Here is a 60,948-nt window from a genome sequence, read left to right on the forward strand (position 1 = left end):
TTTTCCCAGCTTTGGAAGTCACAGTACAGTCAATTTGCAACCTGCTGCATATGGGAGGATAAACAGACTGCGTGTCTGGGAACACAGATCCCTGTTGAAGACCGAGGGTGGGGCTGTGTGGAGGTAAACTGAAGGATCCAACACTCTGTGGTGCGGCACCAATTGCTGCATTAAGATGGCGGCCATAGCGATTATAACCCTGAGAGACCACAGCAGCTGTTCTCATGTGAGCAAATGTTTGATACAACTGAACATCCAGGGTGTGGGGGTTGAAGACAAGAAATAATGAGACTCTGTCCCTCAGTTTCCAAGGGCATGGCCCTGGCCTCACCTCTTTACCTGTACTCTCTAGACCAGTGGACCCCACTCTACCCCACACAGCAGGTCGCCACTACAGCACACTAGTGACTAAAGCAATTTCCAAATGTGACGTGTAAGGAACACCTGGGTCTTCAATTTGAACAAAGACACTGTGACAAGAGGGTCTGTGCTTATCCGTAATTTACACAGCGATTTGAGTAAAGAAATAGAGGCATTGCTCAAATGGTAGCTCCAATTGCAACTATGGATGACAGTCAGGCCTGTTAGACCCAGTGTGTGTGTGTGTGTGTGTGTGTGTGTGTGTGTGTGTGTGTGTGTGTGTGTGTGTATGTGTGTGTGTGTGTGTGCATGCTTGTGCATTGCTGTTATTGTTGTTTGATATCAGCCTTACACTGTTTGACAAAATGCCTTCAAAGAGCAGCTAAATGAGTGATTCTTTTTTTTTTTTTTTGTTCTTTTTTTCGGAGCTGGGGACCGAACCCAGGGCCTTGCGCTTCCTAGGTAAGCGCTCTACCACTGAGCTAAATCCCCAGCCCTAAATGAGTGATTCTTATGTATGAACTGAAGCACTTGTGATGTTAGTAACCTTTGTCTCCTATTGCCTCGTCTTGATAATACCAATACCATGACTTGAACACAACCTTTCCTATGTATGGATGTTCATGGGACTTGTTCAAAGTGCATCAAAGCTTGAATATGCATATTCACATCAGCACTAGGACCTTCTAGAGATGGTGTCCTAGGATGAGTCTGTGGGGAGCCATAGTTATCAGAAGTTACTGCTATTTTTCCTGTATGTTCTTCCCTTGGCATTCTTTGTAACCATCCAGATGGCGTTTCCTTTTGAACCAGACCTTTGGACATGCTCAAGTGCATCTGTCAGGGGCATTCCTAAGCCAGCAAGTACAGATGTTTCATAAACACATCCAGAATTCAAGTGGGAATACAGAGGAAGGAGCAGTTTCTACCTTTAAAACCAACAAACCATTAGAATGAGCTCCAGGGGAATACAATAATGATGGTGATGATGATGATGGTGATGATGATGATGGTGATGGTGATGGTGATGATGGTGGTGATGATGGTGATGGTGATGATGGTGATGATGATGGTGATGGTGATGATGGTGGTGGTGATGGTGATGGTGATGATGGTGGTGGTGATGATGGTGATGATGATGGTGGTGGTGATAATGATGATTGTGATGGTGATGATGGTGGTGGTGATGGTGATGATGATGATTGTGATGGTGATGATGGTGATGATGATTGTGATGATGATGATTGTGATGGTGATGATGGTGATGATGATTGTGATGGTGATGATGGTGGTGGTGGTGGTGGTGGTGGTGATGATGATGATGATGATGATGGTGATACTCTGCATTAAAAACCCTCATGCTCCCATACTGTTGTAAATGGTAAATGCGGAGGCACACTGATGCTCAAGGTTTGAGAATAAGTAAGAGTTAAGGACTCAGTCCTAAACAAGGTATTTACACCATAACTTCTAAGGCTCAGGGAACATAGGGGAAGGGCTACAGAGAGAATGTAATCCTGAAGCTGGGGTGAAGAGCTGAGAAATGCCATCTTTTGGGCATTGCACAGCAATTGTGACTTTGAACTCAGAACAGTTCCAGTTACCTGCACTGGGCCTGAACCAGACTGGCCCTGTCAATAATCAGTCAAGTGGAGTAGGGGTTCATATGGCCCTCACCCTCTGCTGAACTATGGCTAGAGACAGACTACGTGTGAGTCATTATCTTCAGTGTATATACACCAGTGAGCCCAATAAGCATCTATAGGTAACCCCAAACCCATGGCCACACGGACCATCCTGGTTAATTCAGTGGGTTTCAATACAAGACAGAGACAGGAAAGTTTTTTAGGTAAGAGCAGAGGTTGGCAAGGGTGGAACAGAGATAAAAGAAGTAAGTGTGCAAGCAAACAGAATTCATTACATACATGTAGGAAGTTTCAGAAGAAAAAATATTTAGAAATTAAAAAAATTGCTTATTTTAGCACAAAATAAAAACATATGAATTAATTCACATATACGCATACATTCTGTGCAACATATATATAATGTAGTATACCATCAATGTATATATTTTCAAATGGTTTAAAGCTTTGGTTTCAATGCATGGGAGGGAGATTTGCATTCTCTGTGTACTATAGGAAACAGCCGCCATGGCTTGAGAGAGATGATGACGAGACCTACAGTGCAGTTCCCCTTGCATCTTCAGTCTGGTCTTATTCAGTCAACTCCTGTAGCTACTCTGTGTCACATTTACCTTCCACAAAAGTATATCCAGTCTATAATGTCAGCAGCATGAGTTTGAAGGCAGTTCTATGATTGCATGTGTCTTCTGACTTTGGATTAAGTGGGACTGCATTGGTATCCTGTAGTCATGGACCTGGAGTGCCCACACCACAAAAACCAGTGAACAGTTCAAGTAAGAATGCCATCCCTCTGACCAAAATGTGAATGCTTCACTCCTTCTTTAAAAGGGGAACAGTAATACCCTTGGCAGGGAATAGGGAGGCAAAGTTTAAAACAGAGGCAGAAGGAACACCCATTCAGAGCCTGCCCCACATGTGGCCCATACATATACAGCCACCCAATTAGACAAGATGGATGAAGCAAAGAAGTGCAGGCAGACAGGAGCCGGATGTAGATCTCTCCTGAGAGACACAGCCAGAATACAGCAAATACAGAGGTGAATGCCAGCAGCAAACCACTGAACTGAGAACAGGACCCCCGTTGAAGGAATCAGAGAAAGAACTGGAAGAGCTTGAAGGGGCTTGAGACCCCATATGAACAACAATGCCAAGCAACCAGAGCTTCCAGGGACTAAGCCACTACCTAAAGACTCAACATGGACTGACCCTGGACTCTGACCTCATAGGTAGCAATGAATAGCCTAGTAAGAGCACCAGTGGAAGGGGAAGCCCTTGGTCCTGCCAAGACTGAACCCCCAGTGAACGTGATTGTTGGGGGGAGGGCGGTAATGTGGGGAGGATGGGGAGGGGAACGCCCATTTGGAAGGGGAGGGAGAGGGGTTAAGGGGATGTTGGCCCGGAAACCAGGAAGGGGAGTAACAATCAAAATGTAAATAAGAAATACTCAAGTTAATAAAGATAAAAAAAAAAAAAAGAATGCCATCTCTCCACCCACTGACCAATGGAAGAATCCCAGATAAAATGAAGTATTATAAAGAAAACCAAAGCAAAGGAAAAAGTTAAGAATCCCTCACAAATCAATAAATAATGTCTTTTTTCTTTTTTAAAAATTAATTATTCAAGTTAGCATACAAAGTAATGAGTTTCTTTACAGCATTTTCATGCATCTGCGTCATTAATAAATAATGTGTTTACCCAAGAAGGAATATTATCTGAGCTACGTGTCTGTCATGAAGAAGATTTGCCATCCACTTCCTGTACGTCTGGCTAATTGTATTTTCTCAGCTCTCCTTAATTATGTAGGCCAGATGCTTTGTGACTAGAAAAAGACACAGGAGGAGAAAGAGCATCAAAGACAAATCGTCTCTAGCAAAGAGTCATAAGTTGGAAGAACGGTAACATTTAAGTGTCATAATCCAAGCTGCCCTTCCCTCGGGCAGCCATCTTCAGTGCAGATCCATGAAGCTTTGTGAGGCTAAACTACTCAAGCTCACAGTGGCATACAGATGACATCTGCTGCTGAGTGGGCAGAAGTAGCTTCGTCTGGTGACCACTCTGAGTGTTGGCTCTGCTTTTTGTGAACAACGGTTTCAAAGTTGGGCTGCACAGAAGCCAATAAAGTTATCAGGAAGCTGGAGTAGAAGACAGCTTAGAAAGAAGTAAACAGGGTTACAGTAGAGAATAGAGAGGAATGTGTGATGGGAACACATGGAAGTCTGGGACTTTGCCACCCAGAGAGTCACCAGGAAAGATTCCCCTGGATTTGTTCAGACTTAATCTTCAACGCGAGGACTGAGAGAAACTAAGCAGGGGAAAATTAGGGGACGTCAGTGAGCAGAGGTGGGAAATGGGGGTAAAAGTGGTTTTCCAGGCAGAAAAATTTATGCTCTAAGATTCTCTGTGTAAAAAAGAATAGTGTGTAATATAAGAATTTTAAAAAATATACAGTTTAATAAGGAAAATACAGTTCAGAGAGAGAGAGAATCTGCAGGAAGCATAGAGATGAGGCAAGCAAATGCAAGGAGCACAAAGTGCCACTTGAAGGTGTGCGCCCGAGTGAGTGGGGAGCCAGTAGGACCTGGAAATGTTTAGTACTTAGGGTGCTTAGTAGTGTGGGTAACTTTGCCAAGTCCATCTTCAACCTGTTCTGTTCTCCTTGATATCTCTGGTGATGAACGTTGTCTGAGGCAGTCTCCCGTCTCCTAAGAGAAAATTCTTACTTCCATAGATCCAGGCAGGGATTAGAAAATGGCTCTGAAGTGTTATGGACTTCTCCAAAGATAACAAGGAGTGAAGTTAGCAGGCTCCACAGCAGGTTCAGGAGGAAAAGTGCCAAGCAAGAGCACCACAACTGGAGCCAAGATGCCGGTCATCATGGACACCTTCCTCACTTTCAGAGGAGGCTGACCTTACCAGAGGAACGGGCAGGTGACGTTGTCCCAGTTGTGAGTGTCTGGGAAGAAGACCCTTAGAGGACCAATGTCTCTTTATAACACCACATGTAGTACTAGCTCACGATACCCAAGACTTCCGGATGGTGGATTGCCAACAGGTTGTGGGAATAAAGGAAAGAGAGGAACATGGAGATGGTCTAAATCTTCACTCTACATGTGGCCGATTCAGAAGCGAGGGAATTAGTTTGAAGTGCCAAGATTGGTTTTTCTACCATGGGCTAGGAATAAAGGACTCCTTGAGAAGTAAACTAAGTTTCAATATGGAAAAATAAGGTGCTTGGAAACACTAGAGTATGACTGAAACTGAACTCAGCTACTTAGAAACACAAAGAACTCCAAACCAGAGCATGGCGAGATAGGCAGGCTCCCAAGGTTGCAGTGTTCGAACCTCGTGGCTTTTTCCATGAAGTCCATCCCAGCCTTAGGTCACATGATCACTCCAACCAGATCACTGATGCATTACTGGACTTGAAAAAGGTGCATTTGGATTTTAAATATTTAATGGACAATATAGGGTCATTTCTAAGCCTATGTTTGTGCCCACCTTATGCCTATGGGTATGTCTCATATGTATAGACATTGTCACTTGATAGCTCAGAGGTAAGGCAGCCTGAGTGTGCATGATCTAGTGTTTCAAAAATGAATCTTTGCACAGATTCTTACTATTCTGAAGGTAAGGCTTCATCTAGCATTCAGCACCGTGCCTGAGTGGATTACCGTGAATTAATTAATTACTTAATGAGTATCTGCCATTTCCTCATTCTCTTACAGGCTCATCTCATCATTGTCCCATAGCAATTATCATGCTGCCTTGTAATTGTAATGCCAACTGTTTTGTCTGGTGAATTGGGGAACAGAGACTGCTGTTGTCTGTATGTTTGTGGCTCCAAATATAGGCAGGAAATAATAATAATAATAAAAATGAAGTAGATTTTAAACTGGCCAATTCCTGCTTACTAGGCAAGCTGTAGGAGTTTAAGGAAGGAAATCAGCTGCCCATCTTCTACCTACCACAACATGCTACATGTCCCCAGAACCATGTCACCTGGCTGCCAAAACTCCTGGGCATCTTCAGTGGAATATCTGAAATATCAGATTGAATACTTACTGTCATTTTCAAGTGTTTTGGTGTTTTCATTCTCTCTCAACTTATTTCTCCAAATGTTGGTTAGTGGGTCTGGGAATTTAGATCAGTGGGTAGAATTCTTGCCTAGCATGTAGGAAGTTCTAGGTTTGAGCCTTAGATTCCCATAAACTGGGTGTGCTGGTGCATGAATAGAGTCTCAGAACTGAAGAAGCAGAAGCAAGAGGACCAGGGGTTCAAAGTCCTCTTCAGCTGCATAGGAAGCTCAAGAGCAGCCTGGCAAATATGACTCTGTCTCACCACCACCAGCACCACCAGCACCACCAGCACCAGCACCACCACCACTACCACCACCACCACCACCATCACCACAATCATTTTCATCATCAACAACAACGACGACGACGACGACAACAATAATAACAACAACATATTTTAGGTTGTTAACACTGAACTTTACATTAGAAGATGCACAGTTCACATGAAGTAGTTGAGGGAAAAATATGATCTACCTTCTCACCAGGAAGAAGAAGGGACTTTCTCACCTGACAGAAGGACAATACAGACTTTATAAGAGCCAGGGCACTCACCATATCACAGAGAGGCCTTGGTTGCACCCAGAACATCCAAACAGAAACAGAAGTAGCAAACTGACACTGAAAATGACAAGAACTCAACCTCCACCATCTGTTAAGGGCTTTTGTTGAGGGCCATCATCGACTGGACCTAATTCCAACATCTGAAAAACATTTCTGTGAACTACAATGGTTAGCAGCAGAACCAGACAGTAGACTGATGGCCTGCCCCTTCAGTTTTCCTACTAAGGTTTTTACAAATGACTGTAACTTTAATGCCTTAAAACAAGATAAATGTGTTGTGTCACAGTTCAATGAGTCAGGAGTCTTAAAATCAAGCTGGCAGCTCCATCACTCCTCCAGGAGTCTCTAATGGAGATGCTTCACCCATACCTTTTGCAGCTTCTAGAGGCTGCTCACGTGTCTTGGTTTGGGGCCCATTCCTGCTTCACTCTCATCTCTACGTTTCCCATGACATCTTTGATATGATGTGTGTCTCCTGCCTTCCTCTTACAAGGGTCCTTACAGTCATACTGGGACAAGCTGAATGACCAAGAATCTTCTATCTTTAATCACAACAGGAAGTCCCTTTGTCTTACATGGTAGTAAATCCCCAATTCCCAGGGATTAGAGGCAGACATCTTTGAATACTCATTGTTTAGTTTGACCCTGAGTGAGAAATGTGAGTTCTGGATCAAGTAGAGAATGGGCAACCACAGCACTTCCTTTCCCCTTTTCCCTTGCTCTACATAAAGTCAGAGGATGTCAAAACATAGTTGAAAAAGGACATGCAGAAATATATCATAGGCTGGAAAATGTGCGAGGCTAGCCAGAAAATTGCTGAAGAAGTGTATTCTGGGAGCTGTCATCTGTTCCACTGGCCTTGTCAGTGTATCAGAGAGTAGGTAGGAGAGGTAGGGATTCGTCCTGCCTTAGCTCGAGAGAGTTGTTCTAGGTATATGATGGCTGTGATGGTTTGTATATACTCAGTCCATGGAGTGGCACTATTTTGAGGTGTGGCCTTGTTGGAGTAGGTGTGTGCTTTAAGACCCTTATCCTAGATCCCTGGAAGTCAGTCTTCCACTAGCAGCCTTCAGATGAAGATGTAGAACTCTCAGCTCCTCCTGCACTATGCCTGCCTGGATGCTGCCATGATCTCACCTTGATGATAATGGACTGAACCTCTGAACCTGTAACCCAGTCTCAATTAAATGTTGTTTTTTCTAAGACTTGCCTTGGTCATGGTGTCTGTTCACAGCAGTAAAATCCTTACTAAGACAATGGTGATGCAAGGCACTGTACATGGCCCTCTGCCCTGGAGGAGCTAAAAGGAGTTCTGATTTCTCTTTTTAGTTTGGCCTCCTAGAGCGTAGAATTCCATATACATAACTTCAAGGGGCTTTGTGCAGTGTATTCACATTATATACACTCCTAAGAGTTTAGTCAGTTGGCAGTGGTCATAGTTATCAAATTGGCTATCATGGCATCACATGCTTATGTTCAATTAATGCTTATTTCATTTAACAATGGCCCCAACATGCAATGTGATATAAAAGAGTCACCAGGGAATAAGACAAGGACAGACAGACTGTCTCTGACACTGTAGGACAGACTGGAAAAGCAGTCTAGTGTGGTACTACTCAGGCATTCAGCATGCACTGTGAGTCACAGAATATCCTCTGAGGACAAAGAAGGAGTGCCACATGGCTGCATCTAGCAAAAATAAACAAGGTACAAAGGTGATCTGGCTATGAGAGCCATCACCCCATTGGTTAGGTGATTTAACTAATCTGGCTGGCTAGGCAGATGTTCCCGTCCTCCCTCACCAGTGCATGTGTGTCCTTCCTGAAGATGCGCATGTGCTTACAGAGAGGACAGCCTTTCCCAATAGAAGAGCATCTATCTTGGGTCAAGGATCTATGAGAGGCTCAATCCCCTGCTAGAACCTCCAAGCAAACTTTGGAAGTCCATTTGTAGGAGAATGCAGGGGAGTCAAGTTTTTAGGGTTCCAGATCCGTTTAAATTATGTGCTACATGCATCGGTCTGCCTTTTTTTATTTTGAGAACATAAAATACTCAAAATGTTCTCAGCATGAATATGTTGCCACCCTAGTCTTCATATTATTTTTAAAAAAATCTACTTTTCCAATACTAAGTAATGTCATAAGGAAAGATAGCCAGGTACAGTCAAGAACCATGTAGGAAGAGCACATACCAGGCAAAGGCGTCTCTACTGATATACAACTATGCTTACTGTGTAACATAAATAAAACATAGGCTTGATAATTTTAATAGGGGTCTGGGGCCTATATATTTAAAGGTAACAGCAGAATTGAAACAGAGCTAAATAGGAATCCCACTATTTTTTTTACTTGTTTTTAATTTAATTTTATTTTTTTCCATCTTTATTAACTTGAGTATTTCTTATTTACATTTCAATTGTTATTCCCCTTCCTGGTTTCCGGGCCAACATTCCCCAACCCCTCCCCCTCTCCTTCTATATGGGTGTTCCCCTCCCCATCCTCCCCCCATTACTGCCCTCCTCCCAACAATCCCGTTCATTAGGGGTTCAGTCTTAGCAGGACCCAGGGCTTCCCCTTCCGCTGGTGATCTTACTAGGATATTCATTGCTACCTATGAGGTCAGAGTCCAGGGTCAGTCCATGTATAGTCTTTAGGTAGTGGCTTAGTCCCTGGAAGCTCTGGTTGCTTGGCATTGTTGTACATATGGGGTCTCGAGCCCCTTCAAGCTCTTCCAGTTCTTTCTCTGATTCCTTCAACGGGGTCCTATTCTCAGTTCAGTGGTTTGCTGCTGGCATTCGCCTCTGTATTTGCTGTATTCTGGCTGTGTCTCTCAGGAGCGATCTACATCCGGCTCCTGTCGGTCTGCACGTCTTTGCTTCATCCATCTTGTCTAGTTTGGTGGCTGTATATGTATCCCACTATTTTTTAAAATGCAACAATCCCAACACCTGGAAGGCTGGCACATTGAATCATGAGCTCAAGGCCATTCTAGGGTACACTGTGAAACCCCTTCCCCAAATACTGCAACAGCCAGGCTTTGGGTATAGTCATTGCATGGCTATAGTAGGCCTGTGCGTGCTTAGCAGGCTTGAGATGATTGTGCTTAATCCTTCCGTCTTTCAAAAGTTCAGCAAATCAGTTAACAGCCAAGCCTATGATTTTAATAGTAAGTTACACATGGCTGAAGGAAAATTGAAAAACCAGAAGACAAGAGACAATAAACTACTAGAATGTTAACACCAAAACCCAACAATAGTGGAAAATACAAAGGAAGTTAAGAGATCTGCATGAACTCAAGTTGAAGAGCTAAAGGTCTTTTGAAATAGTAAAAGAAAGGGAGCCCAGGGCAGAAGCAATAGCCAAGGAGTCAGTGGCATATGATTCAGTCTCCATCTGAGTCACCATCAGTCCTGGTCTCAGGTCATTTCAGCCAGCCAGAACACCTAGAGGTCCTCTAGGGGGCAATGTTGCCTAGTCCAGGTGCAATCAGAGCTTGGCAGAGCTGAAAACACCCAAATGCTCTTTGTGGATGAAAGACAAGGCAGTTAGTTAGCCTTGAGAGGAAACAAGAGTTCCAACCTGACAGTGAGAGAGGAAGAGACCTAGAATGACCCTTAAGTACAGAAGCTGGTTCTGTGTGTCCGGAGCACAGGGGCAGGGCCAGGTGATCACAAGACTGCAAGAAGCAGGCAGCACTAGAATACCAAGAACCTCTGAGCCACAGAGACGTTAAGGCCTCGTCCTGTGGCCGTGGAGGCCATTATTGAGTTTTAAGCAGAGTGGGACAGGATTGGACATACGTGTTACAAGACCTGCAGCGGTACAGCTGGAGAACTGAGTGGAGAGGGGAATGTGGTGACCTGGCACACTTTGGGGCCGTTGTAAGCCACTTCGGTGGAAGCTGAGGATAACCTGTGCTAAGTCAGCAAGGTACAGACCAAATGGCAATGCTTGGGCATTCTCATAGGTGCTCTCAAGCTTGCTCATTGGCCCCAAGTGTTTATGGTTATTGGAAACAGTTTTGTAAATCTCTATTTTTCATTGTGCTTTTATAGTTTTTCAGTTTCTTTTTATATGTGTTTACCTTTTAAACTTACCAATAATTAATATAGATAACTTTGGGAATAAGGGAAACATCAACACAGATTTTCAACTTAGACAAAAATCACAAAAGACTATAAGGAATGAGTTCATCAAATTAAAATTATTACATTCAGTTGGGGGTGAGGGCGGTAGTGGGAGGAAGATGGGGAGAGGAACACCCATATATAAGGGGAGGGGAAGGGGCTAGGGGGATGTTTGCCTGGAAACCGGGAAAGATAATAATAATTAAAATGTAAATAGGAAATATCCAATCAAAAAAATATTTAATTCACATGCTCTAACCACTGCAAAATATAGTTTAAAAGTAATGTGGACTGTTTAACTGTTTGGCACAGTTACTTAGAATTGATTTGAATATTAAGTTACTTAGAATTGATTTGAATATTCCAATTGCACAGTGGTCATAAGGACCGCTAGCCTGAGCCTTTGCCTCATGCACAGTGGGTCCTTCGCAATCACAACAAATAATTTATTTAAGGCAGTTCAAAAAGGAAAACTGGTCATCTTTAGACTGCAACCAGAGAAGGGTCTAGTTTCTGCCAGTGATTTCTGGCTTGGCCCCATCCCTCCTCACCATATAAGGCGTTTTGTGTCGTCTCTCTTGCACCGATGGTCTCTGGTGTCCTGACATGAAGGCCCAGCAGCTCAGCTCCTTCCATGGAGAACAGCACTGAAGCAAGTCTTCCGTGAGAGGTTCACTCCCCATTGCTTCTGCCCAACTCTTGATGCCCAGATCTGTCTCTCAGAGCTGCCTTTCTCCCACCACTTTGGGTATGTTGGGCAAGAGAAGTGTCAATCATTCTGCCTTTCTAAAACCAGTCTTTGACCCAGGCCTGTCAACCAAGCCAAGGCTGAGGTACTGTCCTCTTCACCCCCCAGAAACCCTTCTACACTGTCTTGCCAAGTGACAAAAGATGTGCATATCACATCTCTTTTTTCCAACAGGCCTGACTTGTCTGTCACAGATCTTCAGACTTCAGAGAAATGCAGAGCCTGCCAGTGGATGGCACTGACACAAACACCTCAGTGGATGAGGTGGAGAGATCAGTTCCACTCTTTCCTGATGAGCTCCAGGCCCTCAATGATAGATCAGAAGAGTTCCTAAAAAATGGGAGGGGTGGCATAAAAAATAAGAGATTGTCCGAAAAAATCCTGGGCAATTGGGAAAAAAAAATACTCTCCTAAATAACTCAGGAGCAAAATGAGCTAAGCAATAGTTTACGGGCAGTAAAACACTCATATTTTAAATCTGTGACGCCATAGTTAAATAAACAAATGGGGTTAAATTCTTTCATTTTTAAACGTCAAAAAGCTCAAATAAGCGAAATATTAGCTCAAATAGAGCTCTACCATGACAACTAAAGGAAGTTAACAAGTTGAAAAGCAAAACCATGAGGTGGCTCAGACATGTTTCTTTGCTGTCAGAAGGATAGGGTGAACATGGGCAACAGCAGACGTGTGAGGTGCGGGCATGGGTCACTGTGACTCAGAGTGAGGACACTTGGTGGCTACCCTGAGGGACATTTACTTTAGACTCCTAGAACTGAGTATGCTTACACCGCAGGGCATTCATTTCTAGTCCTTAGGAAACCAACACACCGACTCTAAAATCAGCAAGGGCCAAGGACAGCCAAGGCAATGTGAATCAGAACCAGAGCTGAAGGCCTAAGTTCCCAAACACCAAGTCCTAAGACGCTGTAGCAGCTAAGATAGATGGTATTGCTACAGAGTTGAAGGCATGAGAGAGGGTGGCACTCAGTGTTGCTATAGGACATGCCCAGACCTTAAGTTGTCAGCACAAAGGAGATTTATTACCTCAGAGGGGCAAGTGGGGTTTGGGGGTAGGAGAGGCAACCTCTGGATGGCAGATACCAAGCAGTAGGTGTTTTTGTTTAGTTGTTGTTGATGGTGATGATGATGATGATGATGATGATGATGATGATGATGATGATGATGATGATGATGATGTTTTCAGGAGTGGGTTTTATGGAGAAAGGAGGGAGTCTGTGCTAGGGTAAGATGCTAAGTCCTGATTGGACAAGTTAGCTGCTATAGTCAAATAATGAATTTTAATTGATGGACCTCAGCGTCTAGCCTCAGCAATAAGTCAGTGATCAAATAAGGGAACAGACCTTGGGAATAGCTTTTAAAATATAATCAAATGGTCTTTAACAAGGGAGAGAGAAAGGGAAAGGGCAAAGTCTGTTGGGGCCATGTTGGCCATGTGTGGCCCTAACTGTGCCCTTCAAAAGCGATGCACCAATGCTTTGCAGAGGTTAAAGGAGAACCTTTGATAAGTAGTTCTGAGTCAACTGGATATTTCCTGGTAAGAAACGTGGACCTTATCTCACATCAGCAGCAGCAGCAGCAGCAATGAGTTCCATTGCATGGCAGAGCTACATGCAAATCAAAGAGCAGAGCTTGGAAAGGTGGCACGGAATGCTTTCATAGGATCAACAACTGCCTCGCCAAGGAGAGTCAAAGGTTATTTGCCATTAAAGAAAACGTAGAAAACGCACACTTGTCTAAAGCAGGTACTGCTCTTTCACCAAAAGCTACGATTAACAGATGAAAAGACAGTGAAGACTCACATCTAAGTTCAAAAGAGTCCCTGGGAGTGAGTACACAGAGCTCAGATGAACAGGAGGAAAAGACTTTAAGATGCTTCTCCAAAGAGAACACACGAGTGCTTGATAAACATGCGGGAAGGCACTTGCTCTTTAGACCTGAAAGAGAATTAAATAAGCAATCCAAGGTCAGGAAAAGTATAGTGGTGGAGCCCAGACGAAAACCAATGTGTTTCTTAAGGGTCTGTTAGTCCAATAACATTAATAATTCCATTCCCTATGTGTCTTAGACAGGATTTGTATTTCTGCACAAAAGATCATGACCAAGAAGCAAGTTGGGGAGGAAAGGGTTTATTCAGCTTACACTTCCACATTGCTGTTCATCACCAAAGGAAGTCAAGAAGGAACTCCCAGAGGGCAGGAACCTGAAGGCAGGAGCTGATGCAGAGGACATGGAGGGGTGCTGCTTTAGTGGGTTGCTTCCCCTGGCTTGCTCAGCCTGCTTTCTTATAGAACCCAGGACTACCAACTCAGAGATGGCACCATCCACAAGGGGCCCTCCCCTTTTGATGACTAATTGGGAAAATGCTTTACAGCTGGATCTCATGGAGGTAATTCTTCAAGGGAGGCTCCTTTCTCTGTGATAACTCCAGCTTGCATCAATTGACACACCAAACTGGCCAGTACACTCTGTCTTCCTGTCTTACCTAGCCCGCCCTTGTCGTTCTACTTTACCAGGAACATTCCTTCCAGTTTGCAAAGACCAACTCGGTTTGCATCACTGTGAACCCTATCTTCTCTAACACTTGGTTGGGCCTCTTTCCCACGTCAAGGGCTTCCAATAGGGATCCCAAACTGAGCCTCCCTGTAACGACACAGTAGAGATTGCAAATGATAGAGTTGGCAAAGAGTAGGGGAGAATACATGGGGCAAGCCTGGTCTACAGGGTAGAGAAACTGGCCAGATCCACGTGATCTGCAACTGATGATATGATATCAAAAAGATCAAGTTTGATTTGGGTGTGGAGTCGTCTTTGAAATGGTGGGTTTGTGCTGCTGCTGCTGCTGCTGCTGCTGCTGCTGCTGTTGTCGTTGTTGTTGTTGTTTAAACTGGGGGGGGGGAGTGTAGTGGTTTGACTATGCTTGGCCCAGGGAGTGGCACGATTAGGAGGTGTGGCCTTGTTGGAGGAAGTGTGTCACTGTAGGTGTGGGTTTTAAGACCTTCATCCTAGCTCCCTGGAAGCCAGTCTTCCAGTGGCCTTTAGATGAAGGTGTAGAACTCTTAGCCTCTCCTGCACCATGCCTGCCCTGATGCTGCCATGCTCCCTCCTGGATGATAATGGACTGAACCTCTGAAACTGTAAGCCAGTCCCAATTAAATGTTGTTCTTGGTCACGGTGTCTCTTCACTGCAGTAAAATCCTACCCAACACAGAAAGTAAATGAAAAAAGAAAATATAACAGACAGATTATCTCAGAGCCAGACTGGGTCAGGCAGACTCAAAGTCCACATTAAAAACTGACCAACCTCTTGGGATGAGGGGTTGTCTCTCTTTTCGAGAGGTATTTCCAGACACGGTGGACTTTATTAAGGGCTGCTTAATAAAGTCACGCTTACATTCTTACCACCCGTGTTCCTGAGATCTGGAAGAGAGAGAAGATATAAGACATTTTCCAACACCCCCAACCGTCAGCCCCATTCCCACCTCTACCTCCCACCCCTCCACCATCACCCCCCACCCCTCAATATAGCAGGAAATCACTTCTCTGGAGCAGGTCATTTCAGAGGAAATGAGGTAGAGGGGCATTTGATGTAAATCCATGTCTGCCACACAGGGGCAGTATAACTACACCCTGCCACGATTCTGCCAGCCACTGGAGGTCTACAGCCACAGTCCCAAATCGCTGGAGAGAAGCCCCACTTGGTGAACAGAACAGGCAGATGGGCAGGCTTGTAGAGGGCCAAGCCTGTATTTGGGACACTGCGTTCTCTCATCTAGGACAAAAGTTGAAGTTGAAAATAGCTCAATCCATATGACGAGAAGGGCTCTGGAAGGGGATCAAGCAGGGAAACACATTATCAGGATAACATTGGTGGTTTTCCTCCAGGGAGTCCCAAACAGGCAGCCCTCCTTTATGAGTGAGCCGGGTAAACATCTCGCCTGTCTCCAACTCTGCCTTGGTTCAGAAACAATCTAAGCAGAATCTTCTTTTATTAGCAACAAAAATCCAATTTCTTTTTTCCATTCGATGCAAGAGAAAACTGAGTAAATTGACCAGAGCTGACAAAAATCCGCTTCCAAAAGAGTGTTGTTGACAGATAGCATGGCTGTTGGGATGCATTCCACACGGCACTAAACCAGTGCTGAGAACTGGGTTCTCAAAAACAGGTCTGAAGACCCCTGTCTTAGGGGTTTACTGCTGTGAACAAACACCATGGCCAAGGCAACTCTCATAAGGACATTTAATTGGGGCTGGCTTATGGGTTCGGAGGTTCAGTCCATTACAATTAAGGTGGGAACATGGCAGCATCTAGGCAGGCATGGTGCAGGAGGAGCTAAGAGTTCCACATCTTCATCTGAAGGCCGCTAGCAGAATCCTGACTTCCAGGCAGCTAGGATGAGGGTCTTAAAGCCCATGCCCACAGTGACACACCCACTCTGACAAGGCCACACCTCCTAATAGTGCCACTCCCTGGGCCAAGCATATACAAACCATGACAACCCCAGTCAGTGGTAAACTTGGAACCAGCTTGCCTTGTTGATAAATTTACTATGAAGAAGAAGAGAAAATAGCACTCACCTGAGAAAGAATGCCCACTTCTTTCAGGCAACCCCAAGCAAAACACTGAATGATCTTTTGTTAATATTTACTGATACATGACGTGGTAACCTGAGTTTTATGTTGAGATCAGCTGTGAGGGCAGGATCCCTGTGAGAGGGACAAAGCCTGGAGGGAGAGGGTAAAGAACCTGGCCTCTGGTTCCTTTCCTTATAGTACGTGAAGCCTGGTTGGAATATGACTATCCGTGCTGACTGGCCACATTCCCAGCCATTCTTTCAGCTAGATATGGGTGCCAGGTTCTTGCCCAAAAGGCAGAAATAGAAATTTTAAATGGGTTACTGAGTAAAATTGTTGACTCTCCTAGGAGAAAGTCATTTGGCCCTCCTTCTGTGAAAACAGTAAACTGTTAAAACAATTTCCACATATTATCTAAGTATATAATTATCTTACTAATGAAGGAGCCAGCAAGATGGCAAAGCTGGCCAGCTAAAAACAGGCTGGGTATGAGAGTATACCCCTGTGGTTCTAGCATCTGGAAGGCCGGGGTATGGGAATAGCCATGAGTTCATGGCCATTCTGGGCAGTGAGTATCAGGCTAGACATGGATGTAGAGCAGGCATCTGTCTTGAAAACCAAACAAATAAACTAAAACACACAAAAGCGAAATCACAAAACCAACGCAGAAACCACAACAAAATAAACCCTAGAGCAATAACACATAGTGACATACAAAGTGGCTTCTGTTCTTTAAGGCAACAAAATCGTGTCTTCTTAGGAAAAAATATACTGTGTCGTACCAGTTTCCCAAGTTAACTTGTGACTTTAGAGTCTCATCAACAGTAACTAAAGAACAAATCATTTCAAGAGCAAGACGATCCTGGCGGAATCTAGTCAGGCTGTGGTCTGGATCCTATACTAGATCTTTCCCCAAGTGTTGGTTGTTCTTGTTATCTACCTTTCTCCTTCTAAATGATGGGAATAGAATGCATTGGCTAGAGCTGCAGCCGCTATGAGGATAGAATCTATGAACAAGGATGGCAGGTCAGAAAGGGAGGAGGAACCAGGTCTAACAATTACACAGCCACCAAAACAGCCTGAGCCACTCAGGTCTCAGCTCTTCCCATGAAATGCATGGGAAAGTAAGTGTTTCTAGCTTTAGCCACCGGCATTTTGGATTTCTGCTGTGTGAAGTCACATCTAATTTTCTGAAGAGGCAGGAGAAAATAAAAGACTAAGTATTTAAATCGTAAAGGAAATGAATCGTTTGTTTAGACAGACTCGGGCAGACCTATCAAAGAAAGCATGGGCAGCAGACAAGTGAAACATTCTCTTCATACTACTTGGTAGTTACAGTTTCACTACAGGCCTGAAAGAGTAGATACCAAAGAACCAATTTGACTGCAGACAAACTGGTGAAATTAACTCCAGAAACTAGGATGATGGCACCAAGTGAGAAATTGGAATATTTATGAATTTACTTACATATTCCACGAAGCCTGCTATTTTCTCAGTTTAATTCTGTGTAACTGCATGCCATGTTGCTCTATGCGGTACATACCTGTATAGACCTGATACTGTGTGTATTTGTGTATTACTTAGCATAATTTTTCTCCTAAAAGATTTTGGACAGCTATGAAACAATCTATCATGCATATTTGAGATATCACCCAGCATTTACTAAGTACTTACCTTGAATAGACACTGAATTTCATTTTAAAACCAGTTTCCCCACCGAAGTTATCTCCTGAGAGTCTGTTCTTGATGTCTGCTTCTGGTTGTCCTGGATCTTAGGATCCACTTATTGTAATCCTGGGAGATCCTGATGCTCTGGGTGGGGAGGTGGAGCCTGAATAGCATTATCCAATGGGGTATCACTAGATAGATATACTGCACTTAAGGGTGGATCCATTCCCAGCAGTAGATGGCTAACATGAATGAACAATGGTGATTTGTAGATGTTTTGTAATATACTGCTTGGGCATATTTTATCTTCTTATCTTTTGCTTGTATATTATAGTTCTTGGCCAATGTTCTATTGCTGTAAAGACACACGAGGACCAGAGCAGCTCTTATAAAAGAAAGCACTTGCTTACAGTTTCAGAATTTTAGTCCCTTATCAGCATGGCAGGAAGCATGGTGGCACACAGACAGACAGAATGCTGGAGGTGGAACTGGGAATTCTACAGCTGGATCCACAGGTACTAGTGAGAGCACGTGAACAGAGAGAGAGAGAGAGAGAGAGAGAGAGAGAGAGAGAGAGAGAGAGAGAGAGAGAGGTAGAGAGACAGAGACAGAGACAGAGACAGACAGAGACAGAGACACCTCTGGGCCAGGCTGGCTTGGGTTTCTGAAACCCCAAAGTCAATTCCCAGGGACACACTTCCTTGGCAAGGCCTCAAAATCTATCTAATCCTTCCCAAGTAGTGTCACTGCCCTGGTGATTAAGCATTCAAATATGGAGCTCACTGGGACCATTCCTATTCAAACCAGTACAGTATGCCTGCCTGTTTTCTAAAAAGAGAGAAAGAAGGGGTGTGGAGCTGAATGGATGGGGGTGTGGGGAGAATCCAGAAAGAGTTAGGAGAGAGGAAAGTGTGATCAGAATGCATTGTATGAAATTTAGAAACGTACAATGGTGATGAGCGGGATGAACCATGCACTGAGAGGGTAGACAATGGGAGCGCAAAACTTACAGAGCACTGGCAAACGTTGAACCAGCAAAGAGCTGTTCCAGGGACGGTCCTTACAGAAATGACTGGAGCCTTGGGTGATGATTAAGGGAAGAATACGCTCGTGCGATATGAACAACCTGGCGCTGAACTGACTCATCTTTCTCCTTCCTTTCTCCCTTTCCTAGTCTCCGCCAGGAGACATGAGAGACCGGGGGTGGGGGGGAGGAGAAGCTCAAGCCCTTATCTATTAAATCCTGCCCTCTCGGTAAATATGGTTCAACTGTAAATAAGAAACTATCCAACACAACATGCAATTGCCTTATAGCTCTGCGAGCTGAAGTTCGACTCTTGTTTTAAACTTAGTTTAGAATTAAACTCTATTCCTTGCCCGTGGTGAGCCCTAACAAACACCGAAGGATAAGCCAGTTCTATATGATTATTCTACAGCTGTCCAAATTCGGCAGAAGCTATTGTTTAGAATTTTAAAATCATCTTAAGAAACGAGCCCAAGGGAGGTAGGGGCGAGGTGGGGTGTGAGCTTAGAAATGGATTACATATACAGATGCCCCAGCTTTAGTCTGGGCTCTCAATTGGTCCCTTTTCCCCTCTCCTCTGAGGGCAGAACTTCCTCTTTCTTAACTTAAAAACAAAACAAAACAAAACATCATATTGAACCAGGGAAAGTTATGAGAAAAAGGATTGAGCATGGATGTTACAACCTTATATAACAGGTATTTTTATAGCACAATTTAAACCTAATACGGCTTTCCTTTGGTTGCTATATTTATTTTCGAGAGCACAGTGCTTTGGAATCACACACTGGGCAGGATTGTTCCTGACTGCCTAGTCCACCCTGGGGCTTCTCTCCACTTAGAGGCTGGCTATGTCTGTGTTTCTGCAGTCAGTGCTAATAATGTAATGCATGTGTCTTTTGGGTAGACAGTGGGAAGCTCTCTTTGTCTCCTTTTGAGTTTGAGGCCACAATCAAATAAAAAAGAGAAGGCGACAGGCACATCCACCAGAAGCCCATGTCACCCCAGCTGTTTCATTAAGGCAGATGAGTGATCTTGGTACAGAAGAGAAGTTAATTTTAACTGGCCATGAGAGGAAGAAAATGATTCTTTCTCCAGAAAGTAAAATTCTCTGATACCTAAAAGAAGCTAATTAGGTCAGCCAGGAGAGGACTTGTTCTTCCGGGTATGGACAAAGGAGGCCAGAGATTTTCCTGGATTACCACAGAGATGGCAGACCCAATGAACATGATCTGAATTTAACAAACAGATCAAATAGGGACTGAATCCCCCAACTTGTGTGATGCGGGTAACTTTGGCTTATGTCACTTGCTAAATTAGCCTGCCTCCATCTTGGGCTTGAAAGCTATCTTATAGTAAAGTCAAATTAGGTTCATTTCTGCTTATGATTAAATCTCAGTTTCTCAGGGATTTGGCCACACCCCGCCTGTAACCTCAACTACAAATGATTCTGTACTGCCTGTACAACAAAAGCTGTTATGATCACCCTGCAAAAATAGCTTTGTTTCAGAAGATTGTTATGGCCAACTGTGTTCTGTAATCATGCCTATTTGGCTGGCAAATCCCTCATTTAGAAATGCCCTACTCCTGAACTAGAAAAACTTTTTTTTTTTTATTAACTTGAGTATTTCTTATATACATTTCAAGTGTTATTCCCTTTCCCGGTTTCCGGGCAAAATCCCCCTCCCCCCTCCCCTTCCTTATGGGTGTTCCCCTCCCAACCCTCCCCCCATTGCCGCCCTCCCCCCATAGTCTAGTTCACTGGGGGTTCAGTCTTAGCAGGACCCAGGGCTTCCCCTTCCACTGGTGCTCTTACTAGGATATTCATTGCTACCTATGGGGTCAGAGTCCAGGGTCAGTCCATGTATAGTCTTTAGGTAGTGGCTTAGTCCCCGGAAGCTCTGGTTGCTTGACATTGTTGTACATATGGGGTCTCGAGCCCCTTCAAGCTCTTCCAGTTCTTTCTCTGATTCCTTCAACAGGGGACCTATTCTCAGCTCAGTGGTTTGCTGCTGGCATTCGCCTCTGTATTTGCTGTATTCTGGCTGTGTCTCTCAGGAGCGATCTACATCCGGCTCCTGTCGGTCTGCACTTCTTTGCTTCATCCATCTTGTCCAATTGGGTGGCTGTATATGTATGGGCCACATGTGGGGCAGACTCTGAATGGGGTGTTCCTTCAGTCTCTGTTTTAATCTTTGCCTCTCCCTTCCCAGCCAAGGGTATTCTTTTTCCTCATTTAAAGAAGGAGTGAAGCATGCACATTTTGATCATCCGTCTTGAGTTTCGTTTGTTCTAGGGATCTAGGGTAATTCAAGCATTTGGGCTAATAGCCACTTATCAATGAGTGCATACCATGTATGTCTTTCTGTGATTGGGTTAGCTCACTCAGGATGATATTTTCCAGTTCCAACCATTTGCCTACGAATTTCATAGACTCGTTGTTTTTGATAGCTGAGTAATATTCCATTGTGTAGATGTACCACATTTTCTGTATCCATTCCTCTGTTGAAGGGCATCTCGGTTCTTTCCATTTTCTGGCTATTATAAATAAGGCTGCGATGAACATAGTGGAGCACGTGTCTCTTTTATATGTTGAGGCATTTTTTGGGTATATGCCCAAGAGAGGTATAGCTGGATCCTCAGGTAGTTCAATGTCCAATTTTCTGAGGAACCTCCAGACTGATTTCCAGAATGGTTTTACCAGTCTGCAATCCCACCAACAATGGAGGAGTGTTCCTCTTTCTCCACATCCTCGCCAGCATCTGCTGTCACCTGAGTTTTTGATCTTAGCCATTCTCACTGGTGTGAGGTGAAATCTCAGGGTTGTTTTGATTTGCATTTCCCTTATGACTAAAGATGTTGAACATTTCTTTAGGTGTTTCTCAGCCATTCGGCATTCCTCAGCTGTGAATTCTTTGTTTAGCTCTGAACCCCATTTTTTAATAGGGTTATTTGTTTCCCTGCGGTCTAACTTCTTGAGTTCTTTGTATATTTTGGATATAAGGCCTCTATCTGTTGTAGGATTGGTAAAGATCTTTTCCCAATCTGTTGGTTGCCGTTTTGTCCTAACCACCGTGTCCTTTGCCTTACAGAAGCTTTGCAGTTTTATGAGATCCCATTTGTTGATTCTTGATCTTAGAGCATAAGCCATTGGTGTTTTGTTCAGGAAATTTTTTCCAGTGCCCATGTGTTCCAGATGCTTCCCTAGTTTTTCTTCTATTAGTTTGAGTGTGTCTGGTTTGATGTGGAGGTCCTTGATCCACTTGGACTTAAGCTTTGTACAGGGTGATAAGCATGGATCGATCTGCATTCTTCTACATGTTGCCCTCCAGTTGAACCAGCACCATTTGCTGAAAATGCTATCTTTTTTCCATTGGATGGTTTTGGCTCCTTTGTCAAAAATCAAGTGACCATAGGTGTGTGGGTTCATTTCTGGGTCTTCAATTCTATTCCATTGGTCTATCTGTCTGTCTCTGTACCAATACCATGCAGTTTTTATCACTATTGCTCTGTAATACTGCTTGAGTTCAGGGATAGTGATTCCCCCTGAAGTCCTTTTATTGTTGAGGATAGCTTTAGCTATCCTGGGTTTTTTGTTATTCCAGATGAATTTGCAAATTGTTCTGTCTAACTCTTTGAAGAATTGGATTGGTATTTTGATGGGGATTGCATTGAATCTGTAGATTGCTTTTGGTAAAATGGCCATTTTTACTATATTAATCCTGCCAATCCATGAGCATGGGAGATCTTTCCATCTTCTGAGGTCTTCTTCAATTTCTTTCCTCAGTGTCTTGAAGTTCTTATTGTACAGATCTTTTACTTGCTTGGTTAAAGTCACACCGAGGTACTTTATATTATTTGGGTCTATTATGAAGGGTGTCGTTTCCCTAATTTCTTTCTCGGCTTGTTTCTCTTTTGTATAGAGGAAGGCAACTGATTTATTTGAGTTAATTTTATACCCAGCCACTTTGCTGAAGTTGTTTATCAGCTTTAGTAGTTCTCTGGTGGAACTTTTGGGATCACTTAAATATACTATCATGTCATCTGCAAATAGTGATATTTTGACTTCTTCTTTTCCGATCTGTATCCCCTTGATCTCCTTTTGTTGTCTGATTGCTCTGGCTAGAACTTCAAGAACTATATTGAATAAGTAGGGAGAGAGTGGGCAGCCTTGTCTAGTCCCTGATTTTAGTGGGATTGCTTCGAGTTTCTCTCCATTTAGTTTAATGTTAGCAACTGGTTTGCTGTATATGGCTTTTACTATGTTTAGGTATGGGCCTTGAATTCCTATTCTTTCCAGGACTTTTATCATGAAGGGGTGTTGAATTTTGTCAAATGCTTTCTCAGCATCTAATGAAATGATCATGTGGTTTTGTTCTTTCAGTTTGTTTATATGATGGATCACGTTGATGGTTTTCCGTATATTAAACCATCCCTGCATGCCTGGGATGAAGCCTACTTGATCATGGTGGATGATTGTTTTGATGTGCTCTTGAATTCGGTTTGCCAGAATTTTATTGAGTATTTTTGCGTCGATATTCATAAGGGAAATTGGTCTGAAGTTCTCTTTCTTTGTTGTGTCTTTGTGTGGTTTAGGTATAAGAGTAATTGTGGCTTCGTAGAAGGAATTCGGTAGTGCTCCATCTGTTTCAATTTTGTGGAATAGTTTGGATAATATTGGTATGAGGTCTTCTATGAAGGTTTGATAGAATTCTGCACTAAACCCGTCTGGACCTGGGCTCTTTTTGGTTGGAAGACCTTTAATGACTGCTTCTATTTCCTTAGGAGTTATGGGGTTGTTTAACTGGTTTATCTGTTCCTGATTTAACTTTGATACCTGGTATCTGTCTAGGAAATTGTCCATTTCCTGAAGATTTTCAAATTTTGTTGAATATAGGTTTTTATAGTAAGATCTGATGATTTTTTGAATTTCCTCTGAATCTGTAGTTATGTCTCCCTTTTCATTTCTAATTTTGTTAATTTGGACGCACTCTCTGTGTCCTCTCGTTAGTCTGGCTAAGGGTTTATCTATCTTGTTGATTTTCTCAAAGAACCAACTTTTGGTTCTGTTGATTCTTTCTATGGTCCTTTTTGTTTCTACTTGGTTGATTTCAGCTCTGAGTTTGATTATTTCCTGCCTTCTACTCCTCCTGGGTGTATTTGCTTCTTTTTGTTCTAGAGCTTTTAGGTGTGCTGTCAAGCTGCTGACATATGCTCTTTCCTGTTTCTTTCTGCAGGCACTCAGCGCTATGAGTTTTCCTCTTAGCACAGCTTTCATTGTGTCCCATAAGTTTGGGTATGTTGTATCTTCATTTTCATTAAATTCTAAAAAGTTTTTAATTTCTTTCTTTATTTCTTCCTTGACCAGGTTATCATTGAGTAGAGCATTGTTCAATTTCCACGTATATGTGGGCATTCTTCCCTTATTGTTATTGAAGACCAGTTTTAGGCCGTGGTGGTCCGATAGCATGCATGGGATTATCTCTATCTTTCTGTACCTGTTGAGGCCCGTTTTTTGACCAATTATATGGTCAATTTTGGAGAAAGTACCATGAGGAGCTGAGAAGAAGGTATATCCTTTTGCTTTAGGATAGAATGTTCTATAAATATCCGTTAAGTCCATTTGGCTCATGACTTCTCTTAGTCTGTCGACATCACTGTTTAATTTCTGTTTCCATGATCTGTCCATTGATGAGAGTGGGGTGTTGAAGTCTCCCACTATTATTGTGTGAGGTGCAATGTGTGTTTTGAGCTTTAGTAAGGTTTCTTTTACGTATGTAGGTGCCCTTGTATTTGGGGCATAGATATTTAGGATTGAGAGTTCATCTTGGTGGATTTTTCCTTTGATGAATATGAAGTGTCCTTCCTTATCTTTTTTGATGACTTTTAGTTGGAAATTGATTTTATTTGATATTAGAATGGCTACTCCAGCTTGCTTCTTCTGACCATTTGCTTGGAAAGTTGTTTTCCAGCCTTTCACTCTGAGGTAGTGTCTGTCTTTGTCTCTGAGGTGTGTTTCCTGTAGGCAGCAGAATGCAGGGTCCTCATTGCGTATCCAGTTTGTTAATCTATGTCTTTTTATTGGGGAGTTGAGGCCATTGATATTGAGAGATATTAAGGAATAGTGATTATTGCTTCCCTTTATATTCATATTTGGATGTGAGGTTATGTTTGTGTGCTTTCATTCTCTTTGTTTTGTTGCCAAGACGATTAGTTTCTTGCTTCTTCTAGGGTATAGCTTGCCTCCTTATGTTGGGCTTTACCATTTATTATCCTTTGTAGTGCTGGATTTGTAGAAAGATATTGTGTAAATTTGGTTTTGTCATGGAATATCTTGGTTTCTCCATCAATGTTAATTGAGAGTTTTGCTGGATACAGTAACCTGGGCTGGCATTTGTGTTCTCTTAGGGTCTGTATGACATCAGTCCAGGATCTTCTGGCCTTCATAGTTTCTGGCGAGAAGTCTGGTGTGATTCTGATAGGTCTGCCTTTATATGTTACTTGACCTTTTTCCCTTACTGCTTTTAATATTCTTTCTTTATTTTGTGCGTTTGGTGTTTTGACAATTATGTGACGGGAGGTGTTTCTTTTCTGGTCCAATCTATTTGGAGTTCTGTAGGCTTCTTGTATGTCTATGGGTATCTCTTTTTTTAGGTTAGGGAAGTTTTCTTCTATGATTTTGTTGAAGATATTTACTGGTCCTTTGAGCTGGGAGTCTTCACTCTCTTCTATACCTATTATCCTTAGGTTTGATCTTCTCATTGAGTCCTGGATTTCCTGTATGTTTTGGACCAGTAGCTTTTTCCGCTTTACATTATCTTTGACAGTTGAGTCAATGATTTCTATGGAATCTTCTGCTCCTGAGATTCTCTCTTCCATCTCTTGAATTCTGTTGGTGAGGCTTGTATCTACAGCTCCTTGTCTCTTCTTTTGGTTTTCTATATCCAGGGTTGTTTCCATGTGTTCTTTCTTGATTGCTTCTATTTCCATTTTTAATTCCTTCAACTGTTTGATTGTGTTTTCCTGGAATTCTTTCAGGGATTTTTGCGATTCCTCTCTGTAGGCTTTTACTTGTTTATTAATGTTTTCCTGTGCTTCCCTAAGTGTGTTCATGTCTTTCTTGAAGTCCTCCAGCATCATGATCAAATATGATTTTGTAACTAGATCTTGCTTTTCTGGTGTGTTTGGATATTCCATGTTTGTTTTGGTGGGAGAATTGGGCTCCGATGATGGCATGTAGTCTTGGTTTCTGTTGCTTGGGTTCCTGCGCTTGCCTCTCGCCATCAGATTATCTCTAGTGTTACTTTGTTCTGCTATTTCTGACAGTGGCTAGACTGTCCTATAAGCCTGTGTGACAGGAGTGCTGTAGACCTGTTTTCCTCTCTTTCAGTCAGTTATGGGGACAGAGTGTTCTGCTTTCGGGCGTGTAGTTTTTCCTCTCTACAGGTCTTCAGATGTTCCTGTGGGCCTGTGTCTTGAGTTCACCAGGCAGCTTTCTTGCAGCAGAAAATTTGGTCTTACCTGTGGTCCCGAGGCTCAGGTTCGCTCGTGGGGTGCTGCCCATGGGCTCTCTGCAGCGGCAGCAACCAGGAAGACCTGTGCCGCCCCTTCCGGGAACTTCAGTGCACCAGGGTTCCAGATGGTCTTTGGCTTTTTCCTCTGGCGTCCGAGATGTGTGTGCAGGGAGCAGTCACTTCTGGTTTCCCAGGCTTGTCTGCCTCTCTGAAGGTTTAGCTCTCCCTCCCACGGGATTTGGGTGCAGAGAACTGTTTATCCGGTCTGTTTCTTTCAGGTTCCGGCGGTGTCTCAGGCACAGGGGTCCTGCCGCTCCTGGGCCCTTCCCCACGGGAGCCCAGAGGCCTTATACAGTTTCCTCTTGGGCCAGGGATGTGGGCAGGGGTGAGCAGAGTTGGTGGTCTCTTCCGCTCTGCAGCCTCAGGAGTGCCCACCTGACCAGGCGGTTGGGTCTCTCTCTCACCGGGTCTGGGAGCAGAGAGAAAAAACTTTTATCTGACCCATTTCAAATTCTGATCTCTTGATCCCTGCCTTCAGGGAAAGACAGCCCATGTACACACACGCACGCACGCGTGCGCGCGCGCGCACACACACACACACACACACACACACACACACAGTATGGTAGAGAAGAAGCCAAGCCCTTGAGCTATAAATGTTCATAGTGGAGCCATCCTCAGAGAGTAGACTTCATCATACTCAGAGGCAAGCAAATAAAGGACCCCTCCCAGTAACATCCAAGATGCCCTGGTTTCTGATAAACTACAAGGCTGGAAACAGCACCCCAAACTTCCAAGAGTACCCATCTTTCCCTGAGAATGGCCAAGCTAAGAGCTGGGAGTGGAGGTGAGGGGTCACCCTACCTCCTCAGCAGGGGCAGTGGCTTAAATGAAAGTGATAGAGAAAACTCAGAATGTAACATCAACCACGAGCAGAGCAGCTCTGTCCACAAACGTCACGTGTTAGATGACAATAACACACTTTTAAAAGAATTCTACAAACTCTTATTTGTGTATGTGCAGTTGTACGAATGTGTGCAGAGGCCAGAGGTAGACATTGAGTGTCTTCCTCAATCACTCTTCACCCTATTTTTCTACTGGACTGTGGTATGTGTGTGTTTGCATGTTTCTAAGCATGCATGTAGATGCAAGGCACATGGATACACATGCATGTGGAGGCTCCAGTTTGCAAATATGTTGGGAATTATTCTCCATTGCTTTTCTGCCTTCTTCAGGCACACCCAGAGCTCACTGGTAAGTCTCTCTACTAAACTTACTTTGGAGACTCACTGTCTCTGCCTTCGACTCTGGAATTATAGTCCTACTACCAAGCCCACTCAGCATCAACATGTGTTCTGAGGGTCTTAATGCCAGTCCTCATGCTTGGACAGCAAGCTTGTTAACCACTGAGCCATACCCAAGTCCCTCCACCTGGTATGTTGAGACAGATCTCTCACTGAACCTGGAGCTTGCTAATTTGGATACACTGGCTGGTCAACAAGGATCGGGATTCTGCCTCCCTAGTGCTGAGATTGCAGGCACATTTTTGCCTGGATTTTTCCTGGATTCTAGAGCATCAGATCTAGGGCTTTATGTTTGCACAGAAAGCATTTCACTGACTGAGATAACTCTTGTGCCCCACAAACCCTAATTTTTGAACACACGTAGTCACCACTAAGATAAACCCAGAGCTTCAGAAGTTTAACGTGACAGAAAAACACTGTAAAGGGGAAAAAAAGCCATTTGGGAGCTGTCATCTGCTCCTCCTTAGCCTACATTGCCATCTGTGCAGAGGTGGGGAGGAAAGGAAGGAGCAAGAGTGTTGATCAGACTCACCAGAGAGGGAGGGCATGGCCAAAAGCAGGGACGTGGGAGGACAGGGAGGAGGGTGTCAGGGCCCTGGCATTTACAGACTGCAGAGGAGTTGAAAAAAAGTTTGAACATTACCCATGAATTATGTCTTGTATCTTTGCAAAAATGTATAAGTTTGAATAAAACGGAAACACCTATTCATCCCAGAATCATTCTAACACTGCACTGCGCCTGTGTGAGTCTATCAGTGTGGTGGTTTAAGTGAGGATGGCTACCGTAGGCTCAAGGATTTGAATGCTTGGTTCCCCAGTGGGTGGAGTTGTTTGCGAAGGATTAGGAGGTGTGGGATTATTGGAGGAGGTGTGTCACCAGGTGGGGACTCTGAGATTTCAAAAGCCCACACCATTCCCAGTTAGCTCTCTCTGCCTCCTACTCATGAATCAGCTATAAGCTCTTAGCTACTGTTCCAGTACCAGGGCTGTCGGCCTGTAACCATGCCCCTTGCTATGCCAGTCATGGACTGGACCTCTGAAACTGCAAGCCCCAATAAACTCTTTCTTTCATAAGTCACCTTGGCCAGGATATCTCTTCACAGCAATTGAAAATTAAAGACATGGTGTGGCATAAACGAGATAACAAGGCCTTATACCTGTGAACAGTTTAAATGATAGGAAATGCAGTCACTCTGATTATTTCAAACACTTTCACTGTGACCCAAGGCCAATCATGTGCCAAGTTCTTCGTAATCTGTGTCTTACAAAATAATGTCTCCTACTTTTATTATCCATTTGCAATTAATCACATTTATGCAAGGCCATTATTCAAAAATATAATCGAGGGCTTGCGAGGCGGCTCAGCTGTTAAAATCTAGGCTCACAACCAAAAAGAATATAATTGAGAATATAGAACTCTACTGTAAGGGATTCACTGCGAACGACTTTTTAAAGGGACACAGACCAATATACTGCAAATGAGAAAATGGACCAGACCTGCCCGTGTATATACATGCAGCATCTTCTAATGGCTACAGTTGATATGCACATTATAATCACCAACTCAATATGTAAAGACAACCTTTCAGCCTCTCTTCAGGACACTGTGTTAGTTAGACTTCTCCTTGTATGGCAGAATGTCTGGCATAAGCATCATATAAAGAGGAAAGTTGTTCAGTTTATTGAGGTTTTAGTCTATCGTGGCCAAATATGTGCTAGAGCAGTTCGCACCTTGGCAGACAGGAAGCAGAAAAGAAAGAAGGGATACTGAACGGGACATAACCTTTAAAGTCACGGCCTAGCTATCCATTTCCTCCAGCTAGGCTCTATCGCCCCAGATAGTGTTGCAAGCCTGGGGCCAAGCATAATACACAAGGCTTCCGGGGGTACCTCACATTTAAACCGTAACACTATTCGATGCAGCGCAGAATTCATTGAATTGGTTCCACAAGGCACAAATTTTCAAGCACGTCAAGTGGGAGTATAAACTCATTCCTGTGTTTTCCCACTGTATCCGTAGCACTGGAGGAAAGATATAATTTGTAATGTAGATAAGATTTCAAAATGAATAGTACATAGAAAAGCTGTATGGAAGCTTACAATATTTCAACCCAAGAAAATTTTAATTAGAGGGGATAGCCAAACTCAGGCAACATGGTGGGGAATATTGGGGAAGTGGGGTTTATTGGGATTAAAAGTTTAAGTTGAGGTAGAATTGGGAGAGGAAACAGTACAGGGTGACTTAGCCAAAACTAAGAATATATAAAGAATCCTTGTAGAAATCCACTAATATCAATAACTGGATGCCCCACTGTGCATGTCATCATTTTAAACACTCCAGTCCCAGGCTCAGGGAACATCATGAAAGAGCGTAAGAGACTGCAGGTGGGGAGGAGGGCTGTGAAAAGTGAACTTTGGACATGGCATGGCTGTTACACACAACAAATGCCACAGCTGTGGTCACCTGTATGGTCAAGCTAACCAAGATTCCAGCATAGGTATGGGAGTGGCTGGCCCTAAGGCCATAGGCTTTCAAGAAAAGCTTTCAGCAGCTGGGGCAAGGAGAGTTATTTTTCTTTGAGGGTATAGTAGGTTGCCCATGCCCCAGGGGGCGGCCCCACAATCATGTGCATATTGGCAGTATTACCTAGACAAAGGGAGGCTGTAAAGTTGGGAGGGATACTGGGTAGACACTAGTAGGAGTTGGAAGGAGGTAGTGGGAGATGGGAACAATCTGAATACATTGTATGGATGTGTGAAAGCTTCAAAGAATAAGTAAAACCTTTTAGGAAAATATTCCCGTATCGGCTTGGATTGTCAGGAGTTGAACCAGGTGATCTGAGGACAGAAAATCAGGGAACTCTAGTAAATTTCCATTCTGTGACTTTTCATTTCTGGACAACATTCATTATCTGTTGTTTTTCTACAGGACTGGCATTTTAAAGAATGTGTAGACACCAAGAGAGAGAGAGAGAGAGAGAGAGAGAGAGAGAGAGAGAGAGAGAGAGAGAGAGAGAGGGAGAGAGGGAGAGAGAGAGAGAGAGAGAGAGAGAGAGAGAGAGAGAGAGAGAGAGAGAAGAGGGAGGAAGGGAGGGAGGGAGGGAGAGAGGACATTCATCTAAAGTGTACAATGTGATTAATTTTTTAGTATATTAAGAGTTGTGCAAACCATCAATTTTGCAGATTTTCAAAATCTTCCTTCTCCAAAAAAACAAACAAATAAAAAACCCAAAACAAACAAACACAAACAAAACAAAAAGAAAAAAATCCATTGGCAGTCATGCCTCAGATCTCCAGGTTCTCTTCCCAGAGCCAAGTAGCTATTTAGATACATTCTGTCCCAGTAGAGATGCCCCTTTTGAGTATTTCACAATGGAATAATACAAAATGTAACTTTTGTCTACAACTTTGTTCTTTTACTTAGCATAATGTTTTCAAGACTTAATCATATCCTAACTATTTTATTCCTTTGGTACGATGTCATATTTCATTTTTTGGCCCCATTTCATTCATCCCTGGGTCAGCTGGTGGGCATTTGAGATGTTTCCACCTTTGGATATGAATAACGCTTTGGATAAATAATGGTAATGCTTTGTATATGAGGAATGCTTCAGTGAATGTTTGTATATAAGACGTGGGGGAAAGGGATGCTAGTTGTGGCTACAAAGTGTCTGCTACCCAAGCTCAAGGACATAGTGTTGATCCCCATGATGCAGAAAGACCCTTGTTACCCCATCACTTGAGGCTGGAGAAAGAGACAAGCAGATACAAGCCAATCAAGGCCATCAATGAGACCCAGGCTCAATGAAAGTCCATGTCTCAAAAAAATAATGGAGAGAGATAAAGATACCTGATATCTGCCTCTGACCTCCAGAGGTATGTGCATAGAGGAAGGCAGACAGACAGACAATAATGATTGTGTGTTGAAAAGGGCACATTTTAAATTCACGTTATGTTGTGGATTGCCCTGGTGCTGTTTGTATTTTGATGCTAATTCTGCTCCAGACCACCCTTCCCCCAGGGGCTACTGAAGTGAATCAGTGACTTCCTGTGACCCTTCTTCACAGTTTAAAGTAAATAAAATGTAAAATAAAGGCTAGAGCCTGTGATTGGGCAGTGGAAGGAAAGGTGGAGCTGGCCTGGAGAAACCCCAGCTATAAGATTCCCAAGCTATTAGATCCCTTATAACTTGGGGTTTCTCCAGACCCCATTATGTTGGAGATGCCAGAGCCATGGGATGACTGCCAAGGAAAGCTGCTGACAGGGAGTAGAACCAGCCTAAGAGAGAAGTGTGTTGCAGTCAGTGATGCTGAAAGGAGTCGGGGATCTAAAGAACATTCTGACATCAGACTTGGAGATGCAGAGTTTGGAGTTTGCACAGCATGTTTTCAATCTTTCTTTGGTCCAGTATTCTCTCACTGTGCTCCCTTTCCTCCCTTTTGGGATGGTAATGCATGCTCTGTGCCATTATATAAGTATAAGGTCTGCTTTTTAATTTTGATTTTATAGGGGATTACAATTAAGAGATTTCCTGAGTCTCTGAAGAGACTATTTTTTTAAGACTATGGGGTCTTGTTTGTTCGTCTTAATGCGCTTCTTCATTACGATGTCGTGTCGAGCCTACTGGGCCCAGGGAGTGGAATGTTGTGGCTGGAACAGGAATGGACTTCACAGACTTATGTGTTTGGATCTGTGACCCATAGGGAGTGGCATTATTAGGAGGTGTGGCCTTGTTGGAGCAGATGTTGTCTTATATGAAGAAGGTGTCATTTCAGACACAGAATTTGAGGTCTCATGTGCGCACTAGCCCCGAGTGCGGCAGTCTCTCCCTGATGCCTCAGCTCCCTCTCCAGCGCTACCTCTGCCTGCACACGTGTCACGTTTCCCCCCATGCTAACGATGGACGAGACCTCTGAACTGTAAACGAGCCCCAATTAGATATTTTCCTTCCTAAGAGTTGTCAAAGTCAAGGAGTTTTTTCATAGCAATAAAACCCAAACTAAGGCAGGGGGATTTCTCTCAAGGCTCTCTCTCCTTCCTTTCTCCTTCAGCCTCTCCTCATCCCTATCATGTCCATGATGACCATGTCTCTTACTCTTTCACTTAGAGTGGTTTCTCCTAATGAAGATCCTTCCCACGCTTTTGAAGGGAAGCCATTCTCTCTCCTTTTCAAGGCTGCCATGTTGTGTTTGGTATATATATATTCATATGCATTCTCAGTCATCCTCTCTTTCCCTCTGCTTTCTACTCTAAGGCTTGATCATGCCCACCCCACTATGGTCATCAAGCCTTTCTCTCCTAATAAAGCTCATTCTAAAAGGTAATGATGTTAGCTTCCTTCTCTGCAAACCTGCTCTTGCATATAATTTAAACTACCTGACTGAATTGTCTTGTCATCGTCCCGGTAAACCAATAGACCATAAATGAGGACATTTCTTTCTGTACCGTCAGTCTGTTGGTCTAAGTTGACTCTTCCCATGTCAGAATCACAGTCTTGAACACTGCAGCATTAATGTAGCATGTCTTAAAGCCAACAGGGAATGAATGCTTCAGATGTATTTTGTTTCCCCTCAAGATTAAAAATGTTTCCTCATTTGGAAAGCCTTTAGACATTATTTCTTCAAATGTGATTTTTCTCCTTTTTTGCCTCTTTTAATTCTGTATTATGATCACATATCTGTTGGTACATTTAACAACGTATGTTCCTCATTGCTCAGAGAATCTCTCGGTTTTCATCTTTGTTCTCTTTTCTCTGTTCTCCATACAGCAATAGCTTATTGACCCGCGTTCACGTTTGCACACACTGCTTTCATTTTAAACCTGTTGTTGAGGCCCTTTTCATTTTGGTCATTGCACTTTGCAACTCCAGATATTACTTTATAAACATACACACATACACACTTTTCATTTAGGTCATTGCACTTTGCAACTCCAGATATTACTTTATAAACACTATTACTTTATAAACACACACACATACACACTTTTCATTTAGGTCATTGCACTTTGCAACTCCAGATATTACTTTATAAACACACACACACACACAAATACATGCATGTTAATGTGTAAAAATTTGTTTCTATTGATAGTCCTATTTGCTTTTACAAAACTTTCCATCATCATCGTCGTCGTCATCGTCATCATATTCATCATCATCATGTCTTTTTAAGACAGAATTTCTCTGCGTAGCCCTAGCATGGTACTTCCTGTCCTGGAATTTGCTCTGTAAACAAGGCTGGCTTTGAACTCGGAGATCTGCTGCCTCTGCCTCCTCAATGCTGGGATTAAAGGTGTGCACCACCACCATCCTGTTTTTCTTTTTAAACCATGGTTTCTGGCTGGGCACAGTAATGCATGCCTATAATTCCAAGCATTTGGGCCGAGGCAAGATCACTTTAACATTAAGACCACCATGGTCTACATAATGAATGCCAGGCCGGTTACATCTGTAAAGCAAACCTCACCTTGAAAAACAACAGCATGGCTTCTTTCAATTCTTTGAACATATTTATGAACATGTGGTGAACATATCTTGTCTTTGCTAAGTCTAACATTTAGGTTACTCATAGGCAGCAATTGTTTCCTACCTCTAAACCATGAGCATGGACCACACTTTCTTGCTTGTTTTCAAAGCTTTTGATTTTTATGGAAAATTAGACCTCTGCTAACATACTGTCTCGGTCCTACACAACGGTTCTTTCCAGCCCATCTCTGTGGTTGCTTGTGGTTCATTCAGTGACTTGGCTGGACTATCTCAGGAAAGTCTTTGTCCCAGTGTTAAGCTGTAAAGTTAACCTTCAGAAGACATTCTCAGCCACACCAATCCTGTATCTTCCACCAGTGAGTTGAAGGTGGGGAGAGACAAGGAGCAAGTCAAGTCCCAAGTACCACACTTTCACTACCTGAGATTTGATATTCCTGACTAAATACTTATTTGTTTGCAGTGTGTCTTCTATGTCCTCTTCAGTCTCTGGAGTTTTCAAGGTTTTTTTTTTTCCTATTAATTCTTTTGCTGGGGAACAGGTTGAAGGAATTTCTTTACCATCATTCCAGAACTGGACCTCTGGAATTTGTATTTGGTGTTTTAGCACAGAGGAAAACACAGTCCAAGCCAGTTGGCAGCCAAGGAAAAGAAATAACTTGGAAGCAAAAAGAACCCACTGGTCATGGTTACTTACCTCCAAGGGATTTTGCGGTACAACACACTCTGGAGTTCGACCACTTCTTGGCTGAACTAGCAGTTGCAAAGCTGTGAGCAGTGATGGGTGACAGTTGATACCATTGTGACAAGTGACATCAGAGCCAGTTTGTTCTGACCACAAAGATGGCAAAAGCAGGTTGGAGTGGCAACCAAAGACAAAAACGTGGACTCCAGAAAGAATGTACAACTACGTTCAGCAGGGTGGTGACCAGAGTCAGGAAGTGAAGGAAGCGGCAGAGAAGAGGCAAAAATGGGGTGGCATGGTGACCAGACAAGTAGTGGGCTCCAGAGAGAAGGCAAAAAGGAGGTGGGATAGGGGTCTCCCCAGGTTTACAAGTGGTGTAGTGGGAGGTGGACTGGGAAGGTCTTGGTCTGGCATTTTGTGAAACATTCACCTGCCTACTCTAAGACTCTGGAAAGCAGTAGTAGCAAATAGTAATATTCTATAAACCCCTACAAGAAGATGGAAAGTCTGTCACCAAATCAAAGGTGAAAATAAAGAGCACGAAAAACAAAGTCTAGTCAGTTGCTTTTTGTTATATTGTATGCATGTATCTATCTATACGTGTATCTATTTCTGTATGTGTTTATTTGGTTCAGTTGTTATTCATTCATTCATTCATTCATTCATTCATTCATTCATTCATTTTCTACAGACAGGGTTTCTCTGTGCAGCCTTGGCTGTCCCAGAACTAACTCTGTAGACCAGGCTGACCTTGAACTAAAGAGAGATCTACTTGCCTCTGCCTTCTGGGTACTTGGATTAAAGGCAGGCACGATCACCATTCAGCACTATTTTCTAAATATAGAAATTAGTTCTGTAAAAGAAACCTAGCAACCAAATATAAGCTCAGGTTAGTTATTTTAAAAAGTAGAAAGAAATTAAGATACCGTTCGAACATATCTGGGTACATGTAAATGCCGATATGTCGATGAACCCAGTGTTCATCAGCACATTACAGCTGTAGAAGCACAGTACAGCTGAGTTATTGTAAAGGTAGAAACACACAGCAGAGGATCTGGAAAAACAAACAGCAAAAACGCTGTCAGAGCATTAGCAGTGGACAGCCACATCGTATAAATTGTTCCTGGCAATGTTCACCAGAAGTCTACAAAGAGAGTAGCCTTGCTATATTCATTTTCAAATAAGGAATCTGAGGCGAGAAGTAAAATCATTTCTGGGAAAGGGTCAACTTAAGACAGAAATCTAGATGAGCTTTCCTGAGTAAGGTGGTTTATGACAGCATCCTTCCTCCTGATAAGTGGAAAATGGCTAACAACTGGCATCATTGAACAGTGAGACGGTGAGGCTGACTTTAATAATCTATTGTTTGCTTTTCTGTGAGTTTCCTTTTCTAAAACGACTGATTGTTAGTCTTTGTGGATGAGTGTTTGCCTGCATATATGTATGCATGTATGTATGTATGTATGTATGTATGTATGTGTATGTGTACTGTACACATATCTGGTATCTACAGAGACCAGAAGAGGTGTCAATGTCCCAGAACTGGAATTACATGTGGTTGTGAGCCATCACATGGGTGCTAGAGAAGAAACCTAGATCTTCTGCGAAAGCAACAAGTACTCTTACTCACAGAGTCAGCTCTTCAGACCCATTTTCCTGTGTTTCCCTGATTTTCTATAATGAGCACTTACTATGTGGTAAATTCAATTTTTTTTTAGACAGCCTTAGAATAATCAGGCACATTCTACATGGAAATACACATATCCAAATGTTATCTCACTTGTAATTTTTTAAAAAAATGGACGTGGTGGTGTATAGTACCAGAACTTGGGGGCTCAATCAGGAGGAATGGTGTGACTTTGAGGCCAGCCCATGCTACACAGTGTGTCTCTGGCCAGTCTGAGTTAAACACTGAGAACCTGCCTCAAAAAGAGAGAAGAAAGAAAAGAAACAGGGAGGGAGTAAAGGAGGAAAGAAAAAAGGAAGGGAGGCACAAACATAGGCGTCTGTCTTTTACCATAAAAATCTCAGTGTAATACAAATGTTTACAATGTAAGCTTGTTATAATTTGCTTGTCTTGTGAAGAAACTGAACTATATACACTCGATACCAAAAGTATAGAAAATCAAATGATTCTTAAGTTACGCTTTAAAATATGCAGGGTAAGTGAAAACATTCTGACCTAGAGGAAGGTAAAGACTGAAAACAGTTCAGTCCAACAGGCATTTTCTTTAACAGTACTGGGGAAAGTGCCAAAGGACACAACGTGTATGGAGGGAACCTGGCGCTTCCTGTCTTCTGCATTTCACCTGCTGACGGTGCATGTCGAATCCGCATCCTCGGCCTTATTCCATGTACCAGGGATAGCCATGACGGGAAGTAGTGGGCAGCCATTAACTGGATTATTGTTTTTTCTTATCACGGAAAAACGTCATCTTGGTTATGACCTGTGAAATTGGATCAATTTCCATTTTACTGAGATATAAGTCATCTTAGGTGACTTCTTGCTTTTAGATAAAATCTTCCTAACACTGATTTTTAATTTGACTTTCAAAAAAAAAATAAGGGGAAAAGGGAGTGAATTAACTGTTTATACATGAGTGAACAAACAAATTAGTGCAGAGGCTGCAATGACAGGAAATCTAGGAAATAAAGAAGGGGCAATGAGGAAGCAGGAAGTGCAGTGTTTTCTGTTTTCCCTCATTACCAAGGAGATGGCACAGACTGCAGTGACCAGGCAACAGATGATGCTCTTACAGTCCACCTTCTTTACCCCATTTACAGAGACAGGACTTGCAAGGGAAAGCATCATGGAAGGATTAAGAGTCTGTGAATGTGAAGGAACCCAAGAAAAAGAAGGAAGGTTGACCTGCAGGAAGAGATTGGTGTAAGGGCACCGGTGTCTTTCAGTTATTTCTGCACATGGTGTATGTGTATGTAGAAATAACTGAAAAAGGCCTTACACAGAATGACATCCCTCGTGTGTAATTTTGTAAGGATTCAGATGATCACATTTCAACAGAGTAACTCCTGAGAAGAGGTGCTTGATACCTACAGTTATCACAAGATACCATCTCATACTCCCTCAAATTCTAAGATAAAAGCCACTTAGATCAGCACACGTTACATGTTAGAAAAGATGTATAGCACAACGGGAACCCTAAAACTCCTTACATAGACTTGGGAGACTTGTTTTACAGTTCCTTGAAAATTCAATATACTTCTATCTCATGACTCTGTTCTTTCTTAAGAAGGTGGCAAGAGAAATGAAAGCTTACATCCATTTCAAGACTTAACTAGGACATTAAGAGGACCCTCATAAGAGCCAATGGTTGGAAATAATGGAAACATTTCACCAAAGTGAGTGAATAAAAAATTGTAGTTATAGTTTAACAATGAACAATACAACAATAAAAACAGATCAAACAACCAATATACATATGTAAATATAAAATGATGTGTAAGTTCATATCCTAGTTTCTATGGTAACAGACAGCAGTATGCAGTTATGGTCAGAGAATACTGATGTGTTTGGTGTGTTCACATTATGCTGTATATTTACTAGCCATACTGCTAATTTCTATTAAGAAACAGAAACTAAGTAGGTACTCTTATCTGTAAATGTCGGATGCTAAGGTTTAAATAAGCCTCAGAGTCTCAAGGGTTAACGATGACAGGTTAGTGAAATGGACAACTGTGAAGGTTGCACTAGACCATGCCTGCTCCTGACTGGGTAAAATTCCCCTTCACTGGTGGAGCTATCTCCATTTTAAAACAAGAAAAACAAAAGAGAAATAAAAGGAATTCTGGGTAAAATAACAGATTAGAACTGTCTCCATTTGACTTGGTAAGAAAAGTCAGAATAAGAAAAGAGAGAGAGGGAAGAGCCAAGGAGGTGGGGTGTGGGGAAAGAACACTATGCATTACCGGCAGGAGTATAACTTTGCAGCCATCATGGAAATCAGTGTGAAGGGTCCAAAAAGACATTATCCACCTATATCCTTCTGGACATATGTACTGGAAGGAATGAGTTAACATACCATGCAGATAGTATCACAGTCATAACTACCACCATGCTGTTCACAATAGCCAGAAAGTGGAACCATTCTCGATGACTACCTATAGATTATTTTTGAAAATATGGAACATTTAAAAACAATGCAATTTATTCAGCAATAAAGCAAAATGAACTAGGCATGGTGGTGTGTGCCTATCATCCTAACAATTAGAGGATCAGTAACTAATAATCATCCTTAACTATATAACAAGGTTGAGGCCAGCTTGAGCAATATGAGAACATGCCCCACCAAGAAAAATAGATAATTATATTTGCAAGAAAACTGATAGAACTTGGAATCATTTTGTTAGTACAATAAGCCCGACTTAGACAATCACTGCATGTTTCTCTCATGTTCAGAACCCAGACTTAAATTCGTATACATGTTGTGAGAGTAGAAAGAGGACTATGACAGGGGAGGAAGGCATCTTAAGGGAGGCAGGAGGGAGAGAGGGCAATGGAATATGACAGTAAGAGGGACAAAGGGGGGAGAGGACAGTGGGTGAGGACAGATTAGAACAAAATATAAACAAAATTAAAACAAAATATAAAAGGGTTTAAGTTAACCATTGGTTAACTTAAAAATTAATTTTAAAAAGCCCCAGGGAAGAACATACCAATTGTTTGCCCAGTGCTAAAAGGTCCACCCTGACACACAAACATACAGACTGAAGAGTTTATATTTAGGAGTACATATTTTGTATATATACATATATATATATGCTGCAGTAACAATTAGTTTTTTAAAAAGGGGCATGAAGTTGAAGGAGTGTGAGAAGGGGTATATGGTAGGGTTTGGAGAAAGGAAAGGGAAGTGAGAATTATTAAAGTCTCAAAAGTAAAAAAAAAAAAAAAGGAAACTGTCATCCAGACCCAGTAATTTCTCAGAAAAAAATATGCTAAGTGAAAGAAATCACAAAAATAACACACACACACACACACACACACACACACACACACACACACACACGTCTTCCTACTATGTGTTCTAGAAGTCTTTTCTTAAGAGTATAGATAGATCTACAAGCATTTATTTTTAACGCATGTGATATTTAAATGTCTAGTGTGTGCATGTATGAGGGCTTTGTGCATGTGCTTCCTTCTTCCAGGGATGATATTTCTGGGTCCTTTTCTGCTTGACAAACCTCAAACGTCTTCTGCTCAAGCATCAATCTCTCTAATGAAATTGCTTTCCAAGGCCTTCTTTGACCCTGCAGCATACCGGCAGTTTTTTTCTAGATTATGGATAGGACTTGTACTTGTTTCAATTTCAATAATTACAGAAAAGTAATTATTCTTTAACACAATCTTCCACCCAAACACATTAAGTTCCCTGAAATTCAATCTTCTTTCTTCACCGTTTTTATCCTTAACTGCCTTCTTAGGGCCAAGACTACAGATTATTGTTGATACGCACTTCACAAAATGAAATGGAGAACTGGGAGCTGAACACTTGGGCACTGCAACATATTATTGGGTGACAGACGCCTCTGGTTACAACCTATACAGACACAGTTTGGTGTATACTCTCAGGCACACTCCACCAATTTGTGGGTGGCACCATTCCCTATGCACTGTACTAACTGCTGGGCTACCTCAGTTTTGCTTCTTCCTGTGTGGATTTTTGCACTTGCTTCCCAAGAACCCACTTAACAGCCATTCCTGGGACCTTCTTGATCATGAGGGAACCATCCTGGATGCAGGGAAAGGTTTGGCAGTTTGGTGATAAAACGCGTAGGCTTTGAAATATAGACGTGTTTGGTGTGTGATGCTCAATGAGTTACCTAGCCTTGTGTGCATATAGGAAATATAGTACCCAGGCTCGTATTAAAGAGGACACTGTTTATGTCTTGGCATAAAGCCAACTTTACCCTAAATGGTTCAAATGGGTTACTTACGGAGGTTTGCGTCGTAGTGAGGTGGGGGGGAAAGGTTGGTGGGGCACCCAGTAACTAACAGAACTAGGGAGTTCCATGCCACCCCTCAGAGTGAAAGGACAAAGGGAAGAGTGTTGCATGATTCCAGTGAGTTCTGGAATTCTAGAAGGGGACATGACTAAGGCTGGGACTGCAGCCCCAGCTGGAAGGGAAAGAGGAAGAAATATCCCATCGTTACCCCACTCGGAGTAGCTGCTGGTGTTATCCATTGATTGAACCAAAAATGGCATTGGGACACAAGTGAGACCCTGGAAAACAGGCCAGGCAGAGTGACCATGAGATACTAGCTGGCTCCAGGACTAACTAAAAACACGTAATTATCACTCCTCTCAGGGCCCGCCACATAGCAAGTGCTCAAGAAACAGCTGTGATTATTGCTGTGACAACTGCCAGGCCAAGGAAGGCACTTCCGAGTTCTGTCTGATGTCATCTGAGCACCCTTGATCAGCAGACACCTAGACATGATGCAGACAGCATGGCCTGCATTCTCTGGTCTGCTTAGTCTCACAGCTGTTTTTCTTCACATCAAGGCCTTAATTATCCTGTCTCTGCTCTTCTCAAGCTAAATTAGGCTGTCTAACCTATCCCCATGTTTGCAGGGAGAAAAATAATTTCTGAGCAAAGTTCTCTTGGGAAAACTGTCCATCTGGGCAGCCACTCATTTTCCATATGGCCAGCTTCAGACAGTTCGCCTTTTCCTTCCTATCCAACAGACCAAGGCAAAATGGCCACACTAACAACTATTACAACTGTTGCTCCTGTAGCATAAAACATAGAAGCCTCTTATGAGGGCTTAAAAATGTGTTTTAAAATCCTTTTTTTTGGGCCAGGCCTGGTGGTATATGCCTTTAATCACAGCACTCAGGAGGTAGAGATGGTCAGATCTCTGTGAGTTCCAGGCCAGCCAGGGCACTGTTAGGGAGAAACTCTGTCTCGAAAAACCATAACCAACCAACCAAATAAATAGATAAGTAGAATAAATCCTTTTTCTCTTCACTGCTGGGCATGCTTTCTTCTGCTTGATAGTCACTGCTGCCTCAAATCCAAGGTTATTAGAGGATCTGATGTGATTACAGCTGAGCTGATTACAGCATCTAATCACTTCTCTCCTCAGTTTCTCTTTAGGTCTCCTGTCATGTTTCCTATCCTTCAGCACCCTTGCCACAAGGCTGGGCTCTCTAACACTGCCAGTAAATCAAACTGTCCTTGTCCTCCAAGAAGATAATTTGATTAATCACTGCAAATGAGTTAAAATCTCTATTAGAGTCACTGGCATCTGGTTTGCGGACTGTCTAGGGTTTGAGGTTTCTGAGGGCTGAATATATTCACTGACTTCCCAGCATGGGAGTGAATTAGATGGCATTTGGTGGACTATAAGAGCTACAGATAAAGTCAGTAAGGTTTAGAAGAGGCTTAGAAGAGAAAGATAAAGGAATAAGTACCCTTTAGGTAGTAGTATGAACTTGAACTTTAAGTGAATTAAGGTGGAAAACCCTTTGAGAGCTAGGTGTCACATGCTTCCAAAAAGTAGTGGTGGGGTTGTTTTGGGGTGGGAGTCCACCCTAACATTTCTCAAAAGGTACACAGAGGGTACTTCTGATATTCCAGGGCTGGGTGAGGACGCTGTGATGAAGCTCTACTGGAGTATAAGTGAAAAGATGTTTTGGGCTCAACTGACTCGTTTATACATCTGAATCCTTTAGGTCTTTCCCAGTTTAGGAAGCAGTCTCCCTAGGAATGGGAAAAGGGGTGGGGGCTGTAAAAGGATTAACTTGTACACTTCATTATTTTTTTCCTTTTAAATATTAGTTCTTTGCAGCAAGCAAGCCTTTCAGTTCACATTTTAGAAATCTTGGCTGTTAACTGAAAAATGAAATGACTGTTACAAGAATAAACTAATTTTCCTGCATCTAACTGCTGTGTCTTCTAATGGAAGGAAGCAAGAAATATTCTTGAAGTCCACATAGGCTTTTTAGTTGAACGATTTCTATTGTAAAATAAAATGAACAAATTTTATTCAACATTGTGCTGACTCAGAGAAGACAACCCATAGAATGCTGCCCTGAAAGAACTTAAAGTGTCTATGAACAAAGTTCAAAAAATACTGCAACGATTAGGTGCGTGTTATGAACCTATATATTGGGTAAATAATTCCACATCAATCACGTGCTTATTAAATGTGTGCACTGGATGATCATTAGTGGCTAATACATAGACTATTACATGAACATTACTCCTGATATATCTATTTTGTAGATTTGTAATGTGAGTCTTGTTTAGAAAGCAATGCTATATATTGTTGGAATTTCACCCAAGGTAAACTATATTAAGAACAGGACAAGTAGAGTTTAATGGGATTAAATTTGGCTTTCAAAGTAAATTAATTCTGTACACAAAGGAAATGACCTCCAATGTCATTGTCTTCAGTCACTTAGTTCTTCCAGGAAGTGGTTATGGCACCACATCAATTTAACAAGATTCAACTTGCAAATCTGAAAAAGTATCAAATGTTACTTAAGAAAAAAGATCATTAAGTATTCAACTTACAAAATACAACTGAGACCTTCTTTCTATACTTGAGGACAAAGCCTACAAGAAACAAAATTTAAAAACTTGTTTGCTTAGTAAACAGGGAACGTTCATTCAAGCAGTGTTAACTGTGTTTACGAAAACAGAACTGGGCCTGGTGGTACAGGCCTGTTAGTTCTAGCTACTTGGAAGGCTGGGGCAGATTGGAAAGTTCAAGAGCTGCCTAGACAACTTAGGAAGACCCCCATGTCAAAATCAAAGTATGTATGTAGAGGCAAAATAGCAAAATAAACATTAATGAATACAAGCAAAAGGAGGGCTAGGGGTGTGGCTCAGGGACAGAGTACCTGCTTAACAGATCCAAGGGTCTGCATTCAATCCCCAGTACTGCAATAAATGCAGAACATACCAAAGTTAGTCATCCAATCCTTGCTGCGATAGTTAGCACGTCACTATTTTTCTTCCTTCATTCCCAGCAACAATGATTGGAATAACTTTTCTTATTTTCGCAGGATAGTCATATAATGAGTTAATGAACACAAATTTATTAGTGGAAGAAATGTAGAGAGGTTACAGCCAAAGACTCCAAACTTTTCACTATGAAAAATTTGCATCTTTTATTTTCAGGGTTAAGGCATTAAAAAAAAGACTCCTCCCCATTAAGGTTATTACAGTCTATAAAACTCACCTGTATTTGCATTTGTAAAGGTGAAGCTTCACCTTAACCAAATAGTATTCCTAAGAAACCATCCATCTAAAAGCCAGCTTAAAAAGACGCTTGATGTGGACTAAAAATGTTTAACAGAGAATGGACAAAGTTCAAAAATTACTTCAACAGTTATGTGGTCTATCCATACAATGGGATGGCTACTCATCAAATAAGGAACAGCCCATAGAAATATTCAACGTAAAATAATCTTTTAAGAAGAGCGACATAAGAGTATAAAAAAAATAGCACTGCTCTGCTTATGTGTGGAAGGGTTTCCTACAATCGATCATGAAGTCACTTCCTGGTACACTGTGGAAGGTATCCTTTCCTGGATATTGACAGCCAGATTTCACATTACAGATGTAAAGCCTTTTCATTTTATTGAATATGAATTATAACTGGACTTAAATAATTAAATGCTCTTCATTTATTAGCTCCTAAAGCTAAATATAACCTACTATCCATAGAAGGCATACAGTGAATGCTACTATTTTTAAAAACCCACACAGGCATCTCAGAAAGCAGGTATAAAGCTTTAATTCACCGTGGGCATTTCTCTAACCAGAGACAGCATTCAAATCAAATATGATACCACTGTTCCTTTTCAACTAGCTCAGGACACATTACATGTAACATGAAGAACTGACTAAATATAAATACAGAAATTGAATACATGTAAGAAAGTTTAAATAAAACAAGATTAAGAAAGAGTAAATTTCATGAAAATTTACATAAGCTGACGTTACTTCTAAACATGTCACGATTATGACAAGTCACAATAAAATCACAACTACTTTGAAATAACAGTACCTAAAAACTTTTGAATATCCAGTTTTTTTCATTTCCATATTGCATTTTCATTTCTATACAAGCAGGCTGGCTTTCGGACTGTAGATAAAACTTGGGGTAATAATGATTACTGTCTTTTTATAAGTATAGAAAGCAAAACATATTTTCTGTATTATACTGAGATGAGAACTAGTCAGCACGTAACACAGAACTCTCCTATGGTGGTATTCAAAAGCAATTCCAAACAGTACTAAAAATGGGGTTTCATACTGTGAAGACATTTAGAAGTAAGCAGTATTTAAAAAGTTGATTTCGAAAAAAAAACAAAAGCAAAAAGTACTTTAGAAAACAAACTCTGGGGGCTGGGGATTTAGCTCAGTGGTAGAGTACTTGCCTAGCAAGTGCAAGGCCCTGAGTTCGGTCCCCAGCTCCGAAAAAAAGAAAAAAAAAAAAAAAGAAAGAAAAAAAAAAAAACCAAACACTGTTCTGAGCTGCAATCTTCCTGAGTCTACTTTCATTTGGACCTAATTTTGCAGCCAAAACTTCTATATATTTAGAATCCACATAGTTTCAATTCTGAAAAGACTCCTATATTACCAATTAATTATACAACAGAAACTAATCGTTTTTTGTATAAAAATCTATGTGAATTTTAAAGTCATAGCTTTTTCTTAGTGAATAATTGATAAAATATATGCACAGCTGTACACAGATCACAATTAAATGTAGAAACAAAAGTACCATTTGATGCATATCAAATAAACTCCTAAAAAGCCTACTTGAATATACTTATTTTCACTTACTTTAAGATAGTATTAGAAAGGACTGCATATAATTATGGACACACTGCCAATATTTGATGCTAAGTGTTCTGTATCAGGCATGCACAGGTTACGATTTAAAGTTTCTTATGTATCTTAACACATATATTATAAGCTACAGTATGTTTAAAGTACTTAATAATATAAATCCAATTGTTTTAATTGGCCTAAGTGGGGACAAAAATTTCCTCAAATTGTCATAATACAATATTAAAATCTTACTACTTGAATTGATATTTAAACTTATTACATATTATTCTTAAAACTCCAAAATTCAAAAAATTCCTATGTCAAATAAATAAGTACAATTTCTCAGCATCAGTTTGCTTACCCACCACACATAAAGCTTGTCAAGATTTTGGGGACTACAGAACAGTGACATGCTGATAACTACAGGTGATAAGAATTAAACATAGCAGTCTCTTTTCATTCTGCATATATCTTTATTTCAAACTAAATAAAGCTTTTCATGAATACAAACCAGAAAAACACATTTTCCCTTTATTTAACATTCACTAGAAAGATAGATTTAAACTAAGAATCTTTATTGTCTTTTAGGTGTAGCAAAACAAAATATTTCGGTTACACTGAGGAAATCATGGGTGAGGAAGGAAGAACGGTTTAGAATTCTTTCCGTTCAGGAAGCATACTTTAGCACACAATCACAAAAACTTACAAATCCAGATTTCTTTGTTCATGGTCATAAATGGCTGAAAATACTGGACCTGCACTTTAGGCTAACATAAATGTATGTGAATACCTGAACTGTTCATCTGAAAAATGCAGTAAATAACTATTCTCATGTACATTAGGAGTCTTATGATGGAAGGAGTCTGCAGGTGGGCATGGTGATGTTTTCTACCTTTACTAATACTCCCAGAAGTTCCTTGCTTTTGACCTATTCAAGATCGTATCTACCTATCCATATTCTTAGTTGGTGAGTCATTGTTAAAAGACACCTGGGTAAGGAAACAAGCTGCCTCAAGTGCAGGTACCCTGAGGTCCAACAGGACAGAACAGACACTCATGATGCTATCATCTGATGCAGTAGATATGAAGACTGGGCTAGCTAGAGTACTAAACATGATGTGTTTAGAATGACCCACTGGGATATTTACTGTATTAGTTTCTTTTGAACATTGATCTGCCCTTCAAACTGAAGAACTGCCAGGATAGTATCACTTACTGTTCCTGGTTTTGATATGCTCCTACAACATGAGAATTGAACTGAACTACAATGATTGTAATGTCATCTCTATACATCCGAGCAAGCTCTTCAGGAAGGCTAAGCATTTTAGAGAGTCGTTCATGATCAACAGCTCCAAATTCATTATTGCCTACAGCATGGCGAATGAGATGGGTTGCTGCATTCTGATCCTCAAAGACTGATGACATCTTTGCTCTCCTTTCTGTTAAAAGGCCATGCATCTGTCCCAGAGTCACCTTGTACCCACCAACAGCTATTGGCTGTTGGTGATGCATACCAGTTAAGTACTCACCCACAATCCTAACCACATCCTGTCTATGCATAGTCTCCCACAATCCATCAGTTGCTAACACTAGGAATTTATCCTGTGGCCTTAATCGGTGATAAGTTACCTCTGGCTCAGCAGTGAGATAAGGAGGTGTATGATAGTTAGGAGGGATAAACTTGGTGTATTCATTGTCATTCAACTGGTCTGGGCCAGACTCTATCACTCTCTTTTGAAGGTCAATGCTCCATTTGAACTTTACATCCCCAAAAGCCCTAAAGGGCATCAGCAAGCCAAGCAGCCGATCCTGCTTTACCACGCTCTTGGCCTCATTTTTTGGGTGTTCCAGTTTTAGACGTTCTAGTTCTCTTTCATTCTGAGCATTGTGGTCATTAGAGAGCGTGACTGCTGACCAGGAGCCATCTTCTTCTTGCACACCTAGCATGGCTCTACTATCGCCAGTGTTAGCCACATGGAGGTCAACACCATCTACATGGGCCACACAAGCAGTAGCCCCAGAAAATGCTACCCGAAGTACCAGGTAATTGAGAAAAGAATTAGGATCACCGACTTGAGCCTCCAATGAAATGTCATTATCAAGTCTCTTGAAAGCATTAATTAAAGCCTCCTTAACATCAATATCAGCTGATTCTCCAGTATTGAGGTCTATAAGCTCTTGCCAGTAAGTCCTCAAGCTGTTGAAATACAATTTGGATGCCTCCTTACTGAAGTAATCATTGGGGTGCTTGTGCCACTGAAGGATAGGTAGCAGTGCCCGACCACTCTCCACTGCATTTTCAATCTCTAGCAAAGTCTCATGGGGTAACAAGGAAACAGCAATATAATAGAAGAGTCTTTCACTGACTGCCTGGGAGCAAGCACAGCCTGCATGACCATCAAAAACGCCCAAAAGCATCCCTCTGGTCTGCAAGCAGGTTGCTGCACTTCTCCGGTCTTCTATGGGTGCATTTGCAGGCAGCTGATTGCTGTCAAATCCAAGAATGGAACTGACATTTTTGCCATCAAATTCTGGTACTTTGAAGCTGTATTCATTAGCTTTAAGGATGCTGTTGACTTGTGGAGGTGTGAGGTAAAATTTCTGAGGCGTAGAAGCATATCTCCTTCCTTGAGTATACTGCCACCAGTTCTCCCTTGGCCTACAAAAGGTAGCATATGCTGGATGGGGTGTGTATCTCAGACGATTCTGAGGAATGTACGGTGGTGAACAGCAGAGATGTTTGTGGTGGCAGTAACATGCAGTGCCATAGATTCTGCTCAGTTCACAGTTACGGACGAGAGGAAAAAACAGTTGAGTTGGTGCTGGCATGGCATCAGAGAACAGTGGTAGACTGGATGTTCTGACCGGGATTCCTAGAGAGCAAATTAAGACAGACACACACACAAAGAAAAGTTACACTCTGCATTATATGACAAGCTTTGCTTTATAGAAAATATTTTCTAAATCGGTTTACATTAAATCCCTATGCTAGGCTAATTTCTACAGGGTGTTTTATGATACTTAAAAATTCCAACTGTTCATGAAGCCAGGAATGAACTACAGTTAAATTTCTGTTTTCTCTTTCCTTTGTATTTCTATGTGCAGTACAAACTGTTCAGTATACACATATATCTGGCTGGAGAACACTAAGCAGGAAGTTATGTAACGTTGTGCCGCAGCATTCTACCTGCCCAATCACCATTCTCCATCTCTATGCTTTTATTTTAAAAGGGGCCTTAGAGCTCCCATTTGCAGTTACTTCTACCATTTATGAAGATCTGTTCCTTGACCTGGGGTCAACTGCGGGCATTTGACTACACATGGTATCACCCGAAGCACTCATATATCCTCAACAAAGGCATATTTATATATTACTGGTAAACTATATGAATATACCACTGCATTAATACAAAGTTCATTTTAATATAGAACATTTTCCACATAGTAGAATTGAAACAAATTCTAGTGTTTCTGAACCTCCGTGGATGGATGTCCTTGTAAAGCTTCCTTCTCTATAGCGTAGCAAGCTAAAGAGGGATAGGTCTGCTCTTTGCCAAATGATCCTGGGAAAACACAGTTTACCTCTCTGGGACATTCCCACTAGACTGATGTGAATGCATGTAAGTGGACACTCTAAGGCTTCTTTAGAACTCATGGTTTTTATGTTTCAGGTACTGAGGCTTTGAAATCAAATATAGGGTTTACTGATTCACTGCTGAATTTTGCTGCGCCATTTGTGGTAAAAAATCCTTTTCAAGTATTCTTGTAGCTATAAACCTTATTTTGGTAACATAAAGTGATTCTGTTTAAATGTTAATTAACATGCTACCATTTCTCATGCTTAGATGTCATAAAGCAAGCTACAGAAATATTATCGATCTACTAGAGATCCCCATTCACTCCTGGGGAAATGTTTTCTTTTTTGGTTAAAAATATGTATCTACTTGTTATAAAACAAGCTGTTGTTATAAAACAACAAAGAACTGTAAGTTAAGCCCAAGCTCTAGATTATAACAGTATAACATTGTATCCTCAAAATAGTATTGTAGAATAGGCATTCATCTAAAAAACTTAAGTGAACACGTATTTCTATTTCAAATGATGCATTGAAGAAAAAAGAATCTTCAGTAACACATTTTCTCTGAATTCCTAAGATACTGTCTCATGCATTCATTTAGATTACAAGAAACAGACTTTAGAACTGTTTTAAATAAACAAATAAAAACAGAAAAATGAAACAAATCTTATTACCAACTATTTTTCCAAAAGCTGAATATTCTAAGGAAAGAATTTTAAGCATCTTAGTGTTAGTTATATATTAAATAATTTTCATGTGCTTTTTGGTGGGGAATTCAGGAAGTAAAAAGAGAAAATGAGGGAAGAGAGAAAAATCAAGCATTGAAAATTCACAGACTTGTGTCTGCTTTTTTGAGAGCACCAAATACACAAGCTAGACAGAATGTCTTTTGTTAAGTAGTAAAGTACTGGACTGGTTTCTAAAGACAAAAGTACGTAATAGAGAGAACTAGAATTTTTAGAATTAGATTCCATAAATAAGGCTTCTGAAAACAAATAAAAAAATTTTAACAACAAAAATTTACCAGGACTAACCACCTAAATAACAGTTCAAACTGAATACCTGAAAGTCATCCAAAGGTTAAGGGTAGGTGCATGTCTAAGTCAGGAGATGTGTACCAATATGCCACATCACAATAGCTTGTATATAAGCCCATACCTTTTTCATGCATGCATGCACAAAAAGCTGTTTTTATGCTGCAGATACTATCATTAAAAATTAAAACATAGGTGTAATTTTAATGATAGTAAATTTTCTTCAGAATGTAAGTTTTACTTATTTTTACAAAGTATTACTTTAAAACTTTGTTTGCTTTTTTTTTTCCCCCCGAGCTGGGGACCGAACCCAGGGCCTTGCGCTTGCTAGGCAAACGCTCTACCACTGAGCTAAATCCCCAACCTACTTTAAAACTTAATGTGAGAGTGGGGACTGGCAAAGGCCAACCATTTAAATAACATCGACTCAGGGCATAACAAGTCTAGGAAACCTTCCCTTTCCTTGGGTTCCCGTGTGTTGACAATTTTTCTCCTTTTAAAGTCAATTAAAAATGGATGAAATCTGGTAACAAAAGAGCATCCCACAGCAGGTGCTCTGAATATTTAAATTCAAACACTCTACATCTTCTTGTCTTCACAGCAAAAATATTTGATATTAAAAGTCAAAATAGCAGAGTGCGCATGATTTTTTTTTCAATTATCTTTTCAGTTATTCAGAGCTTAGCATTTGGATTGCACTCCAATTCTTCAATTCTTCACGTGCTTTTAAAAGTCATATTCTTTGGGAAGCTGAATTCACGAAAGCCTGCTCTGTAATTAATAAGCATTCTACCAGGCCAGTACCAATTATATAGTTTCTCCATCAGAACAGAAACAGCTACAAGTCAATACACTATTAAACGCTTTGGTATAATGTATAATGAAGACGAAAATTCTTAATATCCTTCTAAACATCCTATAATTCAACCAAAACTCTGCGTTGATAAACTTGCTAAATTAACAAAATAGAAGCCTCTTGATTAGGCAATAAGAATATCAAAGTAGTTGTTTCTTAACTTGAGCAATCTCACTTTCTTCTTTTTTTTTTTTTTTAAGTTCACACATCATTATGGCCCACACTTGGCAACACTGTATGAAGCATCTCAGTCCTGGGCAGATTTGGCTGATATTGCCAATGACTAATAAAAAGATGCGCTGTAACCAGAAACAGAAAGACAGAAAGAGCCCCATCCATTCTTTCTGATGTGGTGGGCAAAGCCTGTGTGAAGATATTATTCCACTTCATCAATAAACCCATGGACCAAATCAATTAGGAAAATGCTACTGGTGCACCGACTCTCAAGCTTCTAGGTCCTGCAAAGATTCTAACGCGAATGAAAAGAAATACTACACTAGTCATTACATGTATCAGAACCTCTGTTTATGTAATCTGATTGCATTAACCACCCTGCATAAAGATTTGTAATTTTTCAGCATTTTCTGGAAACGCCTAGCCATTTCACAGCTCAAACTCGGTATCCTCAAGAATGAAGAAACCATTATCCTTTAGACACAAAGCACCAAACCAGCACTTGTTTGATCAGTTTCGTGTGTCCCTACCAGAAAATCGCACTTACTAAGATATCAAAAAATAAATAAATAAATAAATTCTGGTCCAGAGCGCCTTTGTCTCCTTTTCCTTATCTCACCCCTTAATTCCATAAGGACCCCTAGAGCCATCCATTCATACACAAAATCAGTCACCATCCTTCCCTGGGTACCCAACACAGGTAGTTTTGTCAATACCTACCAATTCGTCTGGGCCCGGGACACACACACATTCTCCTGTCATCACAACACGGAGCCGACAACATCCACAACCCGCGCGGACAGCAGCAGCGACAGCAGCAGCGGCCCATTGAAAGCAAGGCAGAGATGCTCATTAGAGGAGGCGGCGGCAGGGAGGCGGGAGCGGAGGAGGGGCGAGGTCTCGCAGCAGCCCAGTGAATGGGCTGGGAGGGGAGGAGAGAATGGAGGGGGGAGAAAGGGGAGGGGAGAAGAAGAAACCAAACAAACCCACCCTGCCGGCGAGGCGGCATCATAGCCCTAGGCGGGGAACTCCTGGACCCCGGACAGGCGCGCCGCGGCCGCTCCATGCAGCCAGCGCGCCGAGCCCACAAGCACTTAGCATCTTCAGGCCCGCCCGGCCCCACGCGGCACTCGCTTCCGCAGACCTCCAGGCACAGCCCGCGGGCAGCCGGCTCGGCCACCCGGGGCCAAGCGAGTCAGCGCGGAGCCGAGGCAGACACGCCCGGGCCACAGCGGACGCCCCGCGCGCTGACAGCGGGGTGCCGCCCGGAACCCACGGCGGCTCGTTGCGACCGAGGTTCCGCGCGCACTCGGCCCTCCACCCGCGGCCGCTCCCCACGCGCGCCCTCCACTTCACCGCCCTGACGCCCCCTCACGACTCGGCAGCGGTGGGCGAGAATACGAACCGGGCACAGTAGAGCACCCGCTGCTGTCTGCCCCGGGTGGCGGCCGCACCACTCCGTGCGCGTCCTTCTCTCAGCACCACGGCAGCACCCTGGCGCGCAGCACCTCAGCCAGGCCAGCCCACTCCGCGCCCCTGCCTCGCCGAGCCACCACCCTGCCCCGCCCCCACGGCCTCTCGTGCGTTCTCCGCCTTCCGATTGGCTGCGCATGGCGAGTGGGCGGGACATGGGGGGCGGGGGGGCGGAAGAGGGCGCGCTCAGCGCCAGTTTTGTGACGTCACGGAGGTCAGACAATCCCTTCCATTTGGCGCGGCTAGCCTATTGGTTCCACGCGTGCGCGCGCTCCGTGACCACGCCCTGTAGCTGGTGGAGGTGGATCTGCGCGCGCCCCGAGGTGGACAGCTTTGGTTGGGCTGCGTTTTGGCTCAGAGATGAGGAAGCACCTGGGCGGCATCCAGCATCTCTGTGCGCGTGGCGCTTCGGGAGCCAGTTGCTCCCCGTCGGGCGGCCTTCCGCGAATGCCTGGCACCTCTGCGGGGCCCGCATGCTGTGCTGTGCTGTGCTGGCCTAAGGGCCAAGCCTCTATTGCACCCGGCTGCCCCGGGTAGACCGCGGGAACAAACATAAGTGAGGCACGGTGGATGTGTCTCGCTTCATTCATTCGAGACCAAGTTGCTGATTTTAGGGCTACTAGGTCGGAGGGTGTAGTCTATTATTTTTATGTCCCAGGGCTAGGGCGCTGTTGTAAACAAAAGCAAAAGAAAGTTTGATGGAGGTATTCTTATCTTTGTAGAGAAGGTGTGTGCTCATGTTCTCTGAAGGACTTTGAAATCACCTTTCCTTCCTTGGCTCTGACTCATTCGGGGTTATGAATTTTAAAATGTAGCCAGTGGGAAGAGCGCTGCACTTGGAGTCAGAAGAATCAAGTCATTCCCAATGACAAAAATCCATTTTCCTCCCGTGAGACTGTTTGCCTATCTGTGAGGTGAGGTTAGGCTTAGGACTGCCTTAGGACTGTATGTGCTAGACTACACACTCAGAGTTCTTTCTGCTCCTTACTGCCATCCACGAATGCCTCTTCATGGAATAATGTCTTCGCTTACCTTCATCCACATAGGTGACATCTTACGGCATGAAAGTTTCTTGGGAGATGATGCCGGGTAAACAGCCCAGTGTTAGTGAGCCGACTTTGATTTATTCCACACATTAATTAATAAAGTTTACAAGTAATCGGACTATGTAGAAAAACTCCCAAGTTTACTGTGGAGTTTTTATTAATCCTGAATTATTTAAAATTTTATGTAATAAAGGAAAGACTTATCTAACCGAATTTGTAATTCGTGATCCCCAAATCTTTCGAGATGCCTCTTTTTCTAAACTGGAGAATTTACTCGTCCTTAGGAGAGACTTATGGTCAGAGATGATGGGCGAGAGGAAGAATAGAGAGAGGTTGTTCCCAACCAAGAACAAGCGAAGATCCCCGTCAATCCCCTGCCTTCCTCGCTTAGAGAAGGAGATACATTTATCCTCCCCTAACAACAGATTTAGACATTCCTATTTACATATACTCTCAGTATATCCTGATCCAAGGATTCGGTTTGATGTGAACTTGTTTTTGGTACGGGCACAGGAAGGCAAGACTGCATCCTCAAGTAAAGTTTTAGGAAGAATGCCTTATTTACTGTCTTTGCCTATGCATAGTTGGACAAACATTTAATTAAAATCAGGTGCAATATAGGAAGGACCCTGCACAGATGACAACAATGAATGCAGGCCCTAATGTGCCAGGCAAAATGGAATGTCTCAGATTACAGCTCTTTTCAACCAAATGAATTTTCTTGATCTCTATAAAAGGAAACCACCAAAGAGTAATTTCATCCCTCCAGTACTCTCGTGTAGCCTTCTGTTTATATCTTTTTCTAATCTGTTACTGCTTCATTTCCATAAAGTTATGCGATTTTTGCAAACCTGTGTGAGGCCTTATTTTTAGTTCTCTGGATTAAGAGGCCAAGAACCTGGAAACGCCTGACTGCTCACTTATTTACAATAAGACTCATAAATAATGAGATTCCAGAATTCATGCCTCAACAGCAAATGACCTTGAAAGTTGTTGCATTAGTCAAATTTGCTCATAACACAATGCTATCTGTGTCACAGAAAGTTCCCTTTTCAAACTGATTTTCGTATCTGCGTGGGAAATTCCAAACTTGTTTTTACTATGTCCAACAGTTTAGTTTTCTACCAGAATGCTATTGATTTCTCCATCTTATTCTGGCTCTGGATGACCTGGCAATATTTGAAAATAATGCTGATTCTCAAAAAGAAAAAAAAAAGTTACTTGACACGACTAAATATAGTCAAAAGAATTTGTCATCAAGATTGAATGCCAAGATATTTCCGGAATTGGGATAAAGCCTGTTCAGAGTGATGACTTTGAAATAATCTCAGAGGTGTAAGTTCTATTCTCTAATTACATGACTGAGTGAGATGCATACTGTGTCATGCCAGCCTACAGTGATTCCAGCCCCGGTGTCCTGGGTGAGGTTCACTGCCTTGACTCTCTGCCTAGCCTTACTCTCCTCCTAGATGGGATCCACCCAACTGGACTGACTTCACGAGTGCTGTTATTATGTGGCCAGGGCCAGGACAGATCCGTGGTTTTTCCATTGTAACTTGATTATCTGAGCCACCAGAATACCTGTTGGTATTTCAACATCGAAAGGTGTTGAGAAATAACACAAAAACAGCCTAGGATTATTGTGGAGAAGGAACAGGCAAAGAGAAAGCAGGCTCTTTGAGACAATAACCATGTCCGTCCTACACGAATGCCTTCAAGACACTAACACGGAGATAAGTGACCAGTAACATTTAAGTTGTTCTCTTGGCACACAGCAGATGATCTGGTAGCCTCAGAGGTCCCAGCCAAGAAACTTAAAATAGACTTACATAGGGGTGTAACATGTCAGCCTGAAGGTTACGCTTTGCAGTTTGTCAAAATCAGTTAGAAAGAAGAGAGGCTTTCTCTGTATTCCGCCCGATTCTCGGCAGGTCTTCTGGGAAATCAGCAAGTAATTAGTAACTAAACAATCAGTGCTTGCTTTCTTGGGGTTGAGTCTTGAAATGAATGGTACTTAGAGTATATCTTTTTTTTTTTTCGGATCTGGGGACCGAACCCAGAGCCTTGGGCTTGCTAGGCAAGCGCTCTACCACTGAGCTAAATCCCCAACCCCCTTAGAGTATATCTTAATCACTGTTCTATTGCACTGAAGAGACACCAAGACCAAGGCAACATATAAAAGAAAGCATTCAATTTGGGGACTTGCTTGCAGTTTTAGAGGGTTAGTCCGTTATTGTGTCAGGGAGCATGGTGGCATACAGGCAGGCATGGTGCTGGACAAACTACATCCTGATCCTTAGCAGCAGGCACAGAGACTAGGCCTGGCCTAGGTTTCTGAAACCTCAAAGCCCACCCCAGGCTACACACTTCCTGTAACAAGGACAGTATACCTCCTCCTCCTTCAAAGCAGCTCACCAACTGGAGACTAAGCCTGTAAATGCATGAGCCTATGGGGCCGAAGTACCACATTCTACTTCCTGGACCCCATAGGCTCGTAGCCATATCATAACGCAAAATGCATTTAGTCCAACTCCAGAGAATTCCCCCATAGCCTTTAAGTACCAACACTGTTTAAAAGCCCAACATTTCTTCTGTAACTTAAGACATTCTCTTAACTGTAATCCTATGTAAAATATTTAAAAAAGCAGATCACATACTTCTGGCATATGATGGCCCAGGATATACACTGCCATTCCAAAAGGGAGGAAAGCTCATAGTGAGGAAATACTGGACCAAAGCAAGACCAAAATCTAGCAGGACAAACTCTGAATTCTGTATCTCCGTGTCAAAGTCTCTTCAGATCTACAACTCCCTTCAGCATTATTGACTGAGACACACCTCTCTTTGGCGCTGGTCCCACACCCCTGTTAGCAGCTCTTCTCGGCAGTTATGCTACAACACCGGCATTTCCAGCATCTTGAGGTCGTCAACACAGCATCTAGGCTTCACCTTCACATCTTCACAGAATGGCATCTCTGCACCTCCATGTAATGACTGCCTTGCCAAAGGCCTGGCCCATTCAGATGAATATTCCAGAACACCTTTTACTCCTGTATTCTGGACTCTTATGTGTTTCTTCTTGCTACTTGAAGTGTGTCTTAGTCACTAGGGCTAGGGCTAGAACCAGCGCCCCTAATTTTATTACATTTTGCTGTAAGCTTTCAGTTGTTGGTGATTTTCTTTTCTACTTAAGTTTTCCTTTAATGCCTTTTCACAAACTGGGCGCTTATCTGTGTGGTCTTGCCCTGAGGTCACTACTCTCTCTCTCTCTCTCAGGCTTTCCTTTAAACTCTTTACCTCCATGAGCTCAAGACTTGGCTTCAACATCACCTTTCCTGCTGCATTTTTTCTTCTTGCCCCACTTGCTCCCTTTTGTCATAGATCTGCACAAGAATGATCACTACTTAACCAGGTGACACAGTCAAAAACCAGGCTGTCATTTGAAATCTCCTCTGCCAATACCGTTAATCCAATTTAGTCTCTGGCATATAGTTTTGGATAAAGGCAAAAAGCAGTCAGAATTGGTCTCTAGGCCACTTCAGTAATATTCTTGAACTCGTTCCACACTGCTCTCAGCACCACTTCTAAGCTCCTAGTAGGATGGCCCAGTAAGCCCTGCTTAAAGTAGTCAATGACTTTTCTAGCCCAAGAGTCAATGTGGTTCTGTTTCTTCAACAATTAGCATGATCAGCCCTGGCATAGCAATGCACCACTCCCTGGTTCCAACTTCTACCTTAGCCCAGAGCTTGACATCCAGATCCATGGGCAACAGGCACAGAGAGACACTGGGCTTGAGGTGTTCCTTCTGAGCTCTTCACCAACTGGAGACTGAGAGTGCAAATATACGAGCCCATGGGGACCATTTCTATTCAAACCACCACGAAGTGATACAGTGAGATTGACGAATCATGTTCTGGACAGAAACAAGAACAGAGACCGGCTTAGCTCATTTAGGATCTTCTGGGTGCTTTCATGTTTTCTCACTTCATGTTTGAAAAAAGAATCTCTTCTCATCAGATTTCAAGAGGCAATGCAGTGATGGAGGAGAAAGATAAAGTCCTGGCTAATGGGAAGGCAATTTCTTGGCACTCATCGGATTTGCTGGGCTGTAAGTCAAGAAGCGTGTCTCTGAGGTAGTCTGAGGCCTGCCCAAGCAGTCACTGACTTTTCCTTATTATTGTGTTCAGTGAATGCACCAGGCAAGAGGCCTTTGTTCTGACTTTTAAGAGACGCTTTTCTTTTCAAACATCAAATGACAAAAATGTCTGAAGCTCTGTTGGGGCTGAAGAATATCTGTCCAGCTCGCTTACATGGGCCGTGGCAGACCATTTGTGTTCCTTACATGTGAGCCTCTCTATTGAGCTGCATACAGTATGACAGCTGGCTTCCCCCAGAGCTAGTGATCTAATAAAAAGACCCGAACAGAAGGTTCAGCATGGACCTGCACTCTTAGAAGTGGCATCCATCCACTGGGGAGATAGCCTGTTCTTTACACAAACCAATCTTGGTAAAACTTTGGGAGGAATTCCATGAAGATGTGAATTCTAGCCCCCAGAGACCATCTAGGGCCTTCTTGGAGGCTGCTCGCAGCCATGCAGGAGTCCTGAGGTGCATCTTGTGCCATGCTGCCTTCATGAGGGCATTGGATTTAAACAAACTTCAGTTTGGCATCTACTGCTGCTTCTAGTTCCTTTTCCTTACAGCCTAGGAGAATGAACGCCAGCAACTGTGATGATGTCTCCAGTCTTCCTCCAATACCCGCTTCAGTCACCAGGGCTGCCACCGTTTCACCCATGAAACAGTGCACCTCACAACTTTAATCTCTAAGTGAGGGGCTGGGGATTTAGCTCAGTGGTAGAGCGCTTACCTAGGAATCGCAAGGCCCTGGGTTCGGTCCCCAGCTCCGAAAAAAAAAAACCAAAAAAAAAAAAAAATCTCTAAGTGAATACAAATCTTACCCCTATGACAGAACTAAACGATTGAACTTTCAACATGCCACTAAGGAGTTAAAACAATAAACAGAGCACTATATGCTACATTCTCTGCATTTATTAGAAACAATTGATTATAATTTAGTTCCTTACACTTTTAATGAGATGGAAAATGTACAATGGAAAAAAAAGATTTCAATGGCTCTACTTCTTATAAGAGGAAATTGTCAGTATATTGAGAATCCCATAAGTACATTTTTTTTTTTTTTTTGTGGAACATAGTTCTTCTGCATTGTTGAATGTCAGCCAGATTACTTCAGAAAGATAAATTAGAAAATGTTGTTTTCCTGGTTTCAGGGAACTGCTGGGCTCAGTGTTCAGTTTTCAGACCACAAATTCATGACTCATCAAAAATGATCAGGATTAATGAGCACAGAGTGTTTCATTTACTGCTGGCTATCACCCTACCTTTTGATGGTTCCTAGTCTATCCTGGGTCTGCAAATTCCTTTCTCCCTGGAACACATATAAATCAGTACCATGAACAATGTTGAAGCACAGCTCCAAGCCTGAGGTTGTACTTCGGGACAAGAATGTTTTCTACTTACCTTCACTTTCAGTTTAAGCCCACAAAGCCACAACTTGGTGCCTGTGGAACTTGGCTGCCTTTGTAGCTTTATGTTCATCTCTCAGGCTTCTGTGGCCTTCTGTGGCATGCCAGTTGGCAAACGGTGATCAGTTTGGTATGGGGAAAGGATCTTTTCTTTGCATCTGACTATGCGAGTGTACCTGATAAGTAATTTCTAGAACACTTTGTATTCTGGGCCTCATGTTCAGAAAAGGGAGAAAGAATCAGACAGTCAGTGTCATCCGAGTGGCTCTGCAGGTAAAATCGCTTGCCACCAAGCCTAAGGACATGAGCCTGATCCCTAGGACCCACAGGGTGGAGTGTGAGAAAGGCTCCACAGCTCGCTCTAGGATTTCCGCCCCGGTGCACAGGTGCACAGGCACTCACTCTAAAGAAATTCAGTAAAAATAAGAAGCTTGTGATGTAGCTGTTGGATAAGCTTGACAGGAATGGTTATGTAACAGTGTGCAATAACCAAAGTTCTTCACAAAGTGCTCAAGAAAGAGGAAAGACTGTTTCTCCGTGACAGGGGAAGGAGAGAAGTCAGCAAAACTGTTCCCGGGACCCATCCCCGCATTTGAGCTTCAGAATAACAATAGAATTTTCACTACCTTTTGGAAGAATGCTTTAAAAACAAAAAAGGTGGACAATGATTCTAAAACCCAAAATTTCCATAAGGTAGCTGATTTTAAAACATATTTAGCTAAACTTATATTCATTCCATAAGTTTTCTATTGTGTGATTTCTTTTTCTTCTGAAGTCATAATAATGACATCTGTGACCGGCTTCTCTAGTTGCAAAATGAAACCTGACACACTCATTCCAATGCATTTTTAGTTTTTTTTTTTTTTTTTTTTACTGATTGGTCCTTTAAATCTAAAACATTAGAGCCTTGTTAAGGGTCGTTACACATGAACTGCAGTCAGAAGAGAGATGCACTTGTTTAGAGAGAAACACTTGCTTATTGGTCCCATCACATCTGCATCTTACCAGGGGAAATTAATTTGCAAGAAAGGAAAAGAGATATATACCTACTTACGGCTAGTTTTAAATGTATATTTTTGTACTTGTCTGGTGAGTGTTGGTGGAGGAGAAAAGACCTGTGTTTGCAGAAGTAGAGAATGTGAACTGAGGAAAGCAGTTGCCGACATAGAAACGGGTATGGGAAGTCTCCCCACTCCAACCTTACACCATTAAATACAGTGTGAAGAATATATACCTTCCACCACTGGCTTCTGTATTTTAGACTTAGAAAGAACCTTTGTTTATAGCATCTTCTCCTGCTCATATATATATATATATATATCTATATATATATATATTTTTTTTTTTTTTGCAGGGGGAGGGAGAATGACTGAGCCATTGGGTCTGTATGTCTAGGCAAATCATCAGTAACAGAATACTTAGCTGGGCCATCTGTACTGTCTGTACGAAGACTGTCTGTACCCAGTGTCCCTCATTCAACTCTTTCACTGCAGCAAAGGTTTCCATGCAGTCAAGCATGGATTGCTCTAGAACAGAACTGCATCCACGGTTTCAGTGACTGCGTCATCTTTGATGAGGGACTGCAGGGGAAACACAAAGACTATTAAAAGACTCAATAATATCAAAAGATGTTTAGAACGGCGCGGGGTT

At 42.3% G+C, this 60,948-nt stretch overlaps 1 protein-coding gene and 1 long non-coding RNA gene across 6 annotated transcripts; both read right to left on the reverse strand.

Annotated features, from left to right (window-relative positions):
• Positions 1-29,718: 29,718 nt before the first annotated feature.
• Positions 29,719-40,813, reverse strand: LOC148005681 (uncharacterized). The gene is made up of 4 exons (XR_015620136.1): positions 40,739-40,813; positions 37,093-37,230; positions 35,710-35,837; positions 29,719-30,452 (listed from the first exon to the last, which is right to left on the reverse strand). It is a non-coding gene; the product is annotated as an uncharacterized LOC148005681 (long non-coding RNA).
• A 3,084-nt stretch (positions 40,814-43,897) lies between these two features.
• Positions 43,898-52,756, reverse strand: Pdp1 (pyruvate dehydrogenase phosphatase catalytic subunit 1). 5 transcript variants are annotated; one of them, NM_001429758.1, is given in 3 exon segments: positions 43,898-48,468; positions 51,957-51,991; positions 52,642-52,756. In NM_001429758.1, coding segments are annotated over 2 exon segments (1,692 nt in total). In that variant the 5' UTR covers positions 51,988-51,991; positions 52,642-52,756; the 3' UTR covers positions 43,898-46,807.
• Positions 52,757-60,948: the final 8,192 nt, after the last annotated feature.

The sequence above is a fragment of the Rattus norvegicus genome, chromosome 5 (genome assembly GCF_021556685.1).
Source record: "Rattus norvegicus strain SHRSP/BbbUtx chromosome 5, alternate assembly SHRSP_T2T, whole genome shotgun sequence".
Taxonomy (NCBI): Eukaryota; Metazoa; Chordata; class Mammalia; order Rodentia; family Muridae; genus Rattus; species Rattus norvegicus.